The 72,089-nt window shown below is 31.6% G+C and overlaps 2 protein-coding genes across 3 annotated transcripts; both read left to right on the forward strand.

Annotated features, from left to right (window-relative positions):
- Positions 1-42,113: 42,113 nt before the first annotated feature.
- LOC108478909 (transcription factor MYB108-like) lies at positions 42,114-43,325 on the forward strand. Its single transcript, XM_017781363.2, has 3 exons — positions 42,114-42,371; positions 42,449-42,578; positions 42,687-43,325. Exons 1-3 carry the CDS (start codon positions 42,203-42,205, stop codon positions 43,126-43,128), a joined length of 741 nt encoding a protein of 246 aa, XP_017636852.1. The 5' UTR covers positions 42,114-42,202; the 3' UTR covers positions 43,129-43,325.
- A 14,437-nt stretch (positions 43,326-57,762) lies between these two features.
- On the forward strand, positions 57,763-59,692 carry LOC108478621 (probable pectinesterase 53). Of its 2 annotated transcripts, none has more exons than XM_017781091.2 (5): positions 57,763-58,302; positions 58,378-58,567; positions 58,653-58,856; positions 58,932-59,173; positions 59,259-59,692. In XM_017781091.2, exons 1-5 carry the CDS (start codon positions 57,956-57,958, stop codon positions 59,407-59,409), a joined length of 1,134 nt encoding a protein of 377 aa, XP_017636580.1. In that variant the 5' UTR covers positions 57,763-57,955; the 3' UTR covers positions 59,410-59,692. The 2 variants fall into 2 exon arrangements, with proteins under 2 accessions (XP_017636580.1, XP_017636581.1); XM_017781092.2 differs by having other exon boundaries at positions 57,796-58,302; positions 59,262-59,692.
- The last annotated feature ends 12,397 nt before the right edge of the window (positions 59,693-72,089 follow it).

Consider the following 72,089-nt stretch of genomic DNA (forward strand, 5'->3'; position numbering starts at 1 on the left):
ACCTAGCCCTGAAGGTACATTTTGTTGGATTGAGCTTTAGCTGGAATTTTCTCAACCTCAAGAAAAATTTCCTCAGGACTTGTACATGCTCATTTTCTGTTCAGAATTTTGCAATCATGTCGTCAATGTAAACCTCAATTTCTTTGTGCATCATATCATGAAACAAAGTTACCATGGCTCTTTGATACGTCGCTCCCACATTTTTTAATCCAAATGGTCGTTACTTTATAGCAAAATGTTCCTCACACAGTTATGATAGTGGTCTTTTTCATATCTTGAGGATGCATTTTAATCTGGTTGTATCTAGAGAAGCCATCCATGAAGGAGAACAGTGAATAACCTGTCGTGTTGTCCACTAAGGTGTCGATGTGAGGCAACGAGAAATTGTCCTTTGGGCTAGCTTTGTTTAAATCCCAATAGCCTACACATATGTAATTTCCCATCGTTCTTAGGGATGTGGACTATATTAGCTACCCACTCCGAATATTTAATCACTTGAAGGGAACTAGCGTCAAATAGCTTATTGACCTCTTCTTTTATTTTCAGCAATACGTCGGGCTTCATCCTTCCGTGTTTTTGTTGAACTGGATTGCATTCTTCCCTTATGGGAAAACGGTGTACCACAATATTAGTACTTAGACTAGACATATCTTAATATGGTCATATAAAGACATCTTTAAATTCTTGGAGTAACTCAATGAGGTCTCCCTTTATCTCTGCGATGATACAAGGTCCGATCTCCACTCTTTTTTGTTTCGTTCATCTCCTAAGCTCACAATTTCTACTGACTCTTTGTAAGGTAGAATCTATTTCCCATTAACAAATTAGGAGATAGGTTACAATCTCGATCACCTCCAAAGTCCTGAGGTTCCTCTAAACGCATATCTTGCTCAAAAGTAGATTTTGAGTCAGTAGTAGCATCGCTCATATCATTGATATCTAGAGACTTATTATAGGAATGAAGGAAGACCCAAAGAACAAATGAATCTAAGAATAGTTATCTGTATGGTATGAGTATGAATGAAATGGAAAGCATAAAAGAATATTTGCCAAAATGAGACACAAAGATGCATTTTATTGAAATAAAAAAAATGGACATATGCCTTTTTTTCACAAAAGGATTCTTATTGCTCCTAGGCCTAGAGCAATAAGTGTGTTTTGAATATTACTCTAAAATGGTCCTAAAAACTACAAGGATCTCCTCTATATTCCAGTTGTTAAGAACACTCTCGGGGATGTAGAGATAAATTTTTGATAGGTTTTTTAGTTCCCTTTCTAAGCCCTCGATATTTTCAAAGAATTCCAATTTTTTGTTATCCATCAAGCTTTGTACTAGAGTTCTGAACTCGACGCACTTTTGGATTTCATGAAACTTATTGCATTCAATGAAATGTAATGTTAATGAATGGAAAAGATGCATACAAAAAGGCATTGATTCTAGTTCAATTCCATTAGAACAACTTTACTAGAAATCAAATTTCTTTACATAAAACGGATACTTTCGTTTTATCAAGAAACCCCTTTTCCATGACAAACTCTCTATTTAGCGACCGAACAAGAATCATCATCCTTTTTTAAAGATTAAAATGTAATGCAACCACAGCCAAAACAAAATGAAACAAATCAGTATATTTCATACAAATCTAAAATTCAAAGCAAGAAATAATAAATAGAATGCCTATTCGGGTGACCACTAGAGGTTCGGTATGGTTTTATCTAGGGTAGGTTCTTAGGGCTCATTATATGTTGTTCGGTTCTAAAGTAAGGGTACTTGAACCAACAGATTCCTTGATCCTCACCCATTATAGGCTCATATAGACCGAATTCGGTTTAAGGGAATACATTTCCCTATGGCTATACGGAGATGAAGATCTCACGAAGACATAGGTACGGATGTATCCTGGAAGTAATCCACTATCCTGTACGGAGGTGAAAACCTTATGAAGGAATAGCTTCTCACTCCACTTAAGAAGGGCAAAATCGAACGATCATGCGATGCAATATGTGGAAACATACCAAGAGACTCGAACCAATAAAGTAAAATTGTAACACCCCCTACCCGTATCCATTTTCGAAATAGGGTACGAGGCATTATTGGAGTTTACTGAACATTTTCAGATAATTCTGAGTCATTTATTATTCATATTTTGAAAATAATCATAACATCTCTCTATTGGGCCCTCGAAGCCCAAAACATACATTAGAAACCAACCGGAATAAAATCGGGATCATAAAAAAATTTTCGCAAAATCTTAAATTATATTTTCATCTAAGTACTTACCATTTCAATGCTCCTTATAATTAAACATGTTACCATTCAATCAATAGCTTGGAACTTGTCTAAGCGTCAAACAACAACATTGTTAGTATACTTGCACATATTTCATATAAATTCAATATTGATATACCTATTTTCTCAACATATCACACTTGAGTTTAATAATAGTCTCAACTTACATATTTTCCTTGTATCAACATATCAAAGATAATTATATATGTACATATCACAAAATATATTATTCTCTTCTTGTTTCTTCATAAGCATATATCATTCATTTCGTTATATCAATATTTCATGCACCATCATTTCCTTATATTTTATGTATATTTATTTCGGTAATAGTTCGTATTAAACTTAACATAAATTAAATTCCATGTACCTATACTTATTTCATTTATCTATCTTCTTAATTATTTCATACAACTATTTTGTACATATATTTCCATATGACCAATTCTTGTAAACTTTTCACACAACCATTTTGTATAACCAATTCATATAATCATTTGTCATCTGGTACATATTACCTGAATATTAGTTGTTCAACAGAGATCTTGGCGTCTCTCTTCCACGATCTTATTTATTTTCGACATGATGCCATAGTATCTTTCAACTATGGTTTTACTCATTTTCTGTCATGTTGTCATGGTATCTTTCAACCATGGTCTTATTCATTTTCCCGTCATGTTGCCATGGTATCTTTCAACCATGGTCTTACACATTTCATGTCACGTTGCCATGGTATCTTTCAACTATGGTCTTACACATTTCATATCAGGTTGCCATGGTATCTTTCAACCATGGTCTTACACATTTCATATCAAGTTGCCATGGCATCTTTCAACCATGGTCTTACACATTTCATATCAAGTTGCCATGGCATCTTTCAACCATGGTCTTACACATTTCATTTCAGAGAGCACACTCCCGCGAACCTCATCCTTACAGTGGGATTATCAGTCCAGGCTAAATCCCCTGTAATATAAACTCATAGAGTATTGTCGGGATTACCAGTCCAGGCTAAATCCCCTGCAACGACAATTACTCTAATGAGCTTGGATCTGAATTACCAGTCCAGGCTAAATTCAAACCCTAATTCGGATTACTCGTCTGGGCTAAATCCATTTTCCACATATTCTTCGGCAGGGCTATATTAGGATAAGATCACCCGTCCGGGCTAGATCCTTTTTACCGTCAATTCCTTTTCAGAGATCCATCAAAATTTCCTTTCATTCAACCGGGATTTCTTCCCCCATTTTATCAAATATATCAATGTTTCATCAATTTTCATACAATGAACATTCAAATCATATTCATATCAAAAACATACATTTCAAGCATTTAATAATATAATTTAAATTATACGAACTTACCTAGCGAAATTGCAGAAATATCAAGATTCAGGGACATTTTGGTAATTTACCATTTTCCTGATTTTCATTCGATCTTAAATTGAAAATTTCATTCAATTTATTAATTTAGATAATAAAACAATTCATTCCCTTCAATTTGGTCATTTTTGATATTTTTCAAAATTACCCCCTGAAGTTTTACTTTTATTCAATTTAGTCCTTAAGCCTAAAACATGCAAATTAGCCATGCTAGCTGAATATTCATATATATTTTCCTCCACCTCCTCTCTGTTCCACATTCTTAATGTATATAACACATTTGTAAGTAACATTATCTATAATCTTTATTATTTACTTTTATGAATATTCAAGCTATCCATCTGTGTCATAATCACTAAATTATTTATATCTAGAGCTCTAGAACTCCAAATTAATATCTGCTAATTTTTGCTAAAACTAGACTCATATATCTTCTTACCATAAAACTTTCAGAATTTTTTGATTAACCAATAAATACAGTTTATTCTTTAAAGTTACCCTCTTCTTGCATCGACGATTCGACTCTTCTTCACTAAAAATTAATTATCTCCTCGCACAGAATTCAAATGATATTCCTGTTTATTGTTCTTATCGTTTAGGATTCTAAACATATAAATTTAATCCCCTAATTATTTTTATCCAATTTTTTATGATTTTTCAAAGTTAGAACAGGGGAACCCGAATTCATTCTGACCTTATCTCACAAAATTTATTATATCTCATGATTTACAAATCCATTGCTTACACCGTTTCTTCTATGAGAAACTAGACTCAATAATATTTAATTTAATATTTTGTTCATCTTATAATTTGATTTATAAAATTTATGGCTATTTTTCAAAGTTAATTTACTGCTGCTGTCCAATATTGTTTTAGTGCAAGCTCTTTGTTACCATTTTTCCCTTAAGCTTTAATAAATAACAATTTCGTCCCTACTCAATTAGCCTCTCAATTGAGCTGATTTTTCTAAATTAACACTTTATTCTATCACTTTAAACTACTTTACAACTTTTGGAGATCATAATTTTAGCACTAGACTTTAATTCCAACATTTTCACAATTAGGTCCTAAAATCAATTTCCATTAATTTTACTAACTTAATTCATACTCTATTTCTATTCAAGTTTCATCCCATCTCAAATTTAACTACTAAATTTTCAGCTTATTTAACTAGTTTCGAAATTTCCTCAAATTAGCCCTTCAACATAAAACTTATGAATTACTTTACAATTCAATCCTTATTTCATTTCTAACTTGAATTTCCATCAATTTAACCCTTATTTCATCATTTTACTCAACATGAACATTATCTAGAAATCTAATAACTTTCAAAATATCAACTTAATTTCATCAAAATCTTATTCCAAAACTTCTAAAACATCAAATTTAAGTAAAAAGGGCTAAATTGACTTACCTATTAAACTTCCAAGCTTTAAACCTTTAATTTTTCCTTTTCTTCTTTCTTTTCTCTTTTTCTTTCTTTCCTTCACCTGCTCATTGGTTTGCTTTGTTTCTTCATTCTCTATCCTTTTCTTTCTTTTTTTTTATATATATACATATGTATTTATACTTAAATAATAAGTATTATTTATTTATTCATGTGTATATTATTAGTACATTTGTATTCATTTATAACAATACATTTGTCATTATTTAATATATTTATCATATAAAATCTTATAAAATAATTATTTAATTAATAAATATCTTTTATAAAATAATAAATATTTATTTAATATCTAATACATGTATTACAAATGTAAGTGTTTTTATCCATACACTTGTATATTTTATTTACTATACATTTGTCTTTATACTAATTTATTTATCATATAAATATCTTATAATATAATTATAATAAATTAATTTAATATCATTTTTACTAATAAAAATATATATATTATAATTAAAATCTAAGTGAAAATCTTAGATTTTTTTACTTTATATGCCGCCTCACTTATGCTAAATGGCATAATTGCCATTTTGGTCCTTCCTATTTTCTTTTAATCTATAATTAAACTTTCACACTTTATTCAATTTAATCCTTTTATCCAATTATCCTTAATTAAGCTAAATTCACTTAATTAAACTCTAATTAACCACTCAATTAAATTTTAAATATTTTGATAAATATTTACGGACCCATTTTTTAGTAACGGAGACTTGAAAATACACTTTTCCGATAACCGAAAAATTCGGGTTATTACAAAAATATCATTACGTAAAAAAATGATGGAGACCACAAAAATTAAGGATGAAATGAAATGAAGGGGTCGTAAATTTAAACCAAATTACCAATTTTCAACAAAAACACCAAAAGTAATCAACTCGCAGCTTGAATCTCTTATTTTGTCCCCAGCAAAGTCGCCAAGCTGTCGAAGCCATTTTTATTGAAATCGACTTTTATTTTGAAACAAATGAAAATGGAGTCACCACCAATCCTTTTTTATAAGGTATGATCGGATTACCTCGTAATTTAATCGTTTTAATAAAAGGTTTGATTTACTAACACAATGATTTTTGGTATACAAAATTCAGAAAATGGGTTCAAGAGTTGGTACCTAGTTGATTACTCAAGAGTTGGTACCTAGTTGATTACTTGATGTCTTAGTGTCGAGAATTGAAAATTAGAAGAGAATTTTAAAAAAAAACATGATCCCACTTTGCATAATGTTATTTTTAATTAAAATCACATGAATAAATCTAAACGTGTGTAAAAGGCCCTCTTATCTCGAAGTAACAAAAAGGTCATATCCTGTAAGTTTGGACACGACATCTCGAATCCTTGAAAATAAGCTTGCTCTTTATTTAATTACTATTTAAATATCATGTGTTTTAATTTTAAAATGGATGTCTGGTTATCTAGTGTAGCGACGTAAAAAAAAAATTTTTTTTTCGCTTGGTCGCTAATTGTGGCGATTTATTAAACATTTGAAAACCAACTTTCGATTTTATTAACAAAGGAGTCGCCACCGATCCTTTTTATAGGTGTGATCGGACACCTAATAAAATTATTTTAAAACAAAAAGAAGGCCAAATTTAGGTCTACGTGAAAGTCCAGAGAAAATTGGGGTTCGAGTCGATTCTGTGAGGAAGGTATTAGCACCCTCGCGACGCCCAAAATTGGTATCTCATAAACATGTGTTGACTTGATTTTCAAAAATACGAGTTCAATATAATATTTAATCGTGATCCGATTGAAAAATGATAATTTTAGTTTTCGATTTTTTTTAGAAAGGGTGTCCTGTTTTTTAACACAAGTCGATTTAATTTCACCCAACATAGCGATGAAATCGATGGCTTAATATTAAATCGGTACATTGCCTTATTTTTGAAATTAATTAAAACATGAGAAAAATATTCCTAAAGTGAGAAATTAAAAATAGATAAAGGACACAAAAAATGATATCATTAATGAAAAATATTAGCATGGAATACTAGAATATTAGAATAACAATAATAATGATATTTACAAAATAAAAACAAATCATGTACTAATAATAAAATAGGAAAAATGATATATTTGGTAATAATAATATAAAATAATAATATGTACATAAAAATACATATATATATATATGCATGTAATAAAAGTATGTAATAATAATAATAATAATATCTAAAATAAAAGAAAATATTAGGAAATGTACATAAAAATATATACATAAAAATTTACAACAATAATATAAAATAATGATATGTGCAAATATATATATATACACATATGTACATAAAATATACACTAATATAATAATAGTTATAATAATACAAGCAATAGTAATAATTTGTAATAATAATATATACACAATATGGTATTTAAAATATATATATGTATATATAATAGTATTTAAGAATATATACATAAGAAATATATAACTAATGGCATTAAAAAATATATACATAATATATATAAAATACCTAAAAAAAAAAGAAAGGGAAAGAAGAGAGAAGGAGGGGAAAGGAAATCCGGCCAAGGGGGCTTGTCATCGGTCGATGTCGGCCTCATTGTCGTCGACCACCATACACTGGCGGGAAAAGGTAAAATCTTTTAACAATATATGTATATATAAAGAAAGAAAAAAACAACACAAAAAAAAAAGATTCGAAAGAAGAGGAAAAAAGAAAAAGATGCAACCTTTTTATTGATGTTTCTTTTGTGTTCAAAATTTGAAGGGATTTTTGTGGTTTTTTTTTAATCTTTGTAAAAATCCCCCCCTTACATGATTTTGAATAGCTTTTTATAGCCATCTTTTACATGATTTTCTATTATTTCTTTTTCTATTTTGTAGGTGGTGGTGGTAGACAATGGATATCAAAAATGGGAGGAAAAATGGGGCAAGTGGGAAAGTGGCTAGGTGGCTAGGGTTTCTTGGTTTTTTTGGGGGGGGTTAGGTTTTTTCTTTTTTTCTTTTTTTTTTGGGTTAGGTTTTTTTTTGGGGGGCTTAATAGGCTTTTGAATTGGGTTTAATATTTGGGTTTTGTAATGGGTTTGGGTAGATGTAAATGGGTCATGGGTTAAGGGTTTTGGTGGGTTTAGAGGTTTGGTTGGGTTTTGATATAATCGGGCCGGGCAATTTGGGCTTCTATAATGCCCTCTTTGCTCATTGTCGTTAACGATAATAGAGCAAAGACTTTCAAGAAGACCAAACTTGCCGGTCTTGCTAGGTCTTGACTTGCTTTGGAACTCTTCTTGTTTAGTTAGTCCCTTTTCAGTCCACCGCATCTTGTAGCTTTGGTTCAATCCACTGCAAATTCGGAGATATGCCTTGTAGCTTCAATCTGTTCCAATGTAACTTCAAGGATATGAAATGTATGGCTTCGATCTACTTCGCTGTAACTTCAGAAAGGTGAGATCTACAACTTCAATCTACTCTTCTATCGCTTCAGTGAGATAAGGTTTGTGGTCTTTTCTTCTGCGACTCCAGAAAGGCAAGATCTGATACCCTCGATCAACTCCACTACAACTTTAAGGAGACAGAATCTGACGTCTTCAATCAGCTTCAATCTTTATTCTCTACTCGGCATGTGATCCTGAGCTCAACTCATTTTTCGCAATATGAATTGACTCTCTAAAAACAGACATTAAAAATAGAAATTGAAAATAGCTCAGCACGTGAGCCAAGGCTCAACTCACCTCTCGCAATATGAGTTGATTTTTTGAAACTTAACTTGAAAAGCAGATTTTGAAAATACCTCGATATGTGACTGAAGGTTCAACTCACCTCTCACAATATGAGTTGATTTTTGAAAAACAGAAATTAAAAGACTCAACTCAACTCTCGCAGAAATTAAAAAGCTCAACTCACCTCTCGCAATATGAATTGAATTTTTTTGAAAAAAAAATTGAAAATAGCTCATCACGTGAGCCAAGGCTCAACTCACTTCTCGCAATATGAGTTGATTTTTGAAAACAGAATCTGAAAAACAGATTTTGAAAATACCTCAACATGTGACCCGAGGCTCAACTCACATCTCGCAATTTGAGTTGATTTTTTTGAAAAATATAAATTGAAAATATACCTTAGTGTGTGATCTGAAGCTCAACTCACCTCTCGCAATATGAGTTGATTTTTTTGAAAGACAGAAATTGAAAATAGCTCAGCGCGTGAGCCAAGGCTCAACTCACCTCTCGCAATATGAGTTGATTTTTATTTTTTTGAAAGGCAGAAATTGAAAAACGGAAATTGAAAATACCTCGGCGTGTGACTTGAGGCTCAACTCACCTCTCACAATACGAGTTGATTTTTTTGACAACAGAAATTGAAATTACCTCAGCGTGTCCTGAGGCTCAACTCACCTCTCGCAATATGAGTTGATTTTTTTGAAAAACAGAAATTGAAAATACCTCAGCATGTCTTGAGGCTCAATTCATTTCTCGCAATATGAGTTGAATTTTGAAAACAGAAATTGAAATTACCTCAGCGTGTCTTGAGGCTCAACTCATTTTGAACAGAAATTGAAATTACCTCAACGTGTCTTGAGGCTCAAGTCATTTCTCGCAATATGAGTTGAATTTTGAAAACAGAAATTGAAATTACCTCAACGTGTCTTGAGGCTCAACTCATTTCTCGCAATATGAGTTGAATTTTTTTTTTTGAAAGACAGAAATTGAAAATACCTCAGCATGTGAACCGAGGCTCAAATCACCACTCGCAATATGAGTTGATTTTGAAAACAAAAATTAAAAATACCTCAACATGTCTTGAGGCTCAACTCATCTCTCGCAATATGAGTTGATTTCCCTTGAAAAGCATGAATTAAAAACATCAAAATACCAAAACCTATCCTTTGGTAGAACTCGGGTGTCTTTTCCTTTGATTCAGTGCGACTCTCATTCAAGATTTCTTGCTCTGCTGGAGTACCTGTATATGCCATGTATGATGTTATCATGATATGCACATGTTTGTCTTAAATGCTTTTATGCCTACATGATTATGCAGTGCTCATTAAGCATGTTTGTCGGATGTCCATTTAGCCACGATTGTTGAGGATCTGTGTTCATTGCTTTGATTCTCGACTTTCTCTTGAGCCTTATACTGTCTTCAAGCTTCACGAGCAATCGACGTTTCTCGATATCACTCTTACGCTTCGATTGAACTTTGTTCTTACTTTGAGACTCTTGTGCTTATCAAATTTTCATCCGTAATGCTTAACATTTCTTTTGTTTAGAGTATGTCATTTCACAATTTATCATGTAAATAAACACATAATGAGATGCATGAAAAGGTCGATAGGGACAAAATGATATTTCATATTCATCTATTTCAAATGTGGCAAACAAAGCAAGTTAACCAATGAGAGTAAAAATGTCAAAAGAAAGAAAGGATCGTATTCAACGGATACAAATGCTCTAGATATTCAACACATGAACTCTTCCTCGTTCCTCAATCAAAAATCTTTTCGAGCGCGGCTTCTTGCGTAGAAGATTTCGAGCTTTCAGAAATGCTTCAAATACTGTAGCCTCACTGCTTGACCTATTGTTCGACCGCCAGGTTTGTTTCATTAGGACGCCCTCTTGGGTTTTCATCCTAATCTTTTTGTACTAATCAAGACGCCCTTTTCGGGTTTTCACCTTGATCCCCTTTTTTTTTTTAAGATGCCCTTTTCGGGTTTTCATCTTAAGCATAATATTTCTTCACAGCATCTGAGTTCACTGGATTCGACAACTCTTTCCCATCCATCTCGGTAAGGATCAAAGCTCCTCCTAAGAATGCCTTCTTTACGACGTACGGTCCTTCCCAGTTTGGTGCCCATTTCCCTCGCAGATCTTTTTGTATTGGGAGAATTTTTCTCAGCACGAGTTCTCCTTCATGGAATTCTCTTGGTCGTACCTTCTTGTCATGGGCTGCGATCATTCTTTTTTGGTACATCTGCCCGTGACAAATTGCCCTGAGACGCTTTTCTTCAATGAGGTTCAGCTGATCATATCGAGCTTGTACCCATTCTGCTTCTTCTATCTTTGATTCCATTAAGACTCGTAGAGAAGGGATCTCAATCTCAATAGGTAGCACAGCTTCCATTCCATAAACCAGAGAGAAAGGAGTTGCTCCTGTAGATGTTCGCACAGATGTGCGATATGCATACAAAGCAAATGGTAGTTTCTCGTGCCAATCTTTATATGTCTCAGTCATTTTCCCAATGATCTTCTTAATATTTAGGTTGGCTACTTCCACAGCCTCGTTCATCTTTGGGCGATAGGGCGAGGAGTTATGATGATTTATTTGGAATTGCTCGCATACTTCCTTCATCATCTTGTTATTCAGATTCATGGCGTTATCTGAAATGATTCTTTCAGGCAAACCATATCGACAAATGATTTCCTTCTTCAAAAACCTACAAACTGCAGTCTTGGTCACATTGGCAAACGAAGCGGCTTCTATCCATTTTGTGAAGTAATCAATGACCACAAAAATGAATCGATGTCCATTAGAAGCTTTTAGGAAAATAGGCCCTATGACATCCATGCCCCACATAGAAAAAGGCCACGGAGAAGTCATGACGTGAAGGGGCGAAGGGGCTACATGAATTTTATCGCCGTAGATTTGACATTTGTGGCATTTTCTGACAAAACTAATGCAGTCGCTTTCCATCGTCAACCAGTAGTAACCAAGTCTCATAGTCTTTCTGGCTATAGTGAAACTATTGGCATGCGTCCCGCAAATTCCCTCATGGACGTCTTCAAGTATTTTTCTAGCCTTAACAGCATCTACGCATCTCAAGAGCACCTGATCTTTTCCTCTTTTGTACAGATGTCCCCATCAAGAACAAATCCACGCCATTCTTCCGATTGTTCTTTTGTCGTTCTCGTTTGCTTGTTCAGGATACTTTTGATTCTTGATATATTCTAAGATATCATGAAACCATGGCCGTCCGTCTGGCTCTTTTTCAATGCTGAAACAGTGTGCAGGGACCTCGTATATGCTCATTTTGAGGGGTATTATTTCTACTTCTTTACTTGCTTTGAACATTGAAGCCAAGGTGGCCAGGGCATCAGCCAATTGGTTTTCTTCTCGCAGGAAGTAATGAAAAGTTATTTCTTTGAATTCTTTGATCAATTCAGCTACTAAATCACTGTACTTAATCAATTTTGGGTCCCTTACTTCCCACTCTCCACGGATTTGGTAAACCACTAGGGCTGAGTCCCCGTACACCTCTAAGATTTCGATGTTTCGTTCAATAGTGCATGAAGTCCCATGATCTGAGCCTCATATTCGCTATGTTATTGGTACAGAAGAAATTCAGTCTTGCGATGAACGGATAATGATTCCCGTCTGATGATACCAGGATTGCTCCAATTCCATGCCCTAAAGCATTTGACGCACCATCAAAGCACATCTTCCATGACTTCTCTTTTGATGATTCCATTTCTGTGATGCACATTAAGTCTTCGTCTGGGAAATCAAATTTCAAGGGCTCATATTCCTCCGTAGTTCGAGTCGCTAAGAAATCAGCTATTGCGCTCCCTTTTATCGACTTCTGACTTACATAGGCAATGTCATATTCGATAGGAGGATCGCCATCGTGCCATTCTTCACGAGAGTGCGGTGATTCCATTATGTATTTTATTGGGTCTAGCTTTGAAATTAGCCATGTCGTATGATACAACATATATTGTCTGAGTCTCCGAGCTACCCAAACCAGAGCGCAACAGTATTTTTCAATGGATGAATACTTTGCCACATATTCAGTAAACTTTTTGCTGAGGTAGTAGATCGCATTTTCTTTCTTTCCTAACTCATCGCGTTGCCCCAGTACGCAACCCATTGAATTCTCGAACACAGTCAAATACAATATCAATGGTCTTCCCGGCATTAGCGGTACTAGCACTAGAGGATTAGACAAATACTGTTTTATCTTGTCAAAAGCCACTTGGCACTCCTCGTTCCATTCTCCAGGATTATGTTTTTGAAGGAGTCGAAAGATTGGGTCGCATTGGTTGGTAAGTTGAGCGATAAATCGGGCAATGTAGTTTAATCTCCCTAAAAATCCTTTAACTTCCTTTTGCGTGCGCGGGGGTGGTAACTCGTGAATGGCTTTTATTTTATCTGGATCAACTTCAATGCCTCTCTCGCTGACAATGAAGCCAAGCAATTTTCCTGAGGTAGCCCCAAACGTACATTTGGACGGATTGAGCTTTAGCTGGAACTTTCTCAGTCAGTCGAACAACTTCTTCAGTTTGCTACATGCTCTTCTTCCCCTTGGAACTTAGCAATCATATCATCGACGTAGACCTCTATTTCTTTATGCCTCATGTCATGGAATAACATCACCATAGCCCTCTGATATGTTGCCCCAGCATTCTTTAACCCAAATGGCATCACCTTGTAGTAGAATGTTCCCCACATTGTTACGAAGGTAGTTTTTTCCATATCCTCAGGGGTCATCTTGATCTGATTATACCACGAGAATCCGTCCATGAAAGAAAACAATGAATGTTTTCTTGTGTTATCCACCAACGTATCAATGTGTGGTAAGGAAAATTATCTTTAGGACTTGCTCGATTCAGTCACGATAATCCATGCACATTCGGACTTTCTTTGTCTTTCTTTGGCACCGGACTATGTTAGCCACCCATTCGGATATTTAGAGGCTTGTAGAAACCAGATCAAATTGCTTCTTGACTTCCTCTTTTATCTTCAACAACATCTTAGGCCTCATCCGTCTTAGCTTTTGTTGAATGGGCTTGCATTCTGGCTTTAATGGGAGCTTATGGACCGCTACATCTTCATCCAATCCTGGCATGTCCTAATATGACCATGCGAATACATCTTTGTACTCACAGAGCAAAGCTATCAAATTATGCCTGGTGCCCCCTGAAATAGAAGTCCCAATCTTCCCTTGTTGCTTCCTTTCTTCAGTTCCCAAATTTATTGTTTCAACAGATTCTTGATGAGGCAAAATCTGTTTATCCTCTTGTTTCACCATTCTTAGCAAGTCAGGGGACAAAACATAGTCTTCAGCATTTTCTTCGACTTCAAATTCTCCTAAACAAATAGCCTTCTCAAAATCGATTTCAGGACTCGTAACGGGTTTGTTCATGTTGTTGATATCCGAGCACCTGAAAGTTGAATGGAAAAGGAAACTATAGAGGGGCATCCAAGTATTGGAACCAACAAACGAAATGTTATGGCATGGTATGAGGCAAATGTATAGATAGGCTATGAAATGAGGAGATGATTATGAAATTAGTGATAATGCGAAAGATCGTGATAAAATGCATCTTCATTGATATTCATTTAAATGATAAAGAGTGAATGCAAGATCTTACAAAAGAATTCTATTATATCTAAGGACACAATAGAATGTTAATGTTTAAGCATTACTCTGAAGACTTATAAACTACAAGAAGGTCCTCGGTAGTTCAATTGTTCAACATAAAACCCAGAGGACAATGGCGTATCGTTGAAACATCTTTAATAGCCTCACTTCCTTTGTCAATAACATTTATACTGACATTCTGAAGACCCCTTTCAATTAATAATAGCGTGCTTTGTATATTATCCTGTCCGGGGTATATCATTCCCACAGATGTAAATGTTTTTGACAAAGGAGGGTATGTTATGGGCTCCCATTCTACTTCTCGCCCAAAGTTCTGCAATCCTTCTCTCGATCTTTTCCCACTGTTTTTCTTCTTTGGCGCATGTCCATTTGAAAACCCAAACCGTATCGGGCCTTGTGGTGCACTGGCTTTAGAGCCCTGACTATTCCTTGCAAATATCTCCCTAAACCTTTTCTCACTCGAGCTCCCCTTCCTACAGTCAGTTTGACACCCATCCTGGTATTTCTTGACAATTTTGGCGCGAATTACATTTCCCAAAGAACGAATGTGGCATTGACAAATTCAAGAGATCGGAAGGAACATTCTACTGCGTCTTTGCTTACTTCAAGGTATGGCGCATCAGCAGAGATAGATGCGACAATGTCTTCTTCTTCCTCGACAGTGACCACACAACCATCCATGATAAATTTCACCTTTTGATGGAGGGATGATGGGACTGCTCCAGCAGAATGGATCCAAGGTCTTCCCAAAAAACAATTATATGATGGTGTGATGTCCATAACTTGAAACTCAACATCGTATAACTAGGGACCCACTTCTAGAGGGATCTCGATTTTTCCCATAACTTCTCGTCTTGTTCCATCGAATGCCCTTACTGTAGAATGGCAGGGCCTTAGATAGGACAAATCTATCAGAATCTTGGAAAGTGTGGCCAAAGACATGACATTGAGTACCGATCCATTGTCGATGAGCACGTTCGGTATTATATAGCCCTTACAACGGGTCGTGATATGCAATGCTTTCACTGAGCCTCTACCATTGGGCAGTATTTCATCATCACTAAAAGAAATGAAATTATCCGCATTCAAGTTGTTTATCCATCTATCCAGTTTTTCAACGGATACATTGTTTGCCACATAAGCTTGATTTAACACTTTCAGCAGAGCGTTCCGTGTGTTCTCAATTCAACAATGAGAGATAATACCAAGATTCGCTGGTGGTCGCTTACTCAATTGTTCTACCACATTGTACTCACTTTGCTTGATAAATTTTAAGAATTCTGTGCTTCCTCCTCGTCCACGTGATTTTAGCTTCTTGTTTAGGCGCGATTTCATGCTCATCATCGGTCCGTGTGCATCGGTGCTTTTCCTTTCGTTTCAATTCACTGTTCTTCTTTATCTCATTCGAATAACATCTTCCACTACGAGTGAAATGACCTACTTCCCCGACGCTTCCAGTCATGGCTTTGGGTTTTTCATCTTCAGGTGTGACAATATTAACGTCATATTTCCATGGTAATCGCTTTATTGTCCTTGTAAGGGAAAGGAGACAGTATTGATTATCATTTTTGGTTTCACCGGCTCTTTTGTCGCATCGTAATAAATTACTAACAGGTCGATCAGCGCTATAAGGGGGACCTGATGACTGGCTATCAGAGGCGCATACTTCTCTTTCATTAGTCTCTTCCCTTTTGTTAAGAACCTTAATCTCCTTATTATCCATCCGGTCTTGAAGTAACCTTTTAAATTCCTCACACGACTGAATGTCGTGTCCCACAATTCCATGGAAATTGCAAAAACTTTGACCTTCTTCTCCGAGAATTCTATCAGGGTGACAAAGTAATCCTTTTTTAACCAGTACCTCCCAGATTTTCTGCAGAGGCGTCCTTATTTCCGAAACACATCTTCTGACTTTCCATTCGTCCACTTTCCCCACTATGCTCACATCCCTTTTGGTATGGTTAGGGAATGCGTTCCCAGTTGCATTACTGGCACTATCGAATCATAGGATACCTGCATCAATGAGTCCTTGAACTCTTCTCTTAAAGGCTAGGCAATTTTCCGTGGAATGTCCCTGGTTTCCCGTATGGTATGCACAACTAGCGAATTGTATGTTTTAACCTCAGCAAACGAGTATGGAATATGCAATGAATGAATGAATGCATAAATGAATGCATGAATGTCAAATGACTGTTAGTCATGAAAGAAATGCAAGAAATTGGTGTTAATTTCAAGATAGCCCCTATTTAGGCATTTCCTTAATCAAAAGAGTCTATTACACAACGTTTCGGTCACTCGTGTAATTGACTCCTCCATCAGAAACCCCTTTTTGGCAACCAATCTCTAATCAACACCTTCCTAACAAGATGTCTATGATGCATGATGAAAAATAGAAATACTGGACAAACAACCTTGGTTAGCACAACACATATGATCAGAGAAAAATTGTGGAAAATCGAACAAATTATGCTACTTGGTCCAATGGACTCGATTCCCTTGCATAGAAAGCGAAAGTGCAAAAGGTAAGAGCGTTCCTCCGTGCACTTATTTTGGTGACTACTAAGCGGACGGAGGTTTAGCATGGCTCTAGTTGGATGGCTCGTATGGTTCACTATATGCGGTTTTGGTTCTAGATGGGTACTCAATCGCCCCACCTGTCATCTACTAAGATTAGTCTGAGCCTCGGTCATGGCCCATCATAAGCTTACGAGATCAATTCGAGGATTACATTTACTTATGCCTATGCGGAGGGACAAGTTAACTCACGAAAGCATAAGTCATATGTAACCCGAAAGTATTCACTAGCTTTGTGCGGAGGAACGAGTTAACTCACGAAGGCGTGGCGTTTACTTTCACTTAACAGGGCCGAGCCGGGTATAGAGCTCATGTTATGCAACAAAATACATGTGCACGGTGTGTGGGGAGAAACTTACAAACCTTTACATTTTATTTAAAAAACTAAACCAAAACTAAAATCACAAAAATTTAAAGTTGAAAAACAATAGGATAAAACAAGTTAGAATATATACAACACGATGCAAATGCATGATTTTTGAAAACAAAAATTTGAGGATCACGACTAAATGTTAATTTGAACAAGGCACTTTGAAAATTTTGAAAACGCGAGTTTAATTGACTCGACTCTCAAAAAGGGTCCCCGGTGGAGTCGCCAATATGTGACGTAAAAAAATTTTTTTTTTTTCTGGTCGCTAATTGTGGCGATTTATTAAACATTTGAAAACCAACTTTCGATTTTATTAACAAAGGAGTCGCCACCGATCCTTTTTTATAGGTGTGATCGGACACCTAATAAAATTATTTTAAAACAAAAAGAAGGCCAAATTTAGGTCTACGTGAAAGTCCGAGAGAAAAATTGGGGTTCGAGTCGATTCTGCGAGGAAGGTATTAGCACCCTCGCGACGCCCAAAATTGGTATCTCATAAACATGTGTTGACTTGATTTTCAAAAATACGAGTTCAATGTAATATTTAATCGTGATCCGATTGAAAAATGATAATTTTAGTTTTCGATTTTTTTTAGAAAGGGTGTCCGTTTTTAACACAAGCCGCAATTTCACCCAACATAGCGATGAAATCGATGGCTTAATATTAAATCGGTACATTGCCTTATTTTTGAAATTAATTAAAACATGAGAAAAATATTCCTAAAGTGAGAAATTAAAAATAGATAAAGGACACAAAAAATGATATCATTAATGAAAAATATTAACATGGAATACTAGAATATTAGAATAACAATAATAATGATATTTACAAAATAAAAACAAATCATGTACTAATAATAAAATAGGAAAAATGATATATTTGGTAATAATAATATAAAATAATAATATGTACATAAAAATACATATATATATATGCATGTAATAAAAGTATGTAATAATAATAATAATAATAATAATATCTAAAATAAAAGAAAATATTAGGAAATGTACATAAAAATATATACATAAAAATTTACAACAATAATATGAAATAATGATATGTGCAAATATATATATACATATATGTACATAAAATATACACTAATATAATAATAGTTATAATAATACAAGCAATAGTAATAATTTGTAATAATAATATATACACAATATGGTATTTAATATATATATATGTATATATAATAGTATTTAAGAATATATACATAAGAAATATATAACTAATGGCATTAAAAAATATATACATAATATATATAAAATACCTAAAAAAAAGAAGGGGGAAAGAAGAGAGAAGGGAGGGGGAAAGGAAATCCGGCCAAGGGGCCGGTCATAGTCGATGTCGTGCATGCCGCCGTCGTCGACCACCATACAGTGGCGGAAAAATAAATTTTTAACAATATATGTATATATAAAGAAAGAAAAAACAACACAAAAAAAGAAAAAAGATTCGAAAGAAGAGGAAAAGAAAAAGATGCAACCTTTTATTGATGTTTCTTTTGTGTTCAAAATTGAAGGATTTTTGTGTTTTTTTCAATCTTTGTAAAATCCCCTTACATGATTTTGAATGGCTTTTTATAGCCATCTTTACATGATTTTCTATTATTTTTTTTCTATTTTGTAGGTGGTGGTGGTAGACAATGGATATCAAAAATGGGAGGAAAAATGGGGCAAGTGGGAAAGTGGCTAGGTGGCTAGGGTTTCTTGGTTTTTTTGGAGGGTTAGGTTTTTTCTTTTTTTCTTTTTTTTTTGGGTTAGGTTTTTTTTGGGGGGGCTTAATGGGCTTTTGAATTGGGTTTAATATTTGGGTTTTGTAATGGGTTTGGGTAGATGTAAATGGGTCATGGGTTAAGGGTTTTAGTGGGTTTAGAGGTTTGGTTGGGTTTTGATATAATCGGGCCCGGGCAATTTGGGCTTCTACATCTAGATTCAATGAGAAAGTTAGGGTACGACTTCTCGAATCTCCAAATACGGGACATTGCCTTAATTTTAAAATTTCCTTCATTAAGTAATAACAAATGTAACATTTAAAACAATGTGTATTTATCTTATTCGGGATATAATATAAAAGCGGCCAATTATATTTAAACATAATGTATGATGTAGTAATGATGAGATAATATAAAATGGCTATATGGGTAGAATATTAGAATTATAGATAATAAATGAATAAGGAATACTATAATAATACTGATGTAATAATAATAATAAAATAAATAAGGTAATTTAAAACAAGTAAAAAATAAAAATGAAATATGTTTAATAACGAATGTAAATATAAATAATCAGTATATATGTAAAAATATATATAAATAAATAACAAGCGAAAAATATATACAAATATAAACAACATAAATTTTAAAATAAAAAGTAAGACAATAATAAATTAATAAATAAGTAAATAATAGTAAAATAAAAAAAATACATGAAAGGCTGAAATTGCAATAATAAATAAATAAGTAAATAATAATAATAAATTTCATGAAAGGCTAGAATTAAATAAATAAGGGACTGAATCGAAATTTAAATAAAATTGCAAGTATAAATCATAATAAAACAAATAAATTAAATAGTAAAACAAAATAAAGGACCAAAGTGAAATGCGCGAAAAGGAGGAGGGGCTAACTAGAAAATTATTCCATTATCCTCTAAACGCACAGTTCTAGGGGAATAAAATAAAATTAAATTAAATTAAGCAGATAAATTTAAAAGTGAAAAAAAAATTGGAAAATAGGACTAAATTGAAGGGTATTTCAAAAGCGAAAGGATTAAAACTAAAAATATCCCCTCTTAAGAAAAAACACGCAGATGCCAGAGGTGGAGCGAGTTAAGCCATGGGTAGCACCAAAACGATGTAGTTTTGGGCCTCTGAGGTCACTCCCAAAACGGCGTTGTTTTGGAAGCCTATATAAGTAAAAAAAATTCCAAAAAAAAAATCATTTCACACTAGTTTTAAAAAAATTTCTCTTCGTTCTCCTTTTTTTCTCTTCAGCCTTGGTTCCGACAAGCCACTGCCGTGACGACCACTGATCGCCGGCGATGCCTCCGCCATCCACGATTGTCAGAAAACACAAAAAAACCTCCATTTTGGTTGTTTCGGCTCTCTGAGCCCGAAGCTAGGGTCGGTTTTTTAGAAGCTGGCCAAAAAATTACCAAAAAGGCAAAGAACCCTTTGGCTTCCGATGGCAGAAAATGAACACTAGGTGAGTTTTCTTTTCTTTTTATTTTATTTTTTGTATATATAATAAAAGATTCAAAGAAAAATAAAAAGAGATCTCCTTTGAATTTTTTTGATTGCTTTATTTTTTTTTTCAAAAAAAAAAAGAGAGGGGTTATAATCTATTTTTTTAGGCTTTTTATAGCCGTTTTACAATGTTATTTTTCTATTTTTTTCATCCATTGTGTGTTTTCTGTTCTTGCTTTTTCGTATTTGCAGGCGTCTCTAGAGTCAACGAAGGGGAGAGAAGATACACCCTTTGCCATTTTGGTGCAAGGCGACATACGCACGTCAAGCCTTGGGACGAGGAGCGTGCTGATATGGCCTGAGGAACGGCACCAAAGGGTCTAGGGTTTTTTGTTTTACTGAAAATGTTTAAGTGTTTTGGGCCAGTGGGCGGTTAGGGTTTTCTTTTATTTTAGGCCATTTGGGCTTCTTTTGTAATTGGACATGGACAATTAATTTTTTTTGTTTTTATATTTATTTGGTTTGGTTTGGGCCCGGGCAAAAATGGCCTGTTACAATATTGATATTATAACATTTTTTTGTTTTTTAGTTAAATTTATTATGTATATAATGTTTTGGCATCTAATTAACTAAATTGAAAGATATGAAATATATGATAAATACGAATAAATATGTGATATCGAATAGATGCGAAACTGTTATATAATGGGATGATATGTACATGATGAGGTTATAAGATTTAAAATTGATATGGATTATTATTTGAAATATGAAAATTGTGTCTACGGCTGCATAAATTGAAATGGTATGGACGCGATAAAAGCATTTGTGTGAACTTAGAAATGATTCGGATACGAATAGTACGCCTTTGAGTTCAAAATAAATTGGGTGTTTGATCAGGGATTTAATGATCGATGGCTTGAGACCCGATATAAATCGCGGATTCTCTAAAGCTTGTGTGAGCAGTATCGGATCATTCTTTATCGATGACTTGAGATTCGACATATGTTGTGGATTCTTTGAAGCTTGTGTGAGCAGCACCAAATCATTTTTTATCAGTGGCTTGAGATTCGAAACATGTTGCGAATTCTCTGAAGCTTGTGTGAGCAGCCCAAATATGTCAACGTATGTGAGCAAATCAATCTCATGTCTCTGAGTTCAATTTATTAAGGTTCTCTGAGCAAAAACAAAAATGAAACAATATTTATACGAAAATGAAAGGATTGAAATGATTGGATATAGAATGAATTGTTATATTTGCAAATCTAGCATAGCTTACATAGTATTTGATATATGATGGAATGATTGTATATATATGTATATGTATATTTGATTAGATTATCATGGCATAGTTATGCAAGTATAGCGGAACTATAAATGAAAGTATAAGGATGCTAAAGGATGCCAAGTAAGATACTAATGTATTACAATTGTTTAAATTGTTGTAATATCAAGGTAAGTTAAATAAATTTTATTATGAACTTACCAAGCACTCAAAATGCTCTCCCATTGTTTCCCTTATTCCTTGTAGATTTCTAACTTGCAGAACATGTCAATCGGATTGCCTCAAAGCTCACACTATCTAGTTATTGACTCGATAGTTTTTTATTTATTTTGAACTAGGTTATGTGGCATGTACATAGGTGTCAAAATATGTGTAATCTTTAACTTATTAATTTGGTTATGTTTGATGATGTATTAAGTTATACATATGGTATATGAATGATGAACATGAATGTGAATTGGTATAGTAAGATGAGGAGTTTGAATTGTAATGCCCCAAAATTTGTGTTTCTGAATTGTTAAAATTTGTTAAGTAATTTATTCTAATTCAGTGGTTAAGTGTTGTGTTTTTGTGTAAGGGATTCTGGGTTCGAACCCTTTCCTTTAAAGTTTTATTTATTTTTGTCTCACCTTTTATCTTTGAGCATCTAGCTTATATTTTATTTTCGCGCAAATGACAACAAGAATAAGCTTGTTGGTTCAATGGTAAGGCTTTATTTTATTTAGAGGTCATGTGTTCAAATCCTTGTGTGTGCAAACTAAAAATATTTTTATTCCCATAATTCTCCCTTTTTTTCTCACATCCATTTACCCACTTTCCCAGTTTTTTTTCATTCTATCGTTTCCCTATTCTTGTTTTCCCTTTCTTTGTTAGTTCGTACCTTAATAAGAAAACATCATATTTTACTATTTTCTTTTTGCAAATTTGACCTTTATTGGAGCATAAATCATTTTGCTTTTCCCGTGTTCTATAATTGGACTGAATTTATTGGTTCAAAATTGTGTAAATGTCGTTTGGCTTCTTCTTTCCATAATGAGTGTGTCTATTTTTTTTATTTTCATTAGTTCGTGTTTAGTAGATGTTCTGTACTGTGTTTCTGTCACCATAGTGAGTATGTCTATTTTTGTTATGTTGGGTTTTTCTAGGTGAAGTTTGTGAAACATCAACTCCTCTGGCATTTTAATTGTGATTCAAGACTGTTGCTTGTGCAAGGGTAAGTGTTTGATTTTTCATTTAAGATAAAAAAAAATATTGGTGTTAGGATTGGGTTGTTAGTGTTTGTGACCGAGTTAGGGACTCGAAATTTTAGTTATCGTTAATAATTCTTACATTCTAAAATGTTAGTTTAGGTACTAGAATTCTCGTCATGGTGTTTGCTTCAGAAGCAGACCAGGTGTGTAAAGAAAAACCCAAAAAATAGTGAATGGCGCAATGTCGAGGTCACACAGTCTGGGTTAATTAGATCGTGTAGGCCACACGAGCGTGTGGGCTCATTTTCTAAAAATTTTGCTTATGCCCATATTGTAGTGTGATTTATATTTAGCCACTCTGTAGGGTCCATATTGTATAAATATGACTTGAAATCATGAACATCTGACAGTATACTACTGTATGCAATGTGGATGTAGTATGTGAAATATATATATGGCTTGTACTTTGACAATTTTGGTAGCATGTCATATATGAGGAGAATGCATGAAATATGAACATATGTTAAATGTTAGTATTTGCATGAGCATTGGGGTGGGAATATGTTTGATGAAGGAAGTAATGGCAATTTAATAATTTGTCTTATATAATGGTTTAAAACCACATATATTTGTTCTGGTGGCTCAGCCATATCTATCTGTTTCTAGCGGTTTACCGCGTACTATATATGGCAGCTCGGTTGCACTATTCTGAAAAGTGACATACGCTCACTTATAGGTGTATAGGGGAGGATAGGTATTTAATACCCTATTTGGTGTAAATGGATGGATGAAGATGGCTTGTAGCGGAATGGGGTAGAATCTAATTATACATTTGAAAATGTATCTGATTATGCATCTGCATTTGCATCTGATTATGAAAGTATGTCCAATTCTGTATTTGAAAACATATTTGTAAATTAATGTGTACCTGATCTGTTGCTAGGGTTGTGTTACACACTGAATTTGTAAGGTCATTTTTTGTTTGTTTTTCTCTCAGGTAACCATCAAACTTGGAATGGGTCGGCGTGTTGGAAAATTGGATTTGGAAAACTAGCGAAAATAAATTTAGGGAAAAATAGAGTTTTAAAAATTTTTCAAAACTAGAACTTAGTTGTGATATCTAAAGTAATAAACATTTGTCAAAATTGTACCTTTTCGATTCTATGATGAATGATTCGACCGAGTAGTCTTCTCCACTATCTTCAAGCTCACGTCTTTCAAGTGTGGGCTTGCTTTGAATTAGATTTTTTTTTTCAAAAATTACTAGTGGGGTAATTTCACAAATTCTATAAACTTTTGGGTCAAGTTATAAATAAAAATATCTCTAAAAATTTTCTAAAATTAATTTCTTTAGAGAATTTTCTCTCCATAACTTTCTCTTGAATTCAAGTATGTCAAAAATAATTACCCAAGGCTTTCTTTATATAGGGAGAGTTTACAGAGTCCAACTATGATTAAACTTAACCGCTTTAATATTAAATTAATATAATATTTATCAATATAAATATTAGATTAAATTTAATACTAAATCTTATTAAATTAATAGAATATTTATCTTGTAGATAATATTAAATTAAATTTAAAATAATCACTTTAATATTAAATTAATAAAATACTATTAATATAAGTAATAAATTAAATTTAATACTAAATCTATTATAATATTATTTTTGAAATAGTTAATCTAAAATCAAATTCTTTGGTAGAGTCCCAATAGGACTGTAATCCTTCTACTGCTCAACCTCTGAAGACCCACCACCATCGACCATTTGTCGATCACTAGAATGCCGCCGGCACTCTAAGCTGGTTCGGTTGCTATCGGTTTAGTCCAGGCTAGTGACGACTCGACCTGTCCAGTCCTATAACACCCCTAACCTATATCCGTCGCCAGATCAGGGTTACATAGTATTACCGATCAACTAGAAACTTTAAAACATCATAACATTCAATAATTTAAATATATAATATACCATTCATTCTCATACATTTCGTTCCTAAATCGAGTCCTTGAGGCTTTAAAAATAGCTTGGGAGCAATTCGGGACTAATTTGAAACAAAACAGAAAGTTTAGGAAAAACATACATAAATTGGAAACAAGGGACACACGGCCGTGTGGAACCTCTCAACCCGTGTAACTTTCGAACAAGGGACACATGGTCATGTCCCAGCCCGTGTCCTCACCCGTGTAACTCTCTGAGTAGGGTCACACGGCCGTGTAACATGCCCGTGTGCCAGGCCATGTAATTCTCTAAGTTGCCTCACACGCCTGTGTGTCAGGCCTTGTGTTAGGCCGTGTAACTCATTGACTTGCACCTTTTGAAATCCTCAGATGAAACACAGCCATGTCACCAGACACACGGCTGAGTCACACGCCCGTGTCTCAGACAGTGCGGACCCAAAATTTACCTAAAATCAAGCTATTTCATAACCTAACCATGCATAAACATTCAATCCATTTAAACACACATTCAAGGTACCTAAGCATCATTAAAACATGCATAAATATGTCATTTTAAACAACCTAATTCACCTAACCAACATGCCATTCAAAGGCACAAATATTTTCATCTAAACATTTTTTTACCTAAACATAACCATATACTATATTTCATGCATACAAACCTAGTCCATATAAGTACTAAACATACCACATATAACCATTTTCTAACCACTCAAAACATACCATAAAAGCTATATTTACAATCCTTAACAAGTGACCAAAAATGACAACATTTGGTAAACATTAAAGTGCACCAACCAAACAAGTGACCTAAAATGACAACATTTGGTAAACATTAAAGTGCACCAACCAAACATAATTTTTAATATCTAAGCATAACAAAGCACAATTACATAACATCCTACTCATGTCATTATAAACCTTGGCCAAAACGTTCAAAAACTACCAAATTGTTTGCTCTATAGTGTGATAAGTCTTCAATGAGCTTCCAATCAAATCGAGCTTCCAATGACCTATAAAACATAACAAAGAAAATACGTAAGCAACGAGTACCTAGTAAGCTTGTATAAACTTAAACTAAACTTACCATGTCATTTTAACAATTCAAAGGTTAAACATAAATCATCACCAATTCCATCAGCTTAGTAAAAACTTATACAACATCACCACATCACAAGTTAGTCTACTTGCCCACGGTACAAATGAAATCAACCATAAAATATGTAAATTCCATAAGTAGATAGATCATTTAGCTCATAATTCCTTTTCATAGGTCATGAATCAATCTATTTACATACTTACCATATAGTTCCCTTTTCTTGCCCATTGAACCATTTAGAATTAAATCAGATACTCAGGAAAGCTCACATGAAGTGTGCCTTTACATATAACCGTAACATTTCCTTTACATCAGTGCTCACACGAGCTGTGAAATGGGCATGCTCACACAAGCTGTGGGTTGGAATGTAAGCTACACGATACTTCTCATACGAGCTGTGGAGTATCTGCAACAAATGTAGGACCTCAGCCATCGGTAGGACATTCAAGACTAGCACTCAAAACATGAAATCCCTAATGACATGTCATTTGTATCCTAAGAATTCCTAGGTTCAATCGAGACTTAATATCCGTCAATTCGTTATAACATTGATACATTTGTATATCATTTGATTTACATTAAAAAAATAAGAATCCAATTAAGTCGAGACTTAATACAGTTCATACGAACTTGCCTCGATGACTAGGGGCGTAGGAATAGAGTCGAGCTAATCCGAAGCTTTAGGTTTTCCTCAATCTAAGTCCGAACGTGGTTTATCTTGATTTAAATAGATAATTTCAATCAATTAAGCACACTTAATATTCAATTTAATCCATTTAAATAGATAATTTCAATCAAATTAAGCACACTTAATATTCAATTTAATCCATTTAAATAGATAATTTCAATCAATTAAGTAATCTTAATATTCAATTTAATCCATAGTTCACATTTACGTAAAATTACCAATTATCCCTAACATTTTAACTTTTCATAATTTAGTCCTAAGTTCATATCTTGCAATTTAACCATTTTAACTTAAATTAATGTTAATCATAGATACAAGGGACCTTGAAATAACTCATATTTACTTCATTTCAGAGCAAAACCTTAGAATTTATACTTTTAACAAATTAATCCCTAATCGTCATTTTCATAAAAAATCACTTAACAAAACTTGTTAATTTTTCAACAAAGATTCATAATCTATCAAATAAAAAAAATAACCAAAAAAACTAATGTAAAGTCCCTAATCCTTTAAAAAATTTGCAAATTAACCCCCTAAACTAGCTAAATTAAGCTAAAACGATCTCAAAAATATAAAAATATGAAAAAAGGGGCTCGGGATCACTTACATGCGCACACCTAAACTAACTAAACCTTCAAGCCCTAGAAATAGCTATTATTCCTTCAAATTTTGGTGGAGAAAATGAATCATGAAGATGAAGCAAATTTTATTTTGTTTAATTTAGGTTTTATTTGTTCAATTACCATTTTAACCTTTAATAACTATCATAATTACAATAAAACCTTGCCATGCACATCCACTATCTCATTTAAAGGGTTTATTTACCATTAAAGTCCATTAAATTTCATTTTCAAAGTCATTTAACCCCTTTAGATAATAGAACTCAACTTTTCACTTTTTACGATTTAGTCCTTTTCACCTAATTAACCATTTAAACTTCAAATTTTCTTAATGAAATTTTAATACGACCTTGATAATATCTCGTAGAACTATAATAAATAATAAAATAATAATTCACTCATCAGAATTATGGTCCCGAAACCACTGTTTTTGGTATCACTGAAAACAAGTTGTTACAAGTCCAGCTACCGGTCGGACTGTCGACCCGATTTCACATACTAGGCTCGGTTTGATCAATTTTTAGGTCTTGGTCTCTGCTTTGGGTTCTTGGGCCCAATTTACGATCTTAGGTCCAATTTTCAAATTCAATTACCCATTGAGCCAATTGTCTTACTTGAAAATTAATTTCCAAAAATATCATATTAATTTTAATTAATTTGATTAATTTAATTTTACTAGATCAAAATTAATTTTCCAAAAAATCACTTAGAATTTTCAAATTAAATTTTCAAGAAAATTCTTTAATCAAATTATCTCGTTAAATAATTCTTATGATTGTCCAATTTCATTCCACATCGAATAAATCGACTTAATTAAATTATTTTCAAAGTCATAGAATTTTTTTCTAATTCAAATGCAGTCTGATTGAACTAGTGGAAGGACCAATTATACATATGCAATTAAGCTCTAGTAATTGTAATTATGTCCACAAGCATAGTTTCGATAATTCGCAATTACTTAATCATGGAGTTAGTCCACAAGAAGTACCATGATTGAAAAATCCTTATTGTATACTCTTTACGAAAGCAATTCATCCAACTGCTTTGTCCAATGACCCTGTCATGTATGTGTTACCCTCATAAGATATCCTTGATTTCTCTAAGTTAAATCCGTTTACTCAATACAATCCTATTTTATCTCATTGTCATCATTGTCTTCTTATTGATTAGTATGATAGTCTGAAATCAAGACAAATTGTTATGAAAGCGTATTTAAAATACATAGATATGATTGTGATAAGTTATGTGAATAAGTGATGTGTAAAAGTATATGCATATGAGAAATTTAATGAAAGTTGAGCTCATACATGTTTCTTGATATTTATATGAATTATATGACTAATAATGTGATAAGAATAATTATGTTGAATAATTATGTTGAATATAGAGAAGCGGTAAGTTAATTAACATGTTATACGAATTTATTAAATATTACATGTTTACTTTGTTTTACTTTTTCCCCTAATTAATAATGATTCGATAAGCTCCGGTAATGCCTCGTGCCCTGTTTCGATGATGGATACGGGTAGGGGGTGTTACATGTTGGTTCAGTGGTAAGGCTTTAGCTTACCTTTTGGTCTTGTGTTTGAATCTCCGTGCGAGCAAATAGAAATATTTTTATTCTCATACACTGTTCAAGTCATATGGATGAGTTTGGGTCAATGTCAACCTTTGAATAATCTGATTGGTTATCAGAAACAGAAAATCTAGGTAGTGGGATATTGTTGTTTTTTTAAGTAAAAAAGAAGTGATACTAATAACTAATTAATTAGTTTTCCCCAAAAGTTCTCCAATTTCCTCTCAAGTTGCTACCCACTTCTACCATTATTTTTATTTTATTTTCTCTCTTTCTATCTCTTTCAATTTTGTTTTTTTCGTTTGAATTTTGGTAAAGGATTTTTCCTAGCTTCATTAATTCTTTTCTTTTTCTTTCTCTAGAAATTGTCCTTTAATTTTTCAATTATTTCTATCCGTTAATCCGTTCACCATCTCTATCAAGGAATTTCACTACTGCAGATCAAGTTTCGGTGTAAGTAAAATTATTTCATGGGTTTATGAAATGGGAATGTGAAGTTTTGATTTTGTGATTTGATTGATTGTTAAATGGTTAAGTATTGGTTTTGATTGAATCTGTGTTCGTAATAGGTGAAGTTTGCGAGACTACTAAATCCTCATGCGATCTAAGTGTTTTTAAGAACTATCGTTTCTTCCAAGGGTAAGTGATTAATCTCCGCTAATAGAGGTTGATTTCATTGTAGGGTAGTTCAATTGTTGACATTGGTTTTTGAATTAATGTTTTGGGTTTGGTAAAATCATATAAATTAATTCGTGTGAATTGTCAATTTAGGGTTTTAGAATTCTTGTTGTGGTGTTTGCTTCATAAATCAGCAAAGTGCGTAACAAAAACCTGAGAAATCAACAATCAGCAAAAGTCAAAATTAGGACTGTCGACACCACACAGTCGTGTGCCAAACCGTGTAAGGCCATGTGGGGCACACGGGCTAGCCTTTTTGGTCGTATGGACTACACGGGCCTATTGGCCCATTTTTTTTTTGAAATTTTCATTTTGGCTTATTTTGTTTTTTGAATTGTATTTAGCCTTTCTGGAGGATCCATACCACTTAATTAAGACCTGAAAACAAGATATCAGTGAATATGTTCCTGCGTTGATGTGTTTAAGGTATTTGTAATATATATTTGCATGTTATGATACTAGTAGTTCTGATGGTATGTTTTGGTTTGCTATGTTTGTATAAGTTTGTATAACGTATGATTTTGTTAATTTGTATTTCTGAATTTATTATGTAACCATGCATGTGATTTCATGGCAAAACTGATGTGTTTTTAAAAGGGTTAATAAATTTATTTTGTGGAGCATGGATTTCCATGCCATCTATTTATGTTACTATACTTCAGCATGTCCTACATGCTCACCATTTTGTTTTGTACATGCATGCCATGACACATTGCATGGGGTTTGGGATAATGTTAAAGGAGGAAGACTTTGTATTGGCAGTTTAATGATCTGCGTATTTAGTGGCTTGACCACATATATTTGATTTGACAGTTTAACTGCATATTGATAAGCCATCATTGTTGGGCAACCCGGGGTGGTGGGTCATCATTGCCAGGCAACCCAGGATGACTTTATTGGTGTGTTTTGGAAGGATGAGTTTAGGGGAGAACTCTATTTTGGTGTGTAACGGAATTAGGTAGGACGTTTTCTGAAAAATCCGCATTATGATTTTTTGAAAAATATCGCATTGGCACAATCATGCATACTCAATTCTGTTTGACTGATAATTATTAAATTTTCTATGATTTTCTGTTTTGTATATCGTAATGCGTGTGATCTCAATTTGAGTTTTAGTTATACACTGAGTTCTATAGCTCACCCCTTTGTTTTATTTCTGACATTTCAGTTAATTTGTAAAATTAGAACTGGATGGCATGAGGGAGCTCGGATGGTTTTATCAGTTAAGTTAAAATTAGTGATTTTCACAATTATTTATTATAGACATTTGGGAACTGTAATTTATTTTTGGGTTTGTTTTGGGTTTCTGTTTAATTTGTCGATGTTGATATCTGCACACATGATAATGCAAAACCTCGTGGGTTAAAATTTAAAATTCGACTTTCAAAATTAAAAATCTGAAAGTTTTCCACGGAAAATTAAGTAATTCTTAAGTGTTTTTCTGTAAACAAATAAATTGTTTTAAAAATACATTAGCGCTAACCTAAAAATATTTATCCAAAATTGGTAATTTTGAAACAAATGAAACTGAATTAAATTTTTGTGTTTGAAATAAGTGTTTACGGGTTTAAGTTTTCCTAAGCATGTGTGAAGTTTTGTCAAATATTATGTTTCCGAAACGCACTTTGAGTTTGATCAAGTCGAAAGTTTTTAAACAAACTAATGTAATTTCTCTAGATTCGGCCATAACATCTAGGTCAAGGTTGGGGTGTTACAAATATTACAATGTTGTTTCCTTTACAGTTAAATTTCTTATAATGTTTTTGGCATCTAATGGACTAAATTATAATATATGAAATATATGATACATATGAATAAATACGTAGTATCGAATGGATGTGGAGTTGTTATATGATGGGATGATATGTACATGATGAGGTTACAAGGTTTAAAATGTATGTGGTTTGTTATTTGAAATATGAAAATTGTGTATACGGCTTCAAAGATTGAAATGGTGCGAATGTGATAAAAGCACATGTGTGAACTTAATAAACGATCGTGATACAAATAGTTCGGCTTTGAGTTCAAAAGGAATCAGGTGTTTGATTTGGGTTTTAATTACCGATGACATGAGATCCTTCTCTCAAGCTTGTGTGAACAGAATTGAATCATTCTTTATTGATGGCTTGAGATCAGGCATTGTGGATTCTTTAAAGCTTGTGTGAGGAGTATCGAACCATTCTTTATCGATGGTTTGAGATCTGACATATGATGCATTCTCTGAGGTTTGTGTGAGCATCATGGAATCATTCTTTATCAGTGGCTTAAGATCCGACATATGTTGCGGATTCTCTGAAGTTTGTGTGAGCAGTATCGAATCATTCTTTATCGGTGGCTTGAGATCCAACACATGTTATGGAATCTCTGAAGCTTGTGCGAGCAACACCCAATAAAGCTTATATATGTGTCCCTGATCTGAATGTAACGCCTCGATTTTTGGGCCTGGAACTATTGGGCCTTGAGTCTGGGTTCGGGTAGAAGACGGCCCGAATAATTTGGATGTTGTTATTATTATTATTATTATTATTATTATTATTATTATTATTATTATTATTATTATTATTATTATTATTATTATTATTATTATTTCGTATGTTTAGTTTAGTAATTAAATAAATTACGAATGGTTTATGGTGTGGGAAAAAGTTTGGGGCTCGGCCCATAGCTTTAGTAAAATTCTTAAATTTTGCCTCTTAAGGGAATCTGGGCAGTAGGCCTTATTAATAATTTGGGCTGAGTTTTAGCACAAATGAGCACCTGGCCTAGTGGCTAAGCACGCTAGGAGGGCGTAGGAGGTGCCTAGGTTCAAGGCACGGTGCGCGCAAATGGTTGTTTTTTTTTAGTATTCAGGTTGCGGTTAAAATAAGGGTTAAGAGGAGTTGTGAGCATAATCCAACACAAGGAGTGCCGTGGCACGATGAGCAAGACATCTTTGAGCGCTTGAAGAGGCGCGATTCGAGTCCTTCTTGGGGAATTCTGTTTTATTTGTTTTAAAGCGGGCCAGAACTGAAGCAGGTAAGGGTTATAAATTAATTGTGAGGATTATGTCATGAAAGGAACTTCAGTGCAGTGGTAAGTAGCGTATGTGTGTCTTTAGAAGGTCGCAGGTTCGATATGTATAGCAGGTGAAATTTCCTTTTTATTTCGCAAGTAACCGAGGCTTCAGCAGGAATAGATTAAGATTAATTGTGACACTATTATGGTGTAAAGGAAAGCTTGGTGCAGTGGCCAGCAGCAGGATGTGTAGCGCAGGGACAGGATGAGGTCTGGAGTTCGAGCTACTGTGTGCACGAAGGATCAATTTTGCTGCTCACGTGGGGAAAAGTTAGAGTTTGACCAAAACTCTCCTAGCAGCGGCTTGAGTCGGTCAAGCGGTGGACTACTGCTGATGGTGCAAGGAATTTGGGTGGACTGCTACTGATGGTGCAAGGAATTTGGATGGGATTTAAATTGGTGGTGGCTGAAATTTAGGAGCAAAACATGGAATTTGAACTTGGGAAGGATTTTATGCCGAAATAGGACTCATGGTAGTACCAATCGGCTATAGGCAATTAAATACCGAAAAAGCTCTTAAAATTTTGGCTTGTATGGGTTGTTTTTCTTCTTTGTTTAGTTTTGGGTATTTTTAAGTGTTAGTCGATTTAGGTTGGGGCGACCAAAACTCTCCTAGCAACGGCTTGAGTCGGTCAAGCGGTGGACTACTGCTGATGGTGCAAGGAATTTGGGTGGACTGCTGCTGATAGTGCAAGGAATTTGGATGGGATTTAAATTGGTGGTGGCTGAAATTTAGGAGCAAAACATGGAATTTGAACTTGGGAAGGATTTTATGCCGAAATAGGACTCATGGTAGTACCAATCGGCTATAGGCAATTAAATACCGAAAAAGCTCTTAAAATTTTAGCTTGTATGGGTTGTTTTTCTTCTTTGTTTAGTTTTGGGTATTTTTAAGTGTTAGTCGATTTAGGTTGGGGCCATTCACATCTATTATTATTTTTGAGATCGACCTTCATTCTTTTTGTTCATCTTTTCTTCACCAAGCTTAATCTTCTACTCTTACTCATTAGTCCTTTCTCTTTGATTCTCTTCTCATTATTGTCAAATATAGAGACTTTTCTCCGTTCAAAAAGCCGAACCACACAACTCTCTTATCCTTCTGCCGACATCTCCCCTCTTCTTCACAAACTTCTATTCTCCATCTCGTTTCTTCAAAAGTCGAATCACTTAGATCTATTCTCTATTCGTATTTTGGGTTAGATCTGTAACAAATCGAGAATAGGAAGGTACTTGGGAACGTTTTTGGCAAGTAAATCTTTGGTAAGTGCTCGGAATCCCTTCTCTATCCATTATTTGGTGATTTAAAGAAAAGTTGAAAACCCCTATATGCAAAGGGTACCTGTCGACTAAACTAAAAGGGTTTAGTGGTGTTATTTGACTTTTTTTGCTGTAGTGTGGATTAAAGGCTACTAATCGAGGGCTTGGATAATTGGAACGACTAGATTTAGATCTAGTCCATATTCCGGAAAAGGTAAGAACTTTAGTGCCTAAGGTGTTAATGGCCGATTATTGGTAAGGGGATTTGTATATAAGTTGTTATGGATTCATAGTTTAATGTGTTAGTAACTGATTGTAGGCAACTTGTGTGTGGAACTCATCAACGTTTCATTGAAAAACAAGTGTGTAGACGACACCCACTAGTAGACTAGATCGGCAAAAGCCGAAAAGCTGAAATGCCAAAAAGCCGGCATTTCGAGAACTTTCGAGCGTCCGAACACTCGTGGGATTGTTTGTATTGATAATTTTGGTAACTTCAATGGTAAGATTGCAAAGTGTGCAATTTTGTGCACCTCGATAAATTTGGGCTTCGATGGGCCAAAATTGGGTAATGGGCTAATGGGCTCATTTCGGTAAAAACGTCCGATAAGTATTCTGAAGACACATTAATAACTGTAATGAGCATGAAACCCTAAAGAGACTGATAAAATTACTGAAATACCTCTGTAAGGTAGAATTATCGTAATACCCTTAAAGGGGTAAGTTTACGATTACGCCCCTCGAGGGTAAATAACTGTTCTTATGCTATAATCTGACTGTCTTTCTGAAGCATGCCTTGTTAATTATATATATTCTGCATACATGTCATACTGCATGGGGTTGGGTTTTGTTATGGAGGAAAAACCCGTTCTGATGGTTGTGCCACACATTCTGATATAAGCAACTTTGCTGCAGATTATAGTTAGTGCCGCAACTGGTGCTAACACTGTAAGTGTACGGATGGCATGGGTGATTTATTCCCCACAGGAAGTGTAGGGATGGACGGAGGCAAGTACAGGGTTGGATGGGGTTATCATGCATTAATCATATGAGACTGTTTTGTTATGGGCCAACTGTATTGAAATGGGCCCAACTGTGTTAATATGGGCAAGGCCTAATATATCTCGACTTGTAATAGGGCTACGGCCCAGATTGATACTGACATGGGCTAGGCCCAGTATACTCTGATACTGTAAGGGGCTATGGCCCAGATTAATATTGGTATGGGCTAAGGCCCAGCTAACTCTGATTTCTGAATAGGGCTTAGGCCCAGTAAAGCTTGAACTGATTTGGGCTCTGGTTGGGATACTTTACACACTGGGTTTTCCAAACTCACCATCTTTTTTCCCATCTTTGCAGGTGAGCCTTAGATCGGTGGACCTGGAGCTGGAGGGATTCAGAGTGGCCATGTGGACTGTTTAAAATAAGTGTTTATACCTTCACTTTTATTTTAGATTATTTCCTTTATGTTTTCGGGTTTTTAATTTGTAATAAGGCCACTTTAATTGTTTTTAATTGTTTTTAGTATGTTTTGTTAGCTTCGTTATGATATTGTTTTAATCGTATGAAATTGAATAGCTCTAAGGCGCGTTTTAAAAAGGTTACTTGTTTTCAAAATATCGCGATAACAAAGCAAAGCTTCTGTAACGAAAACGTTTTCAAAATTAATAACCTCTTCAAATGGTTTTAAACGAATTGGTTTTCCATGAACATTCACTCGGTTAAAGTGTGGCAATGGTGGTGTGCATGTCTAGGATTGGATCCGTGGAGAGCTAGGTACTTAAGCAGTCTAATAGACTCACCTCCTCTTTCCTGGCATCCTACCTGGTGCATAGCTTTCATTCACTTTAATCTATAATGAGGATATTCTTTAACCACTAAGAAAGACTTTAGATAAAACATGACTTTTCTAGTAACGCTTCAATGTGACACGCTGGATTCGGTCGTAACGTCTGGGCCAGGTTTGGGGTGTTACACTGAAGCTTGTGTGAGTAGCCCGAATATGTCAGCTTATTTGAGCAAATTAGTATCGTGTATTCGAGTTTAATTTACTAGGTTCTCCGAGCAAAAATAGAAATGAAACAATATTTATACAGAAATGAAAGGATTAAAATGATTGGATATGGAATAAATTGTTATATTTGTAAATCTAGCATAGCTTACATATTATTTGATATAAGATGGAATGATTGTATATATATGTTTTTTTTTATCATGATATAGTTATACAAGTGAACTAGCCTTTTTGGGTGTATTGTGGAATTGTACATAAAAGTATAAGGATGTCAAAAGATGCCATGTTAGATACCAATGTATTACAATTGTTTAAATTGTTGTGATGTCAAGGTAAGTTAAGTAAATTTTGTTATGAATTTAATAAGCACTCAAAATGTTTACCCTTTGTTTCTCTTTTTCCTTGTAGATTTCTAACTTGTGGAACTTGTTGATCGGATCACCTCAAAGTTCACACTACCTCGTTATTGCCTCGATAGCCTTTTTTTCGTTTTAGACTCAATTATGTGGCATATACATAGGTGTTAAAATATGTGTAATCTTTAAGTTATTAGTTTGGTTTAACCTTAGTTAATGGTTATACATGTTATATGTGAATATGCTTGGTGATTTATTAAGTTATACATATGGTATATGAATGCTAAACATGAATGTGAATTGGTATGGTAAGATGATGAGTTTGAATGGTACATAAATGTCAAGTTGAGTATGAAATGGTATGTTAAATGATGGTAATAAATGGATAAGTGTATGAATGGTATAAGTTGAACTGAATTGATTTGGTACTAATTGTGATGTATTGAATTGGTAATGGTGTTATGCTATGTTTGGTATGCATTTTGGTATCTTTTTATACTAGGAAGTTGGTGATTATGCATTAGTTGTATAAGGCTTGTTTTGGTTTGAATTGAAGCATGTTCTAAGTACCAAATTTACCATTTTTGTCTTAAGGTATCAATACCTCGGTGGAAAGTATCAATACTTAGAAATTTTCACCATTTCTTGAAACTTCGAACCTCAAAACTGTATTGATACTGTTATCAGGTACTGATACTTTACATAGAGTATCGATACCTTATGGCATGTATCAATACTTGTGATTTTTACTTAATTTTATTCAAACATCGATGTTAAAAATGGTATCGATACCTATTGAGGGTATCGATACCTGTCCAGAAATTTTGAAAGCTTACAATTTGGTCCTACTTCATACTCGGGTCAATATAAGAGCTTCCGTAAGCTCGCTTAAGACTCAAATTTAAATGAGTTTGTGACTATATTAAATCTTTTAGTTGGTTTATTTACAGAGTACTTGTCAGTGAATGCTCCGATATCGACTGTAGCAATCGGTAACTCAAACCTGGTGATCAGATTGGACGAGAGGTGTTACATTATTGGGTTAGTTCAATCAAGTTTTTTTAATTTTTTGAACTCTCCATCATAATTTGATATGGTTTAGTTCAATTCTCAATTTTTGCATATTAATTTTTGTTTTGAATTTTTAGATTTATTTCAAAAAAATGAGTTTTGTTTTATAACTTTCGATTTTTGTTTTTGCAAGGTTTTAAAGTCTTTTTCAAAATATTTCTAAAATAATCATTTTTAAGTAAGTAAAAATCTAATCAATAACTTTTCTTGGGTTTTTTTGAAAAATGGTTTTTATATAAAATTTAAATTTATTTTCTCTATTTTAAATATAAAATATTTATTTTTATATCATGATAATTAAAATTAATTATAATTTAAATAAAAATAGAATTTGGTTCATTTTTAGGTAATAATAGTTTTTTAACTTGCATTTCATAAACCATCAGAGCACCTTAGTCTATAAGTTTTCGATTTTTCTTGTTTAGGCATTCTAACCGAAATGGGATTTTTTTCAATGAAGTCAATATTGTAAGCTAAGAAACATTTTTTCCCTTTTGTCATCACACCATTTGCAAAAAATAAAATTGCATCAATCTTTCTCCACTTTTAATTTCACTTCATCACTGAAAAAGGGTATATACAAGTCAAAATCCACACCTATCTCACTTGTTAGGAACTTGGACTTTTTCTCTTGTTTCACTTCATGTTCGAACAACAGTTAGTGTTGGGAAATGTGTCCATATTGTAGTAAAGATGTAATTGTTTTCTATTTATTTGAACGATGAATAAATAAATAAAGTTAATTTCACATTTCACTATTATATCTTTTGTATTTCTATCTTTTATATTTTGAATGTATAGAGAAATTGTGACAAGCAAATATTAGCTCATTAATTGTCTAAGTTCAAATTGAAGATAAGTGGCAACGTTTACATTCCAAGAAAGACAACTTACTTCAATAGATAATCTAAATAAGTCCATAATCCCATAAAAGAATCGAAGTGAGCATTTGTTTCAAATACTGAGAAGGATTATTATGCTGTCTACAATTTCAATTGGAGAGATAGCTAGTCTTGGCTGTCGGAGCAGTTGACTCCACGGTTAGAGACATAGATGTATTCATTGGTAGAATGATACATTGGACTGGACACAAAATGAATTAATTTTGAATCCGTTTGTAAATTAATTCACTTGTGACGTTCATAGTGTGATTTTCCTAAATCTTAAGTAAGTCACTGACCATGCGTATGCAACTCATGTGCTTTGATATAAGTGGAGGCTTATGCTCTAAAGATGATCGAGTCCATAGCCAGTATGTTGGGTACATGTATGGCATGACTTTACTAGCAACATGGAATTCATAGCTCAATTAAAGAATTAATGATATCCTCTCATTGGCATTGTGTGAATTGATAAATATAAAATGTGGCTACAGGTTGTTTGTTCTTGAACGAGCAATTTACCACAGTTATTTGTTGACAGTGATCATATTAATCATTAAGAAAACACAATGGTAACAATGATATAAAATAAGATTATATTGAATGAATGGATTTAACTCAAAGGAATCAAGAATATCCTATGAGAGTAACACACACATGACAAGTTGAGATAGGGTGATATTCAAATAAAATCATGAGATGAAGATATCTTATTCGAGTCAGGATGATATTCAAATAAAATATGATATGAAAGCTTTTCCTCAATAATAATGCTAAGTGGTTTTAGACTTTTAAAATGGGCTAAAATCTATGTATCTTATAAAAACAAGTAAAATTGTTATCTTTCTAATAAAAGAAAATCTTGTTAGTTCTATTTGTTGGATTTAATTAGATAGTTTCACATTAGTTAAAAATAAAACATGACATTTAGGTAAAAATATGCTCCTAATTCTTTTACTTTTGTGCATTTAGAATTTAATTCTTCTATTTTTATTTTAAAAATTTATTCCTTCAACTTTTTATTTAAAATTCAAGTCCAATTGTCAACACTGTTAAAATTCTTTTATTAAATTCAAGTTCATTACAAACACCATTTTTTGTTACATGTCTATCAAGCGAGGTTTTTTTTTTTTTTAAATTTCAAAATATCACACTAGTGAATTTAACAGAAGAATTTAGTCGAAATTAACAATTGAACCTAAATTTTGAAGTATGAAAAGTACATAAAATAAAAGCATGAGAACTAAATTACAAATATGCAAAGAGTATAGGGACTTAGAGCAAATTTTAACCTTGCATTTAACTATTGCAACAAAATTTTTTTTTAAAGCTAAAACAGGTCAAATAGATATGCTATGTCACTTAAAAATTCTCGTTAAAATTTTAACTTAGGGCATGTTTAATAAACTGAAACATTAAATGTTAAAAAATTAAATCTGAAATTTTTAGTACTGAATTTTGTAAGGATTGAATTTATATTATAAAACCATTTGATATAATAATAAAATTAAACACAAAATGTAATTATTTTGTTTAATAGTAGTAAATCTTGATTTTGTAAATTCATTATTTTACAATTTTAATCTTATTAATATGATATTATTTTATTTTATTTTGAAAGGTAAAGATAATCTACTTACTTATCATACTTAATACTTTTTATTGAAAATTTTAAGTAAAAAGTTAATAAATATGGTTATCAAACATAATTAAAAAATTAAATGTTCAATGAAATGAAATTTTTCAATAATTTATCAAACACATCGTTAATGCACATCATTCAATTAAATTCATATTATAAAATTAACATTTTTCCAAATTTTACAAAAATACAAATTTGTTAATTTTTTCTAATGTATATAAACCATTACGATCATTTTAAAATTATAGATACCAAAACAAACTCCACGCTATAAATATATATTACACATTAAACTTGTATAATACTTATATCCAAGGGCGAAGCCAACAATTTTATAACAGGGTTTGAGATAAAATCTTTATGCTCATTTGGGGTTTTTGCTTAAAGTTGGATGATAGGTTTTACCTATGTCAAGGTATGTTTTAAATATCACTTACCTTTTGTTTAATTTCAATTATTTGTGTTTAAATTTTATCTTTACACAACAATCACATATTACAAGCACAACTAATTATGAGTCGGGTGACCTATCTAATCAAGTCAGCGCAACTCATCATTTTTTGTCTTCAAGTCAACTGATTCAAATTTGATTTAAATTAAATAATTTTAAAAATATTTTTATTTAGATTTAATTATAAAATATATAAATATTAATTTAAATTTAAATTTATATATTTTATTATATTAATATTAAATTCATACATTTTAATATTTATATTAATATATTAACATTGATGTAAAATTATATATTTTATTTTTAGAAAGCAATAATATTAATATATTGTTTTAGTAGTAGTACTTTTATTTTATTGTATTAATATTAATATAAAATTAAATATTAAAATACTTTTTATTTTAATATATTTTAATATAAATATTTTTAAATAGTAATATTTTATAATATTTTACTTTAAATTATATAGAAATAAAAATGCTAAAAGTAATATGGTACATTAACAAATTAACACTTGTATTTTAACTCATAAAAATCACATGGTAAGAAGAGTGACATATATCACAATTTTCAACAACCTATCACTTTTATCATTGATTTTGAAAGGTGTTATTTAACATAGCACTCCTCTTTTACATCACACCGACCAAATATGACCTTAGAATTATATTCAAATAATAACTCTATTTTACGCCAATAAATTTAGTACATCTTTTATTTTAAAATTAGTATAATTTTTAATTAATAATTTTAATTATAATTTTTTAAATGTATAATTATAACAATTTTAATTTTATTTTAATTTTTTAGTAATAGTTTTAAATTAAATATTATAATTATTTTTAATATAAATTTAATAATATAATGAAAAGTTTTTCTAAACCTATACCTTTATATATCATATATTACAGATTATAGATTAATGGGTTTACTTATTTTATTATACATTAAAATGAGTATTTCTTTTTGTTAAAGTTTCTATGGTCGAAGTACGACTCTAGAATAAGAATATTAATTACGGTACATTAAAATGTTTTGTCCAATTTTGCGTGTGGGATAGGTACAGAAAAGTCCAAACACAAACATGCACCACATGGGTTCAATATAATATCAATTTTATGCTTTTAACTAAATCACCTCATTATTTACTTTGATTATCACTTTAGGGTGGATGGATTTAGATGAGTAGTTTATCTATTGTTAATATAAAAATAGCAATAACTATGACATTAGATATTATAATAATATTATAATATAAGATGAAAAATAAATCAAACGTCTTGTATCCACCGTCCATCTAAACTTATCTTTAGTAGTAACATTTTATTATGATAATTGAATATTTGATAATCACATTTAATTTCAATTAAATTTAGTGTTGATTCAGATAAATTTTTAAATAGAAATAAAACTCTTCCTAAACTGTTTTCTTTTTCATAATATTAAAATTTGAAATTTTATTTAAGACAATAAGAGCTTCTTATTAAGTGTTTATATCCTATTTTTACTCTTTTTATGAATGTACATATGACATTTAGATATAATTATCAAATATCCGATAATCACATTAAATCTTAATTAAATATTTTCGATAATTACTTTTTATTCACGATATTAACACTCAAAATCTCACTTATATCCATCTGTAACCCCCCAACAACTCTATATATCACCTCCACTTATCTAATATCACCATAAGCTCAGCTTCATTGTCTACAACAACACTAATCAAAATCTTTCTGTCTCTTTGTCTCTTAGATTCCAACCCTTTCTTCTCCCAAAATCAATGGAAGTTTACGAGAGAGGTTTCTTCTCCATATCTGAAAGTGGTCACCAAATTGAAGAAGAGATGGACGTTAGGAAAGGTCAGTGGACTGAAGAAGAAGACTCCATGCTCAAGGCTTATGTCACTCTTCACGGTGAAGGTCACTGGAATTCCGTCGCTCGTTTCTCAGGTATTTTATAGTTTCTCCCGCCATTTATTTATGCATCTTTTTGGAGTTTTCTTGTATAAATTGTAACTATGTTACAGGGTTAAGAAGAACAGGGAAAAGTTGCAGATTGAGATGGCTAAATTACTTGAGACCTGCTATTAGACGAGGCAGCATCACCCTTGAAGAACAATTATTGATTATTCAACTCCATTCTGTTTGGGGCAACAGGTTTATTATTATTATTATTAGTGAATTCAATAAACATATATATATATATATATATATGGTGGGGTTTTTGTGAATTTGTCTAATTTTGAGCGTGGAACCCTGTTTAAGGTGGTCGAAGATTGCCGAACACTTGCCTGGAAGGACAGACAATGAAATAAAGAACTACTGGAGAACCAAAGTCCAGAAACAGGCAAAGAAGCTTGAATGCGACGTTAACAGCCGCAAATTCAGGGACGCCTTGCGCTACGAGTATATCCCTCGTTTAATAGAACAGATCAGCCGTGCTAAACAGGAGTCACCCTCTGGTCAACTCACCTATGGAAACGAAACTGAGTCGGTCCAGGTCGACCAGAGTCTCCTACCTGAGTCTTCGTCGGAAATCCAAGTCACATACGGTTCAACTGTAGCAGAGACATGGGGTATAGATGAGCAGAGCAATAGCAATGGTTGGCTTGGTGGTGGAGATTACTGGATGGAGAGTGAGTGGTGTGAAGAGAATATTTGGTTCTTACAACAGCAGCTTTATGATGATGAGGATAATGAGATCTAATCAGACTAATCATATATATGAATAAACCAAAGTAAAAAAATGAAAGGGTTTCTTTTGGAGATTCTGTTCTCTAATGGACTCTTTTTCTTATGGAAATTCACAACTTTTGGAATGTAAATATTTCACTGAACAATCAAAAAAGAAAATGTTTGGCATCATCACGACAAATAATAATATTCTCTACTTTATCATTACAACAGTTTAGTTTTGGTTAAATTCCCATTACATTAATTTACTTTTTTTTTTTTGTTTACGGAAGTTAATTTATAGGAGTGTTCAAACTTCGATTAAAATCGAATTAATCAATTGAATTGATCTAGTTCAGTCGGAGATTGGTTAAAGGTTTTTTGGAATTTTAATTAACGGTTAATTTAATTCAAAATTGGATAATTAATAGAATTAACCTAACTTAATAAATAATTAGACTATTACTAATTCGATTAATTCAGATAATTCGGTCAAATGAATATTATCAATTTATTTTTTTATGTTTTATACTTGTTTTAACAAATATATATATATAAATTTTGGTTAATTTGGTTAACCGAATCAATTAATTGAAATATTTTGGTTTGGTTAAGTTTTTTTTGAAAAAATTTCAGTTTGATTAACAGTTAAAAGATTAAAAAGTTTGGTTAATTCAATTAATACTAATCTGGTTTGGTTAACAGTTTGAACACTCCTACTGTTAGGGCTGAAGTAACATTTAGGTATAAAACCCTCTTAATGACGACTCTAGGATTTCAAATTTTAAAATTTCAGTCCTGATCAAGCAATAATGTTTAAATTCGTTAAATTTTACTATTTTCAAAATCTGATGCAACAAATATATTATTGCATGCATAATATCATATCAGCTTATTATTTTCACATATTACTCATAAAAAAATACATTTAATGTATTTAATGGTTGACATATGCGTAAAGAGAAATTCAAAAAGTTTAGGACTAAGCATGATCTGGTTGGAGAACATAGATTACATCTACAACATTACACAGAGCGCAAGATTAAAAATAGAATTTAACTAAACATATTTAACTATTATTGTTTGGGTTAGACTGAAACTTCTAAATTGGAAAGTTAAAGAAACTAAAATGGACTTATTCAAAAAGTATAATAACTAAATGTAATAGCCTAAAATTTCAGTGGTGTCGGAACGGTGATTCGAGATCACTAAATCCGACGACTGGGATCAGAAAATTAAAATGAAATAATATTTAGAAGTGAGAGAGATGTTAGAAATATTTTAAATAGGAGAAATTAAAATTTAAAGAGAAATTATTAAATAAATTAAGTTGAAAACTAGGTATCAAGACCTCGATCTAGTAAAACCGAGCCAAAAATAATTTTATAAATATTTATGGATTGTTAGTAATATGATGTTAAAATTTTGTTAGAAAATTTTATCGTTTGGATGGTTAATTAAATAAAAAGGACTAAATTGTAAAGTTGTAAAACTTGTGAAAGTGATTAAATAGCTTAAGTGTCTAATGAGGAAGGACCTAAAGAGAAAATTTTCCCAAGGAAGATATTTTGGACGGCAATAGCTGAGAAAAAGTCAGGAAATTAGTGAAATAAGGGAAAAATTGGAATATTGCTAAGATTCACTAAATAAAGTTAGGACTAAATTGGAATTATTTAGGTTTTTCTTCATTTTTCTTCTTTCTCAGCTAAAAACGCCATAAGAGGCCTGGAACAAGCTTATTTTTAATATTTTTGCATTATGTGAGTTTAATTCTTGCTTTTTATTTGTAATTTTGTGTTTTTAAAACTTTTACAACTAGGTCCTACTATTAAATTCATTTGTTTTGATTCTATGAGTTAAATTGAAAGTTTAAATGAATAATTTATATAAACTTATGATTATTTATCGTGGATTTTAAGTTTTAATCTTATTATATGATAATTTTATTAAGCAATTTTAGTGGAAATTAACTTTTAGGACCTAATTGTGAAAAGGTTTGGAATAAGTTCTAATGCTGAAATTATGATTACAAAGGTTATGAAGTAGTTTAAAGTAATAGAATAAAGTGTTAATTGAGAAAATTTAGTTCAATTGGAGGGTTAATTGAGCAGGACTAAATTGTAAAAATTGTAAAATTTGGGGTAAAAGTACAATTTCGAAAATTAAAGTGCATAAGCTGTAAATTAGAGTATAATTTGAACAAATACTAATGAAAAAATGGAAAAATTATATATTATAGATTAAGAAATCGAGGATAAACAAAGAAATGAGAAAATTTCGGAATAGTTGCAGAAATCTCTATAACTACTGCAAATTGTTCCGGGTAAGTTCGTACAGTTAAATTATTAAATTTAAATATTATTTTATGAATGGTGATTAATATTTATGTATGTTAATTGTTGAAAATAAGTAAATTATGTACAAAAGTTATGAAATCGAATCGAGTATTTTGGAGGAACTAACGCAGAAATGAGTACAATCGTTCGATGAAAAAGATGAATTGACGGTAAATTACCCAAGTAAATCGAGATTCAGCATTTGTTACGAATTCTCGTGTTTGCTTTTCGTTTAGCTCTTACGAGCTTCCGTTAACTCATCAGGGATTAATATTTATGTATGTTAATTGTTGAAAATAAGTAAATTATGTACAAAAGTTATGAAATCGAACTGAGTATTTCGGAGGAACGGAACACAGGAAATGAGTACAATCGTTCAGTGAAAAAGATGAATTGACGGTAAATTACCCAAGTAAATCGAGATTCAGCATTTGTTGCGAATTCTCGTGTTTGCTTTTCGTTTAGCTCTTACGAGCTTTCGTTAACTCATATGAGTTTCAATTAACCTTTTTGGGGTTTCAGTTCAGCTCTTGTAACACCCCTACCCGTATCCATTGCCGGAATAGGTACGAGGCATTACCGGAGTTTACTGAACATTTTCAGATAATTCTAAGTCATTTATTATTCATATTTTGAAAATAATCATAACATCTCTTTATTGGGCCCTCGAAGCCCCAAACATACATTAAAAACCAACCGGAATTAAATCGGGATCATAAAAAAAATTTCGCAAAATCTTAAATTTTATTTCATCTAAGTACTTACCATTTCAATGCTTCTTATAATTAAACATGTTACCATTCAATCAATAGCTTGACCTTTGTCTAAGCGTCAAGCCACATCATTGTTAGTATACTTGCACATATTTCATATAAATTCAACATTGATATACTTATTTTCTCGACATGTCACACCTGAGTTTAATAATTGTCTTTACTTACATAATTTCCTTGTATCAACATATCAAAGATAATCATATATGTACATGTCATGAAACATATCATTCTCTTACCGTTTCTTCATAAGCATATATCATTCATTTCATTATATCAATATTTCATGCTCCATCATTTCCATATATTTTATGTATATTTATTCCGGTAATAGCTTATATCAAACTTAACATAAATTATATTCCATGTACTTATACTTATTTCGTTTATCTATCTTCATAATTATTTCATATAACCATTCGTCATCTGATACATATTACCTGAATATCAATTATTCAGCAGATGTCATAGTGTCTCCCATCCACGGTCTTATTTATCTTTGACATGATGCCATAGTGTCTTTCAACTATGGTCTTACTCATTTTCTGTCATGTTGCCATGGTATCTTTCAACCATGGTTTTACACATTTCATATCAGGCTGCTATGGTATCTTTCAACCATGGTCTTACACATTTCATATCAGAGAGCACACTTCTGCGAACCTCATCCTTACAATGGAATTACCAGTCCAGGCTAAATCCCCTGTAATATAAACTCATAGAGTATTGTCAGGATTACCAGTCCAGGCTAAATCCAGACCCTAATTTGGATTACCCGTCCGGGCTAAATCCATTTTACACGTATTCTTCGGGAGGGCTATATCAGAATAGGATCACCCGTCCGGCTAGATCCTTTTACCGTCAATTCCTTTTCGAGAGATCCATCAATTTTCCTTTCATTCAACCGGATTTATTTTCAATTTATATCGAGTATTATCAATATTTTATCAAATATCATGAATTGAACATTCAAATCATATTTTCATCACATAACCACATATTTCAAGTATTTAAAATACAATTCAAGTTACACCAACTTATCTCATTGCTTGTTTGTGTTTATAATTTCATTAATCCGATATCTTTTCTTTTCCACGATCAAGTCTCATATTTGAGTCGTCCGGATCTTTATAAATAAATTTGATCATCATTTTCATTCATTTCATATTCTAATGCATTTAATTAATGCTCTAGGCAAAATTACCATTTTGCCCCTAAACTTTTAATTAATGACGATTTCATCCTTAGGGTCAGGAAAATAAAATTCTTGCAATTTAATCCTTATTTTCAGCTATTATTCTCATACATATTGATAAAAGTCCATGAATTCTATAAAATATTAGAATTTTCCATAATTTCAACACTTTTCAATTTAATCCCTAAAACATGTTTTCCCCCTATCTTGAACTAAATTAATAATTTTATTCAATTTTTAATTTAAATAATAAAATAATCCATTTCATGCAATTTGGTCATTTCTGACATTTTTACAAAATTTCCCATAAAGTTCTACTTTTATTCAATTTAGTCCCTGAGTCTAAAATATGCAAATTAGCCATGCTAGATGAATATTCATATATGTTTTCGTCCTCCTCCACTCCATTCCACATCCTTAATGTATATAACACACTTGTAAGTAACATTATCTATATATTTTTTTTATTTACTTTTATGAATATTCAAGCTGTCCATCTGTGTCATAGTCACTAAATTATTTATATCTGGATCTATAGAGCTCAAAATTAAGATCCAAAAATTTTCCCTGAAATTAGACTCATATATATTCTTTTCAAAAAAATTTTAGAATTTTTGGTTTAGCCAATAAGTACAGTTTATTCTTTAAAGTTACCCCTGTTCTATTGTCTGACAGTTTTGACCATTCTTTACTAAAAATTAATTATCTCCTCGTAAATAATTTTAATGGTATTCTAGTTTATTTATATTGAAAATATACTCATTCAAGATTCTAAACATATAAATTTAAGCCCCTAATTATTTCTATCAATTTTTAATGATTTTCCAAAGTCAGAATAGGGGAACCCGAATTCATTCTGACCTTGTGTCACAAAATTCATTATATTTCATGATTTAAAAATCCATTACTTACACCGTTTGTGAATCAATCAGACTTGTGATAATTTCTGTCTATTAGCATATTTATCCAACCTTTCCATATATTGATTATAGCATCCAAACAGGAACAGTTGTATTTACCTCTGAAAATATCAGTACATATAAAATACCCGTATAAAATCCCCAAAACATTTTACTGTAATATACTTATTTATAACAGCTATATTCAAATATTTAATTTATTTACCAATCCATTGACTAGTAAAGTCATCAATAGTTTCACATAATTCAGTTCACTGAAGAAACAAATTGGGAAGGAATTTTCAGTTAACCATTCTGTAAATATCATATTTGAACAAATCGATTTTCCTATAAATAATTTCTTTATTTAACAGTGGTACTGTATATCCTAGCTAGTTTTCAGAAAAATTTTGATGTATCTATTCAGAACCCATCTTTACCTATTAACTCATTCTCAATTCCGACTATATTATCAATTGTTCAACCATTGAACTTTTCACTTTCCACTTCTGAACTTAATCAATATAAATCTCATGAATTTCATTGCATATAACTGTACTAGTAAAGGGGTATAGATCGCAAAGTCTCATAATTTAATTGTCATATATTTACTCATATAACATTTATCATTCTCAAGTATTATAAAACATTTATTCGTACTTTTACGAGTTCTGCTTCATCATAACTAACATTTTTACTTAGAGATAATCATTTACCTCGGAACGAAAATTGTTTACTTTTTACTTAGCAGATGCCCAGTAGACTAGATAGAACACTTCGGATATACGGGACTTATACAGAGATGTATTATTATGCATTGTTAAACAGAGAACACTGAAGTGCTATACAGAGAGTACGAATGTGCTGAATGTGCTAATAATCAGAGAGCACTAACGTGCTAGTAATCAGAGAGCATGCTGAGGTCCCTTAATATCCTAGTAGTTCTAATTTTGTCTACTTGGGCAAATTATTTCATGCACGCATATCATTTTTACACCTTTCGCATAATACTTTTACATGCTTTATAATTTAATCCTTGTGCCAATAATCCGTTTATTTATGTCTTCTTTACCTTTAATACATGTAATATTTTTCAAAATTCACTATTCATCCATAATTTACTAATAATCCTTATCATGTACTTCATATACCACTTTTATATATTTTGCAATTTAATCATCAGCACAATATTTCATGTAGCAATATAATTTACTTTTAATAATACACATAACATTCATCATCAACATGTATTTATTCATACCTTTCTGAATTCCGATTCATTCTAATCAACTTTTTACTCATATTCTTGAGTATCGTTTTTGGCATTATCAAAATTATCTTGGGTTAGAAAGCATCTCATTTTATAAGTAAAACAAATCTCATCAGAGTCGGGAGATATCATACTTATCACATATTATAATGACACGTGTTTTTAGACTTCACATATACTACGTTTGGTCCGAGAACCGACTAAACCGTAGCTCTGATACCACTAAATGTAACACCCCTACCCGTATCCATTGCCGGAATAGGTACAAGGTATTACTGGAGTTTATTGAACATTTTTAGATAATTCTGAGTAATTTATTATTCATATTTTAAAAATAATCATAACGTCTCTTTATTGGGCCCTCGAAGCCCCAAACATACATTAAAAACCAACCGGAATTAAATCGGGATCATAAAAAAAATTTCGCAAAATCTTAAATTTTATTTTCATCTAAGTACTTACCATTTCAATGCTTCTTATAATTAAACATGTTACCATTCAATCAATAGCTTGACCTTTGTCTAAGCGTCAAGCCACATCATTGTTAGTATACTTGCACATATTTTATATAAATTCAACATTGATATACTTATTTTCTCGACATGTCACACTTGAGTTTAATAATTGTCTTTACTTACATAATTTCCTTGTATCAACATATCAAAGATAATCATATATGTACATGTCATGAAACATATCATTCTCTTACCGCTTTCTTCATAAGCATATATCATTCATTTCATTATATCAATATTTCATGCTCCATCATTTCCATATATTTTATGTATATTTATTCCAAGAATAGCTTATATCAAACTTAACGTAAATTATATTCCATGTACTTATACTTATTTCGTTTGTCTATCTTCATAATTATTTCATATAACCATTCGTCATCGATACATATTACACGAATATCAATTATTCAAATAGATGTCATAGTGTCTCCCATCCACGGTCTTATTTATCTTTGACATGATGCCATAGTGTCTTTCAACTATGGTCTTACTCATTTTCTGTCATGTTGCCATGGTATCTTTCAACCATGGTCTTACACATTTCATATCAGGTTGCCATGGTATCTTTCAACCATGGTCTTACACATTTCATATCAGGTTGCCATGGTATCTTTCAACCGTGGTCTTACACATTTCATATCAGGCTGCCATGGTATCTTTCTTTCAACCATGGTCTTACACATTTCATATCAGGCTGCCATGGTATCTTTCAACCATGGTCTTACACATTTCATATCAGAGAGCACACTTCTGCGAACCTCATCCTTACAATGGGATTACCGGTCAAAGCTAAATCCTCGCAACGACAATTACTCTAATGAGCTTGGATCTGAATTACAGTCCAAAGCTAAATTGAACCTAATTTGGATTACCCGTCCGGCTAAATCCATTTTACACGTATTCTTCGGAGGGCTATATCGAATAGGATCACCCGTCCGGCTAGATCCTTTTTACCGTCAATTCCTTTTCAGAGATCCATCGAATTTTCCTTTCATTCAACCGGGATTTATTTTCGATTTATATCGAGTATTATCAATATTTCATCAAATATCATGAATTGAACATTCAAATCATATTTTCATCACATAACCACATATTTCAAGTATTTAAAATACAATTCAAGTTACACCAACTTACCTCATTGCTTGTTTGTGTTTATAATTTCATTAATCCGATATCTTTTCTTTTCCACGATCAAGTCTCATATTTGAGTCGTCCGGATCTTTATAAATAAATTTGATCATCATTTTCATTCATTTCATATTCTAATGCATTTAATTAATGCTCTAGGCAAAATTACCATTTTGCCTCTAAACTTTTAATTAATGACGATTTCATCCTTAGGGTCAGGAAAATAAAATTCTTGCAATTTAATCCTTACTTTCAGCTATTATTCTCATACATATTGATAACAGTCCATGAATTCTATAAAATATTAGAATTTTCCATAATTTCAACACTTTTCAATTTAATCCCTAAAACATGTTTTCCCCCTATCTTGAACTAAATTAATAATTTTATTCAATTTTTTAATTTAAATAATAAAATAATCCATTTCATGCAATTTGGTCATTTCTGACATTTTTACAAAATTTCCCATAAAGTTTTACTTTTATTCAATTTAGTCCCTGAGTCTAAAATATGCAAATTAGCCATGCTAGATGAATATTCATATATGTTTTTGTCCTCCTCCTCTCCATTCCACATCCTTAATGTATATAACACACTTGTAAGTAACATTATCTATATATTTTTTTATTTACTTTTATGAATATTCAAGCTGTCCATCTGTGTCATAGTCACTAAATTATTTATATCTGGATCTATAGAGCTCCAAATTAAGCTCAAAAAATTTTCCCTGAAATAAGACTCATATATATTCTTTCCATAAAATTTTCAGATTTTTGGTTTAGCCAATAAGTACAATTTATTCTTTAAAGTTACCCCTGTTCTATTGTCTGACAGTTCTGACCCTTCTTTACTAAAAATTAATTATCTCCTCGTAGATAATTTTAATGGTATTCTCATTTTTTTATATTGGAAATAGAATCATTCAAAATTCTAAACATATAAATTTAAGCTCCTAATTATTTCTATCCAATTTTTTATGATTTTCCAAAGTCAGAATAGGGGAACCCAAATTCATTCTGACCTTGTGTCACAAAATTCATTATATTTCATGATTTACAAATCCATTACTTACACCGTTTCTTCTATAAGAAACTAGACTCAATAAGATTTAATCTCATATTTTATTTATCCTATAATTAGATTTCTACAATTTTTGGTGATTTTTCAAAGTTAGAATACCACTGCTGTCCATAACTGTTTTAGTGCAAGATATTAATTACCATGTTATAACACCCTTATTTTCTTTTTCTACACCATTTCTCATCACTTTCTCTTATTTTCTCTTCACTAACATATCAAGAACATAGGACCTTATGTAAGAAAACTCTACTATAACATTATTTCCATGCTTTGTTAATAATAACAAACTTAAAAACATATTGAAATCTTGATGTACTTACCTTTTCTTATTGACTTCAATTTTTAACTTGATTTTTCTCTCTCCTTCAGCTTCTATTTCTTGAATCCAACTTGATATTCTTGCTCCCCATCATCTCCTTGCTATCTTTCTCTCTTGATGGCTATGGAAATTCTTTCAATTTTTAGGTGAAAATAATGAATAAATTGTAAGAAAAGGAAAACTTTCTTTCTTCTTCTTCTTCTCAGGTTAGTTGCATGAGAATGGTGATCATCCCCCCTTTCTTTCCTTACATATATATATATTAAATAAAATAATAATAAAATAATAAAATATCATTTAAAAATCAATTTAAAGTATTAATAAACTAATATTTATTTATTTAATTTATCTAAAATATCTCCAGCATCATCATTGTCTCTAGATTTCTCTCTCTTCCAATTGACCATTTTGCCCTTTGTGATCTTTTAAAATTCCAATCTTGAGTCATCACTTAATTTGGTAAAATTGCAATTTAGTCCCTCATAATTCTTCACCTATTCAATTTGGTCCTAATTCATCAATTTTCCTTGGTTTCTAGATCATTCCACCCTTAAAATATTTTCACTATTAGTCCTTCAACTTTTGATATTTACACTTTAATCCTTCAAATTTTGAGTATTTACTCTTGGGCCACAAAACTTTTCTCACTTTTACAATTTAATCCTTTCTTGAATCAATATGTCATAATATACTTCCCAATATTGACATAACTCAAAATTTCCCTTTTTGTCACTTTATTTCCTTATTTTACTAGATCACGGATAATATTTTACTATAAAAATTTTCGGGGTATTACAGCTCTGATAAGCTTCAGTTAGCCTTTGGGCTTCTATTTAGCACTTGTGTGCTTCAGTTAGCCTTCGGGCTTCCGTTTAACACTTGTGTGCTTTAGTTAGCCTTCGGGCTTCTGTTTAGCACTTATGTGCTTCAGCTAGACTTCGAGCTTCAAATCACGATGTACTCAAATCCGTAAGCTGTTCCTTGAATAGACAAGTTGGTAAGTCGTAAATGTAACGTGTGGAAAAAGAAATGTAAGTAATGTTATCATTATTATTATTGAGCTTAATTAAGTAAATTTTTTTAAATGATATTATGACTTATAGGATGAAAGTAACTTACTTGAAATGTCCATATGATTTGAATTTTGGAAAACTAATATTTGGTAAGATCTATAGTTAAAGCCGATGAACTTACTAAGCTATAGCCAGCTTACTTGTAATGTTTATTCTTCTTTGTAGATTAACGGGAGGGTCAGAGGATCGGATCATCACGCTCAAGTCACACTATCTCGATTTTCCGGTAGATTTATTTTAAATGGTTTGTTATAAATATTTTAAATGGTTTATATGGCATGTATAGGAGCTTATATGACTATGTTTTGTATTAACTTATGAATATATTAGTTAAGTTAATATAAGTTGATATATGATATGAATGGAGATTAACTAAGATGTTTAAATACTACTTGAAAGTATGAATGGATATAATGTTAGATAAAATAAGGACTAGTGATATTGTTACGAAACGAATGTGATTTGGATGAAGATTGTATTTATTGGGTCGTTGTTTGTGTTGAATTGGTTGCAAATTTGAAATTGCAGGGAAGGTTAGATGTTTCTAAAGGGGTTATATTGAGTTTTTTTTAAATAATGATAATAATAATAATAAATAATTATATTACGAAAAAAATAAAAATTTCGGAGTACTTGAATAAGTCCCTATTCATTTATAATACATGATTTAAGCCTCAAGGGTTCATAAAAGAGCTTAATGATTTAATTTTAATATGTTTGTTGTTTACTCATGAATTGTTTGTAAATTAATCAATATGTTCGGTAATGACTCGTAACCCTATTTCGACGACGATTTGGGGTTAGGGGGTGTTACACTAAAATTGATCAAATTAAATTATGAAACTAAATTCATAACTTACATAGAATATGAGATTAGTAACAAATTTGGGTAAACTACACTGGAAGTCACCTTAAAATAGTATCGTTCCTATTTTGGTCACTTTACAATACTTTTTGTTAATATAGTTACCCTAATTAAGATAATTGTTCGAATTAATCACTGCCGTTAAAAATTTCGTTAATCAACTAACGAATTATTGACTTAACACATTAACCAATAAATGACATTTTCCTAGCTAGTCATATTTGGACCTAATATGATTTTCTTTTTTTTTTTTTGGATAGAAATTTCATTCATACATAAATCATTACAATAAAAAATTATAAACGTTACAATACATTAGAAATTTAGTCCAAAGAAATACATATAAAATAAACATGAACATTTGACTGAAAGTCAAATTATACCCAAAAAAAATTAAACTCTAAAAATAATTCTAATAAGAATGTGAAAGTCACGTGTATAGAGTCACATCATTGGACACTCAGCAACCAAAACAAAATACAGATTGGTGTGTTGGATCTGACATTGACGATTTTATCCCTTAAAAAACCTGTAAAACCTCATAAAACATTGAATCTTCAAATTAAATGTAGAAAAAAAGGAGTAGGTTCAAGTTCGAAAAATTGAGTTACTATAAACTTGAGAATGCTAAGTCGCGAATGACTCGAAAAAACACAAGTCCTCATTGACTCAAAAAAGCCTTCTAAGGAGGAGTCAAGCGTCGAACGCCCAAGAAAATTACTATTTCGAGCAGCACATCCCTCCCATGCCAAAAAAAAGGAGGGTGGTTGGTGAAAGGTGAAGACACGACAATGGAGGTGGGAGAAAGTGACAGATGGAAAGAAAAGAAAAGACAAAAAAAAAAGGAGAAGAAAAAAAGGAAGAGTGAGTGAGAAAGGGATGCAAAAGAATGAGGCCAAAGAGCAACCCCGGTCGAAAAATAAAGAATGAGGACCGAAAGAAAAACCCTTAATAATCGAAATTTAGAGCATATCAGTATGAAGTTTACGGATCATACTTGAATTTTTCCATTCCTAATTAATTAAAATTTCTTTCAAAATGTTTATAAGAATTAAAAAAAAGTCTTCACTTATATAAAATGGTGGTTAAAATTTTTGCCAGACATCTATTTGACACGAGTTCAAGTCGTATGATCCCATCCCCATCCCTACCCCTAATATTATATAAAAGAAAACTAAAAAGAAATTCAAGCTATAGGTCATTAATCTGCCCTAAAAATTCTAAATGGGCCTCTAGAATGGGCTTCACTTGATGAGGTTAAATTAAAACCTGATCTTGAGTTTCCAAAGTAAAATGAGCTTCGGATTCATTTTCAATATTTTTATGTTCTTTTAAAGAACAAGAAAATTTAAAATGGACAATTACGCCTTAATAATCAATTAGATTTTAAAAATTATAAAATTATAAAAATTATTCCAAAATAAAATATTTAATTAGATTTAGAGAATTATAAAATGTTAAAAAATATTAATATATATGAAAATTATAAAATATTATATGAATACTATAAAATTTATAAATTATAGAAATTTTAAATAGATATAAATTTTAGAACTTCATAGAAATTATATTAAAATTATTAAAATGGTAAATAATTTATAAAAAATATAAATAAATTTTGTTGTTACGAAGGTTGGGATTTGATTTTGGTAATAATGAAATGGGGGATTAAAGTGTGATAGTGATTGGAGTTATAATGGGGTACCTTAGGAGCTTGAAAGGCAATGAATCTAGTGTTTGGTGACTTTAAGGATGTAGGTGATCAAACTTGTATGGTGTGTTGAGTAAAGGGTTTGAGAGATAGTGTTTGGTGACTTCAGGATTTAGGTGATTAGGCTTATACGGGGTGCTAAGCAATGAATGTTGATTTTCATAGGGGTTTAATTGATTGTCAACTTTTGATTAACAACTCAATTGATTGTGCTTTTCGATCATAAGTTCAATTGAAATTTTTTAAAATAGTTTTAGGGATTTTTTTATCCAATAATATAAAAATAATTATTAATTATGAAAAATGTATGAGAAATAGATTAATTACGTAAATAGGCATTCGTTACAGTGTTCTGATCGTGTCGCCTAACATATTGGCCGCACCAAACTAAAATGTGATGACCTAAAACATTCAGGGACTTGATATGTAAATTCTTCCCACCACATCATTTATGATCTCTTTTCAATTATTTAATAAAATTTCAGGAATTTTTCCATATCATTGACTATAATCTTGGTAAATTTTTTTATCTTGAACTCTGAAACATGAACATCGAATCTTAAACCTTGAATTTCAAATCAAAAACCCTAAATCTTAAACACGGAATCTCAAACTCTAAATAAAGAATCTTAAACTCGAACTCGAACTCAAACTCAAACTCAAACTCTAAACTTTATTTTAGGACTTAGGATTTGGTTTAGAATTAAGTTTAAGGTTAGAGATTCGAGATTCGAGATTCGAGATTCGATTGGAATGATATGATAAAAAAGATTTCATAAAATATTTTTTTCGAATTGTTTTTTCCTTAAAATTTTCCAATCTCCCATTCAAAGCCATATCAAAGAATTATGCGATGAACATATTCAGTACCGTTCATTTCTACCCAACTCAAGTCATCAAAATTGATAATACATACTCGAATTTTAGAGTCGATATCTAAAAAAGAAAATTGCAAATCATAAATATATAATAAATAAATAAATAAATAACAGAGCTGACAACACGAAGTAAGAGCATCTGTTAATTCACATGTGCATTTGGGACACTTGAAGAGACAAGTGGCGTGTTATTTTGTCTTTTTGACCTTTGCCTAACAGTTGCAACATGGGATGGTTACTTCATACTCTGCAAAATCATGGCATTTTCCTGGACACCACTAAACTAGACTAGGCCCAGTTTCTGTCCTCCATCCATAGTTCAAATATCCCTTATTCATAAATTAACATGATTCATACATTATAATCTTGTTAGGACTTTATATTTTTCTTGAATTCTTTCAAATATTCGAATTCAATATTCATGTAAATAAAAGGGATGTAATTTTAAAGAATGGAAAATTTTAATATATATATATATATATATATATATATCCAACAGGAGTAACATAAATTAAAAAAAAAAAACAGCAAAAATGTATAAATTGGAAGTATTGGGTTACAGCTATGCCCGCATTCTCTATACCCTTCACCTTCCCCACCATTATGGAAGAGGATAGGATTTAGGTTCAAGAATATTACCAAATTCGTATACTCCCCAGAATTTGATCTTTTGTGGTCCCTTTTTGATCTTTTCTTGGGCAAAATTAAAGTTTTATACTTGAACAACACATTCCCAATCTTATATAACTGTTAACTCATATATATATACTGGTGATTTTTGAGTGATTAGCCCCATCACATGCACATTGTGTTATGGCTTCATCTTCATACACCTACATCTCACTCATTGTATTGGTTCTTGTTATCTGTAATTATTCTTCAACAACTAGTGCTTCAAGTAATCCAGGCAGTGAAACAGAGTTCGAGAAATGGCTCGGTTGGAATGCCCGAAATCACAGAAGTAAACGGCTGGCGGCGGATCGATCCCTTGTTATGTCAGTTCTTGACGATAACCTCGTGATTGCGGAGAAGAACAACGTGATGATCAATGTTAGTCGAGATGGAAGTGGCGATTTCAAAACTATTAATGAAGCACTTAACAGCATCCCTTTACGTAACACCAGGAGAGTCATTTTGGTCATCAAACCAGGCATTTATAGGTACATACATATATATACATATTTGCATACATGTAAGATGTTGTTACTAGTTGTGACGAAGTTCAAATTTTGCAGGGAAAAGATCACTATCCCTAGAACAATGCCCTTCATTACATTTCAAGGTGATGCAAATAACCCACCAACCATAACCGGGAACGACACGGCGTCGAGTTCCAGTAAAGACGGAAGGCCATTGAAGACATTTCAAAGTGCAACAGTTGCTGTGGACGCAAATTATTTTGTGGCCATTAACATCAAGTTTGAGGTATATGCCACTAGCTATACAATGAAAGATAAATTAGTAAAAATTAACTTCATTGTTGGACCAAATGTTGTTTAATAATATACAGAACACAGTCCCACATACGATTGGATCCAAAGGGGGTCAAGCAGTAGCAGTACGCATATCAGGGACCAAAGCTGCATTTTACAACTGCAGTTTCTATGGGGACCAAGACACACTTTACGACCACAAGGGTCTCCATTACTTCAACAATTGCTTTATCCAAGGCTCCGTCGATTTCATTTTCGGCTACGGCAGGTCCCTTTACGAGGTCGGTCCATAAGCTACGCTTCCACCATGTTCATACATGTTCCTTAAAGTAAAACTACTGTTGTGTGCATTGCAGAACTGCTATTTGAACTCCATAGCCAAGAAAGTAGCCTCTCTCACGGCACAAAAGCGATCCAGTGCGTCAATGGCCAGTGGCTTTTCATTTAAAGATAGCGTGGTAACAGGCAATGGCACTGGCCTGGTTTACCTAGGTAGAGCATGGGGTGAATATTCAAGGGTTGTCTTCTCTTACACGTTCATGGACAAAGTGGTTCGTCCCCAAGGGTGGAGCGATTGGGGAAACCCTAAGCGTGATGAGTGAGTACAAATGCTATGATCAAATAATAATATAAATACTAAAGTGACAGTGCTGAAATCTTTGTGCTTGCGGTTGTGGTTGCAGTAGGGCTTATTATGGAGAATACAAGTGCAGTGGACCTGGAGCCAACTTAACAGGAAGGGTGCCATGGGCACGAATTCTTACAGATGAAGAAGCTGAGCCATTTTTAGGAACTTACTACGTTGAAGGAGACACTTGGCTCATCAATCCTTGATGACAACAAGCATATATTTAATACCAACCTATGGTTTTTTTTCATGAAGGATCAACTGAGGTTCTAAATCTAGATGGGTCTCTAAATATTTCTGCAAAACTGTTCATTTATATTTATTGTGTATGTTATTGTTGTAATAATGTTTACATGAAAGAACTTCAAAATGGTGAAGATCATGGAAAAAGCTGAATAAAGCCAGAAGATTGGATCGATCTTGGCATGTCTTTATAGTGTGTAACAAGCCTTGCGATGACCGTATACAAATTATACTTCGTCCTTATAATTTTAGCTGCTTTTAATTTTATTTTTTTTAGCAAATGAGACCAGCTTCATCGTTGGTATGTTTTGTCTTCACCCTCTATCTCGCTTTGTTGGGATGTTAAATTTTGTAAACCTATTAGCGAGAGATGTTCTAGCTCCGTAACACTATATTATTATACATTCATAATTATTCTACATCTTCACCTTTATTTGTTAGTTATCGCTAATAATTTCAATATATATAATCTCACTAATTCTAAAATATCAAGGTGAAATTAAGGGCAAACAATCATCAGAATTGTTCCATATCCATTTAAAAAACAAACACTGCCCTGTTGTTTAAAAAAAAAAATTCATTCAAAGTTAAAGGTATTCATGGACTAAACAAAGGTTCAATTTTTTAAAAAATTAAATTCAAGCTCAGTTTAATTCACTCAAATGTCACATTTTACTATTTTAAAAAATAAATTTAAATTTAATAATAAAATATATAAAATTTATTTTATATATTATTTATTAGTTAAAAAGGGTAAAATATGTGAGGCCAAGTTAGAATTGAAAAATCTTTTAACCCGTAATCACTTCTATTTAGAAATGGGAAAGTTAAAAAAATATGACGTAATTTGAGTTGAAGCGTATCCAATTGAAAGTGTGGAAATTTTAAATCAAATACTTATCGATTTTCATCTTTTAAAAATGATGATATGAATTAATTTGTGGGGAAACTTTTAGAAGTTACTGTTTGAATCTTGTACTCATTTCTGATAGCCCGTCCACAATTTTTGGAAAATGGGCCTAATCAAAGCCCACTAGGGGTTTTATAGGAAGAAGCTAACAAATTCTTCATTCAAAGAAATGTCACATTACACACTCAATACATACAAACTTGAATGCCTTACTGTGTTTTTATTAGGAAGAAATGAATATGAATAAGATTTTAAGGTTAATTTATTAAATAAATTTAATATAAACAAATTTTATTTATATATGATTAAACTCATTTAATAAATTATTTAAGATTCGTTTAATCATTTAAAGTTTATTTAATATCCGGTTATTATATATTTATTATTTTATTATAGTAGTTTATGCACTTTTCTTTATACAATCTTAAGAGTGAGAATGAGAGTAACATGGTTTGAATATGTTTAAAATGGATCAAATGATTGATAATCAATGTATTTTTTGTTGCAGCTACTATGAAAGTAGGAATCATATATATATATATATATATATATATATATATAAACAAATTTGTTTAATTCTATTGACATTTATATTTTAATATTTTATATATATTTATTTATTACTAATCAACATGTACATAATCTTTTAAATAAATAAACATAAATACAAATTTGAAATTTTGCAACCCAAGTTCAACCTTTTTAAGCCATGTTTTACTTTTAAGCAAATGCTTTAAATAAGCAAACAACATCATTAGTTATCCTAAAAACAATGTTTTCAAGATTTTCAAGAATCAAAAAGCTTGTTATACATTGATGTGGAATACATAATATATATAAAACCATTAAATTTTCTTCACTGAAAATTATGTAAAAGGAAATTTTCTTCTTTTTTTTAATGGTAGATGTTGGATGCTGATTAGTATGTCATCAACATAAAGTTATTCAATCTTTTAAATTATTCTATCAACTACTTTAATTAGATTATGCACTAATGATATATATATATATATATATATATATATATATATATATATATATATATATATATATATATATATATATATATATATATATTTCTTATTCATTCTTATATAAAAATAGCATTACGATTCTTAGTTTTTGTTTTTTGATACAATGCTTAAAACTATTCATAACTCATCCCTAACCCTTAAAAATAAAAAGATAATTCGTTTCAATACACTTGAACCCACGTCCTCCTACATTAACAATAATATCAATGCCAACTGAGCTAAAATTCAATCAGCTTAATGTATTACAAATTAAAAGAAATGATACATGGGAAGAGATATAAAATTATACGAAAAGTATCTTTTAGAGATAAATATATGAAATGATTTTAAAGCACTTAAAAGGGTGTTTTCAAATGCTAATTATCTCTCAAGATACGCATGCAACGGTTTAAACTTTAGTAAATTAAATATCTTTTTATTTTAAATGATGAAGGTTTTTTATATTCATTATTTAAGATGGTTTTTCTTTACTTTAAATTTACCTATTTTATTACTAAAATATCCTAAAATTAAATTAATTTTTTTAAAATTTTACCTTAAAACCCTAAATGATAAACTTAAATTTGTTTGAGTCCAAAAGGAACTAGAGTTACCTTTTTCTCTTTTTAGATATTGTAATCCAAATGGAACATATTTTATCTTAAAACCCTAAATGATAAACTAAATTCCATGTGTTTTAACTGTGATTCTTTAAAATTAAAATGAATACGAATTTATATAATGAAGTGAATTAAATTAAAACTTGAATTTGAAAAGGGCATTCCATAATTAAAACAATCAACGAGACCATCTTTCAGTAATTTTGGTAACGATCTCGTTAATTTTTTAATATTGAAATGTTATCTTATTTGAAAACAAATCAGAAATATTTAATGAATATGCATAATATCGCGATTAAATGCGTGCAAACTTGATAGCTCCAGATAAATAACATCTCAAACGCACTCGTATCAACATCATGAAATTTAACTATATTTCAAAAAATAATAATAAATGCACGTGTATTTAAGATTTTTTTATATAAAGCCTAGAACTATCCATAGCCCCTTATCAACTCTTAAATAGGAGGGTAATGTGTTGTAGCACACTTAAATTCTATATCCTCCTACACTAATAATAATTTTGATACCATTTGAGCTAACACTTATTTCTTTTAATGTGTATACTAACTATCGAAACCATTTTTTTGAAATCGACTTTTTACTTTAAAAAAATAAATGGGAGTCGCTACCAATTTTTTTTATTAGGTGTGATCAGGTCACCTCGTAGTTTGATCGTTTTAATAAGATGTTCAATTTATTAAAAAAATACTTTTTTGGTCTACTAAAATCCAGAAAACGGGTTCGGGTGTCGGTTACTTACGAGGAATGATTAGCATCCTCGTAACGCTCAAAATTAGTACATGATTGATTAATTCATTTCTTAGTGTCGAAAGTTGAAAACTTGGAAATAGTTTAAAGTACGATCCCTCTTTGGACTAATGTTAATTTTACCTAAAAATTGCTTGAATAAATCTAAAAGTATGTTTAAGACCCTCTTATCTCGAGGCAACGAAATGTCACATCCCGTAAGTTAGGACACGACACTTTGAATCCTTGAGAATAAGTTTGCCTTTATTTTTTATTTGAAATCTTATGTATTTTAATTTTGAAAGATATTTGGTTATTCAAGTTCAACGAGAAAATCGAAACCCCTTAAGTTAGGGTATGATTTCTCGAATCTCCCAAATACGAAACATTGCCTATTTTTAAAAATTTGTTTTGAATAATAATAGGTGTAATATTAAAACGATAGGTATTTATCTCATTTTGGGGTATAATATAAAAGTGACTAATTACATTTAAACATAATGCATGATGTAGTAATTTTAAAATGGTTATACGGATAGAATATTTAAATGACCTATAATAAGTGAATAAAGAAATGCCATGATAATATCAATGTAACTATAACAATAGTAAGAATATTAATCCATGGTATAAAATAAATAAAGTGATAAAAATAAAAATAAATAAATAATAAAATTCTAGATGCCTTATGACGATTATAAACATAAATGATGTGAGAATGATAAAAGAAATTACAAAGTAGTAAAAATAAGTTAAAAAATAATGATAATAAATGAATAAAATGTACAAATAAAAATTATAAATAATCTAATTTTGAAAATATATAAAAGGGGATAATAAATAAATAGATGAACAAATAATAATAAAATAGTAATAACAATGAAAGCATAGAAAAAAAATCGGTGAAAGGAAATAAAAATATTAATATAAAAATAACGGAATAATAAATAAATGAATAGAAGGTTTGAAACAAAAATAAATAAATGAATAATATATAAATAAATGAGTAAATGAATGAAATAAATGGAATAAGGAATAAATTAAAAAGTAGTTGAATAAATAAATAATGTAATTAAAATAAAAGGTCTTAATAGTAGCTTAAATGAAATTACAAGGACAAATTGAATAAAATAAAACAAAAGGGCTAAAATGTAAATAATAAAATAATTAAAATAGGGTCAAGGACTAAAATGGAATGCGAAAAAATGAATGAGGATTAAACATGAAATTATACCGAATCCCTTAAACACAGTGTTCTATAGGGACTAAAAAGAAATAAAAATAAAATTACAAGGTATAAATTTAAAAAACAAAAGGGCTAGATTAAAAGAAATTTAAAATCAGAAGGGCCAGGACCGCAGATAACCCATAGGATGTGAAAACACGCGGATCTTGGCTATTTTCAGGTCAGGTTTGTGGGTTGGCAAAACGACATCGTTTCAAGTTTTTGTCCAGTTAAAATGGTCCAAGGACCAAATTAAAACAAAACTAAAAATAAGTGGCTAAATAAAAAATAAAGAAATAAGATAAGACTAAATCGAAATGAATCGCAAAAGCGGAAGGACTGAAAGCTCAAATAACGTATTCGTCCAAAACACATGGATCCTCTGAGCAAGTCAGGTCGGCGCGCAGATCTTAGGGGTGAAATGACGTCGTTTTAGGGCTATTGTAGCCAGCCTTAAATGACGCCGTTTAATAGGCCTATAAAAGTCAATTTTTTTAAAAAAAATTCATTCCCCTTTCAGAAAAAAACACTCTCTCAACTTTCTTCCCCTCTCCAAGCTCCGGCCATCATTCTAACCGTCGACCACCGTGGCAACCGCCGGCCGACGGTGACAGCGCCGCCTCACATGATGGCTGAAGAACCCAAAATTTCATTTTTGGCCCCCTTTTTAAAGGATAAGTCCTCCTTTTCAAAAAAAATTTAAAAAAAAACAACCGTAAGAATTTGGGTTCTTTTAACAGTCTCGCCATCCGTTTCAATGGACTCCAAATTGAACCCTAACGGGTTTTGGGTTTTCGACGCGGGGAGAGCTGTCGACAGTGGCGTGATAGGTAAGTTACGATATTTTCTTTTCTGTTTTTGTTTTTATATATATATTTATCAAAATAGATTTGTAAGAAAAAACTGAAATAAAAAAAAAATCACCTTTTTTGCCTTGAGTTCTCTTTTTTTTTATTAATCTTATCTGTAAAAAAATACATTGATAATTTCGTGGCTTTTATAGCCAATATTACATTGTTTATTCCACTGTTTGTTGCTACTGTTTTCTTTCATTTCTGCTACTATCTCTGCTTCTATTGTCCTTTTTCTTCTCATTTCTTGCAAATAGCAGAGTCAACGGAGAGGAGACCCTTGGCTATTTTGGTGAAACAGCGGCAGAAAGGATGTTAGGCCTCAGGATGAGGCGCGCTGATGTGGCATGAGAGCAGCGACGCCAGAAACCCTAGGGTTTCTGGCTTCTGCCGAAATTATTTAAGTTATGGGCCTATTTGGGCTTAGTTTTTTTCTTTGGGCTTGTAAGAAAACTTGGACTGTTAATTTTTGTTTTTTATTTGTTTAGTCTGTTTAGGGCCCGGACAAATTGGGCCTACTACAGCTGCCCCTCTTTACTCGTTGTCGTGTAACGAGAATGGAGCAAAGACTTTTAATAAGGACCAACTTTACCCGGCCTCACCGAATCTTGACTTTTTGGTACTCATCTTCTTCAAGTATCCTCTTTCTAACCCACTACAACTTCAGAGGTGTAGAATTTGTCGCTTCAATCTACTCCACTACATCCTTAATGAGATAAGATTAGTAGCTTCAATCTATTCCACTACAACTTCGGGGAGATAAGATTCACTATCTTTAATCTGCTCCACTGCAAATTTAGGGAGATAAGACTTGTAACTTCAATCTGCTCCATTATAGCTTTAGGGAGATAAAGTTTATAGCTTTAATCTGCTCTACTGCAATTTCAGAGAGATGAGATTTGCTATCTTTAATCTGCTCCACTGTTACTTCAGGGAGATCAGATTCACTATGTAGCTTCAACCTGTCCCACTGCAACTTCAGGGAAATGAGACTTGCTATCTTCAATTTGCTCCACTGCAACTTCAGAGATATGAGACTTGTGGTTTTAATCTGCTTCACTGTAACTTCAGGAAGATAAGATTAGTGACTTCAACCTGCTCCACTGCAACTCCATGGAGATAAGGTTTATAGCTTTAACCTGCTCTACTGCAACTTCAAAGAGACAAGATTTACTATTTCCAATTTGCTCCACTGCAACTTTAGGGAAATAAGATTAGTGGCTTTAATTTGCTCCACTGCAACTTCAGGGAGATAAGATTTGTGGCTTCAATCTGCTCCACTGCAACTTCAGGGAGATAAGATTTGCCATAATGATCTCAACCTATCCCACTGCAACTTCAGGGGTATAGGATTTATGGTTACTCCGATCTTGTTACACCATTCTCTGGGCATGTGACCTGTAAAATCCATTTTAAGGGCCTATTTATGCCTAGTGATTAGGATGTCATGATCAGGATGAATCAAATGTTTCTAACTAGATGCGTATGAATGATTTTTGCATGAATGCAGAATGTCGTTTTTCGAGAATAATCCCTTTTTAATGCTTAGGTTAACACTGTTCGTTGTTCACCAAGGTACTATCACTGACGTATTACCTTGCCCTCTTGTTCAGCTGGTATCTTTGATAGAAAATCCGAAGAAATAGTCACAATTTAGACTATTCTTTCTTAAACCTTTCCAACTCTTAGATTTGGTTAGTTCTGACTAGTGGTCCTGTTTCAGGTTCTTATACTATTTATGTAATACCCCAAAAATATTTTACAGTAAGATATTATTCTTGATATAGTAAAATAAGAAAATAAAGTGACAAAAAGGGAAATTTTGAGTTATGTCAATATTGGGAAGTATATTATGATATATTAATCCATGAAATGACTAAATTGTAAAAGAGAGAAAAGTTTTGTTGCACAAGAGTAAATACTCAAAATTTGAGGGGTTAAAGTGTAAATATGAAAATTTTGAAGGACCAATAGTGTAAATATTATAAGGGAGGAATGATCTAGAAACTAAGGAAAATGGATGAATTAGGACCAAATTGAATAGGTAAAGAACTACGAGGGACTAAAATGCAATTTTACCAAATTAAATGATGACTCAATGATGGAATTTTAAAAGATAATGAAGGGAAAAATGATCAATTGGAAAAGAAAGAAATCTAGAAAGTAATAATGTTGCTAAAGATATTTTTAAATTTTATAATTATTTAATTAGATAAATATTATTTTATTAATATTTTAATAAGATATTTTATTATTATTTTATTAGTATATAAAGAAAGAAAGATGAGGAATTCTCATCCATCTTTCCCATGCAAAACCAACGTGAGAAGAAGAAGAAAAGAAGTTTTCATTTCTTTACAATTTGGTCCTTTTACCAAAAATTCATCATTTTCACCCAAAAATCAAAAGAATTTCCATAGCTACCAAGAGAGAGAAATGTTAAGGATACTATGGGAAGTTAGAATATCAAGTTGGATTCAAGAAATGGAAGCTGAAGGAGAGAGAAAATCAAGATGAATATTGAAATCAATAGAACAAGGTAAGAACATCATGATTTCAATGTATTTTTAAGTTTGATATTATTGAAAAAGCATGGGATTAATGTTAATGTAGAATTTCCTTACATATGGTCCTATGTTCTTGATATGTTAGTGAAGATAAAATAAGAGAAAGTGATGAAAAATTGTGTAGAAAAAGAAAATAAAGGTGTTATAAACATGGTAAATAAACATCTTGCACTAAAACAGTTTTGGATAGCAACAGTAGTCTAACTTTGAAAAATCACCCAAACTTTTAAAAATCAAATTATAGGATGAATAAAATATTAAATTAAATCTTATTTAGCCTAGTTTCTTATAGAATAAATTATGTAAGCAATGGAATTGTGAATCATGAGATATAATAAATTTTGTGAGACAAGGTTAGAATGATTTCGGGTTCCCCTGTTCTGACTTTGGAAAATCATAAAAAATTGGATAAAAATAATTAGAGGCTTAAATTTATATTTTTAGAACCCTAAATGAGTATATTTTCAATATAAATAAATGAGAACATCATTTGAATTCTGCACGAGGAGATAATTAATTTTTAGTGAAGAAGGGTCAGAACTGTTAGATAGCAGAATAGGTGTAACTTTAAAGAATAAACTGTACTTATTTGCTATACGAAAAATTCTTAAAATTTTATGGTAATACTATATATGAGTCTAGTTTCAGGAAAAATTCACGGATCTTAATTTAGACTTCTATAGCTCCAGATATAAATAATTTAGTGACTATGACACAGATGGACAACTTGAATATTCATAAAAGTAAATAATAAAAATTATAGATAATGTTACTTACAAGTGTGTTATATACATTAAGGATATGGAATGGAGAGGAGGAGGAAAATATATATGAATATTCAGCTGGCATGGCTAATTTGCATGTTTTAGGCTTAGGGACTAAATTGAATAAAAGTAAAACTTAAGGGGGCAATTTTGTAAAAATGTCAAAAATGACCAAATTGAAGGGAATGAATTGTTTTATTATCAAAATTAATAAATTGAATGAAATTATCAATTTAAGATCAGGTGAAAATTGTGAAAATGTTAAATTACCAAAATGCCCCTGAATCTTGATATTTCTGCAATTTCGCCAGGTAAGTTCGTATAACTTGAATTATATTCTTAAATGCTTGAAATGAATGTTATTGATGTGAATATGATTTGAATGTTCATTGTATGAAAATTGATAAAACATTGATATATTTGATAAAAAGGGGAAGAAATCCCTGTTGAATGAATGGAAAATTCGATGGATCTCTGAAAAGGAATTGACGATAAAAAGGATCTAGCCCAGACGGGTGATCCTATCCTGATATAGTCCTCCCGAAGAATACGTGTAAAATGGATTTAGCCCGGACAGGTAATCCAAATTAGGGTTTGAATTTAGCCTGGACTGGTAATTTAGATCCAAGCTCATTAAAGTAATTGTCGTTGCAGGGGATTTAGCCTGGACTGGTAATCCCGACAATAATCTATGAGTTTATATTACAGGGGATTTAGCCTGGACTGGTAATCCCGCTATAAGGATGAGGTTCGCGGAAGTGTGTTTTCTGAAATGAAATGTGTAAGACCATGGTTGAAAGATACCATGGCAACATGATATGAAATGTGTAAGACCATGGTTGAAAGATACCATGACAACGTAATATGAAAAGAATAAAATCATGGTTGAAAGATACCATGGCAACGTGACATGAAAAGAATAAGACCATTATTGAAAGATACCATGGCAGCGTGACATGAAATGAATAAGACCATGGTTGAAAGATACCATGGCAATGTGACATGAAATGAACAAGACCATGGTTGAAAGATACCATGGCAATGTGACATGAAATGAACAAGACCATGGTTGAAAGACATTATGGCATCATGTCAAAGATAAATAAGACCGTGGATGGGAGACGCTATGGCATCTGTTGAACAATTGATATTCAGGTAATATGTATCAGATGACGAACGGTTATATGAAACGGTTGTGTGAAATGTTTACAAGAACTGTTCATATGAAAATATATGTACAAAATAGTTGTATGAAATAATTATGAAGATAGATAAACGAAATAAGTATAAGTATATGGAATATAATTTATGTTAAGTTTGATATAAGCCATTACCTAAATAAATATACATAAAATATATGGAAATGATGGAGCATGAAATATTGATATAATGAAATGAATGATATATACTTATGAAGAAATGGTAAGAGAATGATATGTTTCATGACATGTACATATATGATTATCTTTGATATGTTGATACAAGGAAATTAAGTAAAGACAATTATTAAACTCAAGTGTGACATGTCAAGAAAATAAGTATATCAATGTTGAATTTATATGAAATATGTACTAGTATACTAACAATGTTGTTGTTTGATGCTTATACAAGTGTCTAGTTGTTGATTGAATGGTAATATATTTATTTATAAGATGCATTGAATCGATAAGCATTTAATTGAATTTTTTTAGGTGATTTGAAAATTCTAGTAATGTTCCGAAACCCTGTTTCGACGACGGATACGGGTTAGAGGTGTTACATTTAGTGGTATCAGAGTTACGGTTTAGTCGGTTCTCAGACCAAACGTAGTATATGTGAAGTCTAAAAACACATCATTATAATATGTGATAGTGTGATATCTCTCGACTCTGATGAAATTTGTTTTACTTATAGAAAGAGATACCTTTCAACCAAGCTAATTCCGATAATGCTAAAAGCAATACTCAAGTATATGAGTAGAAAGTTGATTATGATGAATCGGTACAAAAAAAAGGGTATGAATAAATGTTTTTTAATACATGTCGATGATGAATATTATGTTATATGTATTATTAAAAGCAAATTATATTACTACATGAAATATTATGCTGATGACTAAATTACAAAATATGTAAAAGTAATATATAAAGTACATGATAAAGATTATTAGAGAATTATGGATGAATAGTAAATTTTGAAATATATTACATGTATTGAAGATATAGAAGATATAAGTATATGAATTATTGGTACAAGGATTAAATTGTAAAGCATGTAAAAGTATTATGCGAAAGGTGTAAAAGTGATATGCGTGCATGAAATAATTTGCCCAAGTAGACAAGATTAGAACTACTAGGATATTAAGGGACCTCAGCATGCTCTCTGATTACTAGCACATTAGTGCTCTCTGATTATTAGCACATTTAGCATATCCGTACTCTTTGTGTAGCACTTCAGTGTTCTCTGTTTAATAGTGCATAATAATGCACCTATGTATAAGTCCCGTATATCTGAAGTGTTCTATCTAGTCTACTGGGCCTCTGCTAAGTAAAAAGTAAACAATTTTCGTTACGAGGTAAATGATTATCTCTGAGTAAAAATGTTAGTTATGATGAAGCAGAACTCGTAAAAGTACGGATAAATGTTTTATAGTACTTGAGAATGATAAATGTTATATGAGTAAATACATTAAAATTAAATTATGAGGCTTTACGATCTATACCCCTTTACTAGTACAGTTATATGCAATAAAATTCATGAGATTTATATTGATTAAGTTCAGCAGTGGAAAGTGAAAAGTTCAATGGTTGAACAATTGATAATGCAGTCGGAACTGAGAATAAGTTAATAAGTAAAGATGGGTTCTGAATAGATATATCAGATTTTTCTTAAACTAGTTGAGATATACAGTATCGCTGTTAAAGAAAGAAGTTATTTATGCGAAAATCGATTTATTCAAATATGGTATTTACAGAATAGTTAACTGAAAATTTCTTCCGAATTAGTTTTTTTTAAGTGAAGTGAATGATGTGAAATTATTGATGACTATACTAATCAATAGATTGGTGAATAAATTGCAAAAATATTTGAATATAGCCGTTATAATTGGGTATATTATAGTAAATTTTTGGGATTTTATATGGGTATCTTATATGTACTGATATTTTCAAAGGCATATGCAACTGTTCATGTTTGGATGCTATAATCAATATATGGAAAGGTTGGATAAATATGCTAATAAACAGAAATTATCGCAAGTCTGATTGATTCACAAGTGGTATTACTCTATCTTTCTTTGGTTTTCCAAGCCAATATATGTGATAAAACACTTGATAATAAGATTCATATGATATTATCTTCTATGTCTGTTGGTAAAAGTTCTGAGAGGCAAATGTGAAATATTGAATTGAAAATAAAATGTGAAATGAAAGGATAGAGAATGGATATAAATGATAAACTAGGTAAATATGTGCAGAAAGAAACTATAGAATTATAGAAACAATGAAATTCATGATTAAAAGAAAATAAGGAAATTTCGAGGACAAAATTTATTTTAAGGGGGAGAGAAATGTAATGCCCCGAAAATTTTTTACAGTAAGATATTATTCTTGATATAGTAAAATAAGAAAATAAAGTGAAAAAAAGGGAAATTTTGAGTTATGTCAATATTGGAAAGTATATTATGATATATTAATCCAAGAAAGGACTAAATTGTAAAAGTGAGAAAAGTTTTGTTGCATAAGAGTAAATACTCAAAATTTGAAGGGTTAAAGTGTAAATATGAAAATTTTGAAGGACCAATAGTGTAAATATTTTAAGGGTGGAATGATCTAGAAACTAAGGAAAATGGATGAATTAGGACCAAATTAAATAGGTGAAGAACTATTAGGGACTAAATTGCAATTTTACCAAATTAAATGATGACTCAAGGATGAAATTTTAAAAGATAATGAAGGGCAAAATG

This window comes from Gossypium arboreum, chromosome 12 (genome assembly GCF_025698485.1).
Source record: "Gossypium arboreum isolate Shixiya-1 chromosome 12, ASM2569848v2, whole genome shotgun sequence".
Taxonomy (NCBI): Eukaryota; Viridiplantae; Streptophyta; class Magnoliopsida; order Malvales; family Malvaceae; genus Gossypium; species Gossypium arboreum.

Bases quoted from the DNA above. Each gene is read 5' to 3' on its own strand.
- LOC108478909 (XM_017781363.2), top strand. From the start codon at position 42,203: ATGGAAGTTTACGAGAGAGGTTTCTTCTCCATATCTGAAAGTGGTCAC. The intron at 42,372-42,448 runs GTATTTTATAGT...ACTATGTTACAG, and splicing joins TTCCGTCGCTCGTTTCTCAG to GGTTAAGAAGAACAGGGAAA. The intron at 42,579-42,686 runs GTTTATTATTAT...ACCCTGTTTAAG, and splicing joins CATTCTGTTTGGGGCAACAG to GTGGTCGAAGATTGCCGAAC.
- LOC108478621 (XM_017781091.2), top strand. From the start codon at position 57,956: ATGGCTTCATCTTCATACACCTACATCTCACTCATTGTATTGGTTCTT. The intron at 58,303-58,377 runs GTACATACATAT...CAAATTTTGCAG, and splicing joins ATCAAACCAGGCATTTATAG to GGAAAAGATCACTATCCCTA. The intron at 58,568-58,652 runs GTATATGCCACT...AATAATATACAG, and splicing joins CCATTAACATCAAGTTTGAG to AACACAGTCCCACATACGAT.